This window comes from Silene latifolia, unplaced genomic scaffold (assembly GCF_048544455.1).
Source record: "Silene latifolia isolate original U9 population unplaced genomic scaffold, ASM4854445v1 scaffold_177, whole genome shotgun sequence".
NCBI classification, from domain to species: domain Eukaryota; kingdom Viridiplantae; phylum Streptophyta; class Magnoliopsida; order Caryophyllales; family Caryophyllaceae; genus Silene; species Silene latifolia.
The window spans coordinates 324,063-396,151 of NW_027413149.1; the positions used below are offsets into that span (position 1 = coordinate 324,063).

Sequence of the window (72,089 nt, forward strand, 5' to 3'; positions counted from 1 at the left end):
AAACCTGTTCAGAAACTAACTTGCAGGTACAAGCAACACAACCCAGCAGCAAAGGCACTCAGGCCATCGTATATACACCAAACAAAGCAAATGTACAAGCAAACTGGGGGCTTGCGCCCCGAACGGAGTCCAAAAGACCAAGCAAACTGGGGGCTTGCGACCCAAACAGAGTCCAAAAATGTTTCAAAATCGAATGTCCAAATGTACAAGTCTACAAAACTACTGCTGGGCGCCCTCCAACTCTGCAACTCTCGCCACCAGAACAGCGATCTCGGCGTCCCGAACCTCGAGCTCCCTCAGCAAGCGAGCCGTCTCCTCCCGAGACTGGGTCAATTCTCGCTCCAGCTCACGGTCACCCTGTAAACAGCAACAAATTGGCTCATGTCAATCGATTCAAGCAAAACTGGAAATCAAAAAAAAATCAAAATCACAAGTCAAATAAGGTTCATACCTGACGACCTCGACCACCGACGAGTGCCTCAACGGCAGTAGCTCGCAGCCGGTTGGCTACCCTCCATAGCGCCACGAACCGGGACGGCGCGACCTGCATTATCAAAAGAAATTCTCAGCAAATTGAGCAAAACTCAATCAAATGTGTTCTTACACAAAAGTCATACAAGTTGGAGGCTTACCCTCCGAATCGAGCATCTTGCCAATCATCTAAGCCAAAGCATCCGTCACAACTACGTCAAAGTCACGCAACTCGGAGATCGTCGTCCTCCCGGTCGCGTCGGTGTACTCGAGGTCTCGGGGTACTGGGGCTCGATGCCCGCCGCCTCAACCTCCCCGCAAAGACAAATAGCTCTCGTTAATCGATGATCCTTCATCGTAATTCTCGAAATCAAATCAAGAAAAAAGTAAAAGATACTCACCACTACCGGCCAGTACGCCAACCTCCCGTAAAGGAACGCCGAGTAGTCCTCGCCTTGACGAGAAGAAGGTCGTCGCCACCGGCACCGGCCCAAGTCCGCTCCCTCTCGGCCTCGAAGGCTCCCCTAAACATCGTCCCTGGGAGGATCGACGGGAACCGTCAACACGTCCGAGAGCAGCGACGAGCCAACCGCTCGCCCAAGTACCACGCAGACCCATCGACGTCCTCAACAGCAGTCGACTCGGGCTCCTAGGTCGAAGGACCTCAGCGACAAAAGGAGGCGCTCCAGCGTACTCCGCCCAAGGTCTGGGCACCCACTGCGACAATATAAAGGCAAAGATCATCCCTATGATCAATTAAAAGCAAAGTATAAATAAATGAATACGGATGGGATACTCACGCTCGTCACCAAGAGCGTTCACGTCCCCGGTAGACATTGTGAGAAGAACGCTTGCTCTTCGTCCGGCACATGACCCAATCCCTCACCACGGGATAGGCCCTCTCCAACGGCTCCGTCCTCTTGGGCGCGAGGCCCGGAAAGTAGGAGTACACCCACGCCTGTAAAACAGAATAATCAGCAATGACGATCTTTCGTGATTTGATAAAGAAAGGAATTTACTTTGGTCTAAAGGTTCATACCTTCAACAGTAGTCCAGGTCCGACAACACCAGGAGAAGTCCCCTTCTCCATCAACTCCGGACGAACCATGGCCCTCATGAAGCGGATGAGGACCGCAAAACCAGTAGTGACCCAGTCCCAGCGCCCTAGGGAACTCAGGTCGGAAAGGAAGGGAAGGAGCTTCGTCGACAGCCTCTCGCCCTTGTCTCCGAGGTAAATCGAAGACAGAAACCACCAAAGCCACAGGCGAGCCCTCTTCCCAGGCCCTTTTCTGCATGTTTCACGTATCTTTTTCATATCTTTCCGAGATTCACTTCCAAAGAGTCTCCGAAACCCTAATTCCTTCACGTGATTAGTATAAATAGGAGCCTTCGCACCTCATATTTCTCACGCGAGTGTCCGCCCTTCTCTTCTCCCTTTGCATTCTAGACTTTGTTCTTACTTACTGGCGCCTACGTGCTTGAACTTTCGACCACGTAAGCTCGGATCTTCCGGTACCGACCTCTCCGTTGCATGACCGACCAATTTGACCAACTACACCAATAATCAATTTAATTAATCAATCGTTTTCCTCTTACGAGGGCACTTTCTTTGCATTCGCGTCGAGCATCACTAATCGATATCTTAGTTCTTCTCGTTTCGTCAACATGTAAGTCTGAGGGTGTATAATCCTTATTTATTTATTGTATTTTACTTTTTGTATCATCAATTGTAAGGTTTACGTCGAAAATACCGTTAAAATCGATTTCTAAAACCCTTTGTTAAAACCTGTTTTTGCGGATTTCCAGTAAGTAACCGTCGAGAAAGGACGCAAAGAATCGCGCGCCTCTTCGAAGGAGCGCAGTTCCTGCTGCGCCTCTTCGTGAGGCTGCCGCAGTTCCTGCTTCCTTTCTTCTTCGTTTGTCCTCTGTAATTCGTGTTCAATTCTTTCTTTTGCTTGTTCGCTTGTTAATTCTTCGTCTTAATATCATAATAATTCCACATGTATTATAACCATCATTAGTATGTTTTAATTCATCATAAATCCGACTTAAATCCCTAATAATCCAATATTTGCGGGTTTTCGTCATTAAATTCAAACCCGGATTTTAGAGATTCAATTTGTTCATATTGAGTTTCTGGAATTCGTCATTGATATAGTTTTCATCTGTTTACTCGCATGTTCGTCACATATTCGTTGTATATCTGTCGTATTTAGCCTAATTGACTTATTTCAATAGAGGACTCATTAATATTTTCATCATAATTTCATGTAAATAATCCGTTTCCGGTTCATCCCATCCATGTTTATCGTTTTTATGACCATCATTCACATGTAATTAACCTATTAATCACTTCCATCCGAGTAAATATTTTAATCCATCATTAAATTCATCAATTTAAATTAACGTTTTGCAGTTCCGGCTTCACAACCAGAACTCACCCTTGGAACAGACGCAGCAACTGCTGCGCCTCTTCCAGAGGGCGCAGTCCTGCTGCGCCTGTTCCAGGATGATTTCTGTCCCTGAACTCCGTTTCTGCCTTGACCTAGTTTAATTAGCTCGTATAACTAACTATTATCTGTATTATCACCTTCTGTTCGTTAGTTTATTTCTTTCTTTTATTCTTTTTATCAAATTATCCGTTTTAAAGATATTTTCGACATAAATCGCCTATTCCATTGTAATTAATGTAATTTTCATTATGGTAATTCATAATTATTGTATTTCTTTCATCATTTGTATGTTTTCACATGTAATGAACATTAACTCCTACTTCGACCCAATTGTTTGCTAATTACGTGTCAACCGACTTAGTATTAATTCTCACATGCTAGGATTAAAACTTGGATGTTGCATTGCATGCATTATAGCCGACGATATATCGAGTACGAATAACTTCCCTAATCATTAGTAGAGGCCGCTATCGAGGCGGGCGGGATTAGGTGTTCGATCAAAAGAACTTCCTAATACGTACCCTCACCCCTTACTCCAGATCTCCGTGAGCACCCGTGTTCATTGGCATCCACGAGAGTCATTCTAGACATAGAATGCTAAGGGTAACGATTGCTTAGTGTTCATGTCACTACTTTGTGTCTTGACATGACACGAGGTATTCGAACGGTTCCAATTTCCCATAAAAATTGGTGGCGACTCCATACAAAATGCAAACGCTTGTTTCGACCTTTACCAAGCGCCCCCGTGGGTGGCCCGCTGTCCACATTGGGCCACGGCGACGTTCATGGCTTTAATTATGGCCATAACGTGTTCATTCAGAGGAAACCGGAGTCCATACTCCAGGTGTCTGATGTATACGCCGATGCAGCCCGGAGGAGGGCAACAGACCGCCTGACCTTCCTCAGGAATTACGATACTATACTCCCTGCCGAAGGAGAAGTGACGTTCGAAAACGTCAGGACCAGAACAACTGGCAAACTTGTGGGTCCAAGCACGGTCAGGGCAGACCTTACAGGCGTCGCCGTGATCCATGATGTACGGCCTCTCCTCATTAGGATGAGCCCTTTCAGCATCATCATCGTCATCATCAACATCATCATCATCCTCCCAATCCTCCAAAGCTTTTGGATCAACTTCGGGAGAAGGAGACCTAGGGCCCCCAGACCTTATCGGGATGGTGTCTAGTATCTCCTCCTCATCAAGACGCGACGGGGAACCCCCCGGCGCACGGTTACTAGGACCGGCATCAGCAGAAGACATGTTCACAACAAAAAACTTAACAATTAAAAGTTGAAAATTTGTTTGTTTACCTTGAAGAAAAAGTGCTACGCCGGCGTAACGCTTCGAAGACTAGAGAGAAGTTTCGTCAAAGAAAGTTAAGCAAGAAGAAAATTTTTTGAGAAAATGAATTTGGAAGGCCAAATTCAGGGGCTAACTCTCCTATTTATAGGGCAAAGCCCACTCAATCCGACCAATCAGGGCAAAGCCCATGAAGCGTCAACCAATCAACAACGAGACACATGTCAAGCATGCAGCCATGGAAGGTCAATCGACAAACGATTTACAAAACTTCTTCAACACGCTCCTTGGATGAATGCCAATCGACGTATCTTCTTCAACACACCCCTTGGTATCTACTTGCCAAACGGCCCGTTGATTCAACCAAGCTTGGCAAAGACCGGGTGGGGCAATCAAAAGCACACGGCACTCACAACCTCGGTCTCGGCCAGCGCCACTTTCTTTTCCACATCTGATGTCCATTACACATCCATGTGGAGGGGGATATGGTACGGCCTAAAGCGAGAACCAAGCCGAGCTTTTTACTTTTAAAGTTTATTAAAGTTTTATATATATATATATATATATATATATATATATATATATATATATATATATATATATATATATATAGTAATAAGATCAAATGAGTCCCCCTCTTACATGTGAGTTCATAAGTCCCATTATGGGCCATTGGATCTTGGAAATGGAGGGCTAAGATGAGAACAAAAAAATTAAGGTTAATGCTCTAATTTTGCCATCTTCCTCTAATTTTCTCATTAACTACATTAATCCTCCTCATCTTTCATTCATCAACTCATTATCACATCTCCTTATTCTCTCTCTATCTCACTTCTCCATATTCTCTCCAAAAAAAACCAAGAAAAAAAAACCCAAAAAACCAAACAAATAAAAAACCCAAAAAATCCAAATAAATCATTTACTCATTTTTTCCTCATTCACCATCCACCTACCACCATCCACCGGAAACCACCACAGTCGCCAACCGCCACCGCCGCCGTCGCCGCCCCGACGTCATTTTTATAATTTTTTTGTTTTCTTTTTTAAACTTGATGTTTGGGTGTTCTTTTTATTTGTTTTGTTGTTATTTTTCTCCTTATATCGTCTTGCTATATAATATTGTTTTAAATTTGTGAGTTTTTTTTTATTTTAATCTTAGATCTACTAAAATAGATCAATTTTCATTGGCCCGTTTTTTTTTTTCATTTCCGTTTTGTTTGTTTTTTTTTTTCAATTTTGATGTTTTGGTCTTTTTTTTCCGGTTATTGACATTCGTACAAATTATTGTGTGATTTTAGTACTAAATCTATTAGTTATGAAATCTCATTTTTTATTTTTTTCTTGTTGATATCACTTTGTTAATATCCGTCTTGTTATATATATTTGCCAAATTTCGTATTTAAATTTTTGTTTTGGTATTGTGTGATTTAGGAACTATTAAACTTACTTGTTCGGTTAAAATTACACTTTTTCGGTTAAAATTACACTTTTGTCCGTTAAAATTACACTTTTTTCGGTTAAAATCACAGTTTTTTTTCCTGTTAAAATTACATTTTTTAACGTTAAAATTACATTTTTTTTCCGTTAAAATTACACTTTTTTCTGTTAAAATTACACTTTTTTTCGTTAAAATTACACTTTTTTTCCGGTTAAAATTATGCTTTTTCCCGTTAAAATTACACTCTTTTTTCTGTTAAAATTACACTTGTCTTCATTAAAGTTACATTTATCTCTATTATTGGTGTTGACCAGGAGTATCCCCTACCGACAGCTGGGGCAATCTCCTTCGGGGTACTGAAGGCAATTTAATGGGTTGACCCCTCCCAAGTTTGGCTTTTTCATTCGCAAGAGTCAGGAATCGAACCCCTGACCACTTGTTTAAGAGATGAGAGCCCTTACCACTCACACCAGTCAACTTTGGTACATTTATCTCTATTATTAAAGTTACACTTATCTCTACTAAGGTTACCCTCTCAATGACTAAAGTACGCTTTTGGACTAAAGCAAGAACAATTTGGACTGAAGTTACACAAATTTGGACTAAAATTACACAATTTGGACTAACTAATGGAGTTATTTGTAATTTACACAATTTGGACTAAAGATACACAAATTTGGAATATAGTTATACAATTTGGATTAAAATTACACTTTTATGGACTAAAACTACACTTCCGTGGACTAAAATTACACTTTTATAGACTAAAATTACACTTTTGTAGACTAAAGTTACACTTTTGTAGACTAAAGTTACACATTTGTGGACTAAAATTACACTTTTTTGGACAAAAATTACACTTTTATGGACTAAAATTACACTCATAAAATGATAAAAGATATACACTATCAATGTACTAAAGTTGCACTTTATTCGACAATGATTGAAATTGCACAATATCAATGAGTCAAAATAAATGAATTGTGTAACTTTAGTCCAAGTTTAGTCGTAAATAGTGTAAATTATGTAATTTCAGTCCAAATTTGTGTATTTTTAGTCCAAAATTGTGTAATTTTATTCCAAATTTGTGTAATTTCAGTCCAAATTTAGTCTTAAATAGTGTATTTTTAGTCCAAAATTGTATAATTTTAGTCCAAATTTAGTTGCAAATATTGTATTCAATTTAGTCGTAAATAAGTCCATTAGTTAGTCCAAATTGTCCAAATAGTCCAAATTAGTCTAACTTTAGTCCAAGAGTGTAACTTTAGTCATTAATAGAGATAAGTGTAATTTTAACAGGAAAAAATGTAATTTTAACCGAAAAAGGTGTAATTTTAAAATAAAAAAGTGTAATTTTAAAGTAAAAAAATGTAATTCTAACAGGAAAAAGTGTAATTTTAAAGGAAAAAAGTGTAATTTTAACAGAAAAAGTGTAATTTTGACAAAAAAAAAGTGTAATTTTAGTAGGAAAAAGTGTAATTATAACAGCAATAAGTGTAATTTTAACCAAAAAAAGTGTAACTGTAACAAAAATAAGTGTAATTGTAACAGCAATAAGTGTAATTTTAACCAAAAAAAGTGTAATTGTAACAGAAATAAGTGTAATTGTAACAGCAATAAGTGTAATTTTAACCAAAAAAAAGTGTAATTGTAACTTTAATAGAAAAACAGTAATTTTAGCGGACAAAAGTATAATTGTAACAGAAATAAATGTAATTTTAACAAAAAAAGTGTAATTTTATTATACAAAAATTGGCAAATACATATTAACAAGACGGATATTAACAAGGCGAGATTTAAAATTCACAATTAAATCTGAAAAAATTTATGACAAAAATTCAAGTAAATCTTCTTTGCGCAAAAACACATGAAAAAACTGGCCTAACCATACAAAATTTGAACTCGCAACACCTTTAGGCGCTGGGCTGCAAAGAAGCGATAAATCATCAATAGCAACTAGTTAGGTACTAACACACAAACCATGATCAACAAGTTTCATCTCAGGAAACTAATACTCCGTACTACTCTTGTACAATTGACATTAGTTCTATTTTTTTAAGAACAATGAAAACTATCAATCCTTAGACCATCCTCAAGCAGTGGTCGCGCTAACTAGGTCGCGACCCGATTTTACTCTTAATCCCACCTTATTAACCTTGAGCCATTTTCACCCTTCCAAGCAGAAGGTCGCGACCTAGGTCATCAACTCAATCATTATCTACTTTACAACATTTTCAATCATTATTTTCCACATTATCTACCCCACTTTTCTCTCTCACACTTTTACAATTATTTTTCCTAAGATTTTATATAGATAGTTATTTTTCTATTATTGTAAATATCTTAATAAAAAAAACTACCACAATATTTTGCGACTATATTAATCTTATGTTGTACTTTACGAAAAAAAATATTAAATAACAACGTTATAATTTTGAAAAGTAATTAGACGATTTCATTAACAATTAAATAAAATTATTGAAAAACATGATTGGACGTATAAAATACCGCATATATTTTTTTTAAAAACAATAAATACTACGAAATGATAAAATGCATTAAAAGCAAATTCTAGTTACGAAAGTTTTCCCAAATTCTAGTTACGAAAGTAGAGTAGAGTAGTTTAGAGTAGTTTTTTTTATTGTTTTATAATTGTTCGACCAATAAGAAATTGACACATAGAAGGTCAATAATGCCATCTTTTTTACCTACCTTGGTCACAAATTGACCATTTCTTGTTTTTGGTCACAAATTGACCACCTTTGGTCACACATTAACAATACTAATGACATGATTAAGCATGACCAAACAAGGTCATGACCAAGCAATTGACCTTGCTTGGGGATGGTCTTAATCACCAACATATTCACTACCTTTTACACACACTCATGACAGTAATTTCCAATGTAGGTATTAAACTAAGGTTACGACACTGAAGTGGAACCGTTTTCGAAAGGTAATGCAGATCACCGCAACCATATTTTACTGCGTTTTCCATCCACACGCCTTAAATATAAAAGAAAGACGATAAAAAAATTGAGATCTAAAAATTACCAATAACAATAAATTATTAAACGAAACTGGAAAAAAAAAACCAAACAACAAGACGATTGTGTGGTTGTTGTTGGTGGGAGAGGAGGCGGGAGGATTTGAAACGAAAAACGAAAAAAAAAGGGGAAAAACGAAAAAAAAAACAAACACCATCAACACGGCCGTCGGCCCAGATCTGAAACGAAAAACGAAAAAAAATTGAAATGAGGAGAGGAGGCGGGAGAATTTTGAGGCTGGGTTGTTGTTGGTGGGAGGCTGGGTTGTTGGTGGGAGGGAGATGATGGCTGGGTCACTGGCTGCCGGAGGAAGGAGGGCGACGTTGAGGAGGAACGTTTTTCATTTTCTTTTTCTGAGATTTTTTTGGGTTTTTTTTGTTTCATTGGGTTTTTTTTTCTGAGATTTTTTGGGTTTTTTTTTGTTTGATGAGAGTAAAATGAGAGAATGTGAAAGTGAGATTTAGAGAGGGAGAGGAGGGTGTGATAATGAGGGAAGGAGTGATTAGTGAGAAATTTAATTGAGTTGAGGAGGTAATTAAGGGAGCTTGATTTCTAGCCCTTCATTGAGATCTAATCTCACCCATTGATTCCCTTCATCCAAAAGTCCATATAAAGACTTAGGGACTCAATAGATATAAAGTCCATATATATATATATATATATATATATATATATATATATATATATATATATATATATATATATATATATATATATATATATATATATAGAGAGAGAGAGAGAGAGAGAGAGAGAAGGGTTCTTATACGGCCTTGATACCATATAAGGCCCTAAGTCCTTATAAGAACCCTTGGATGGAAGGGATGGAGGGATGAGATGACATCTCAATGGATGGTCTTAAATCTCCCTCCCTAATCTCCCTCCCTAATCCTTGTATAACTCCTTCTAATCTTGTATAACTCCTTCCTCATTCTAATTTCCCTACTCACTTCCTCATAATTCACCCTCTCACTTCTCTCTCATTCACTCATTCTCTCCCATTCTCTCAAAAAAAAAACCAAACCAAAATAAACTAAAACAAAAAAAAACCAAAAAAAAACAACAACAACACCACCCTTCCACCACCACGAACCACCCCACAACCCACGAACAACCCCACAACCGGCCTTCCCCTCGTCACCACCAAACCCGCCTGCCACCATACTCGGCTACCACCAAACCCGACCTTCCCCTCGCCACCACCAAACCCGCCTACCACCAAACCCGCCTTCCACAACCCACGAACCACCCCACAACCCACGAACAACGCCGACCACCATACTCGGCTCCTCTTGCCGCCCTCGGCCAACCCGACGCCGCCTCTCCCTTCTCCTTTTTATTTTTTGTTTTTCAGATCTGAGCATGAGGAATGGTTGTGGTGGTTCGTTTTTGATGTCGGGTTTATTCATTTTTTTTTTTGTTTTTTTTTTTCAGATTTGCGTGGCTAAGGGTGTTGGTTTTTTGTGTTCTCTGTTTTGTGTTTCAATCAGTGTTTGTTTTTTTTATTTTTTTTTTGTTTTTGTTTTGTTTATTGTTTTTTATTATTGTTATTTGGTATTTGGTTATTTGGTTTTATTATTGTTATTTGGTTTTTTTTATTGTTATTGTTATTTGGTTTTTTATTATTGTTATTTGGTTTTTGTCATTGTTATTTGGTTTTTTATTGTAGATCTAGTTTTGGTTAGTTTTACGGTTTTTCTTCTTTTTAATTTTCAGATCTATATAGGAAATTAATTTTTTTTTTTAAGTTTCATATTTTGGGCTAAAGTTATACAATAATCAAAATAGAGTTATACTGTTAATGTCTAAAGTTATACATTGTATAAATTGAAGTTACACAAATTTTGGACTAAAGTTATACATCTTGTCTATTAAAGTTATACATCTTGTCTATTGTTATTTGGTTTTTTGTTTTGTTATTGTTATTTTTGTTATTTGATTTTTATTATTGGTATTTGGAATTTGGTATTTGGTTATTGTAATTATTTTTTTTTTTTCAGATCTACTTTTTTCAGTCCACTATATTTTTTTGTTAGATTATTTATTATTGTATTGTATTTTCTAATTTTTGATATTTGTTGTTTTAAATTTCTAATTTATTATTTTTCAACTTTCATATTTTGGGCTGAAGTTATACAATAATCAAAATAAAGTTATACAATTAACTACTAAAGTTATACATTGTATAAATTGAAGTTACACAAATTTTGGACTAAAGTTCTACATCTTGTCTATTAAAGTTATACACTGCGTGCATTAAAGTTATACATCTTGTCTATTAAAGTTATAAACTGCGTGCATTAAAGTTATACGTACTTCTTTTTTTTTTTTTAAAGTTATACACACGATATACATCTTGTTTATTTTTTCAGATTTGTTGATTTATCTTTTTTTAGATCTAGATGGTTTTTATTTTTTATATCTATTTGGTTTTTATTTTTCAGTTTTGTTGGTTTTTTATTTTTGGACTAAAGTTATACAATTTTGGACTAAAGTTATACAATTTTGGACTAAAGTTATACAATTTTGAACTAAAGTTATACGTTTGGGCAACAGTTATAAGTTTGATGGATTAAAGTTATAAGATTTTGGACTAAAGTTACACGCTTTTGGACTAAAGTTATACAAATATGGACAAAAGTTATACAAAAATGGACTAAGTTATACAAATAAGGACTAAAGTTATACAAAAATGGACTAAAGTTATACAAATAAGGACTAAAGTTATACAAATATGGACTAAAGTCATACAAAAAGAACTTATATAAATTCCAATTAATTCATCAAAAATGGACTAAAGTTATACAAAAATGGACTAAAGTTATACAAAAATGGGCTAAAGTTATTTAAATAAGGAGTAAAGTTATACAAAAATGGGCTAAGGTTATACAAAAATTGACTAAAGTCATTGAAATTATACACACTTCTACTGGAGTTATACATTCGTTGAGTAGAAGTTATTCATATCGTTACTAGAGTTATACATTCATTGAGTAGAAGTTCAACACATTCCTAATGTATTTGTATATCTTTGGTCCGTTTTTGTATAACTTTAGTCCATTTTTGTGTAACTTTAGTCCTTATTTGTATAACTTTAGTCCATATTCGTATAACTTTTGTCAGTTTTTTTATAACTTTAGTCCTTATTTGTATAACTTCAGTCCATATTTGTATAACTTTAGGCAATTTTTGTATAACTTTAGTCTATTTTTGTATAACTTTAGTCCATAACAGTATAACTTTAGGCAATTTTTGTATAACTTTAGTCCATTTGTGTATAACTTTAGTCCATAAAAGTATAACTTTTGCCCATAACTGAAAAATTTGTAATAACTTAAAAAAACGACATTTGTAAAAATAAAAAAAAACAAGACGAATTTTAAAGAAACGACATTTGTAAAAATAAAAAAACAAGACGATATTTGAAATGTCAAAATATGCATTATAATAACTTTAATATGTCTAAGATTAATACTAACAAATAGAAAAAAAACAACTCCAACCAAAAGTTATACAAAAGTTATACCGCTAGAACATTAAAGTTATACAATTTACGACTAAAATTATACTCGTAAAACATTAAAGTTATACAATTTACAATTAAGGTTACACTTTTTATATTTTTTTTAGGAGTGTTATTGTTTGTGTTATTTCAAATCTGAGTTTTTTTTATAAAAAAGCGAGAATTGAGAAAATAAGTAAAAAATAACGAATGAAAAATAAATAAATAAAATACAAGATAACATAAATAACGAATGGAAAAAAACAACTCCAAACATAAAACCTAACACACACACAAAAAAAAAAAAAAAAAAAGTCGGCGGCGGTGGGGTTGGCGGCGGCGGCAGGTGGTGGGGTGGTGTCGGGTAGGGTGGTGGTGGGTGGTGGTGAATGAGGAAGAGATGAATAAATGATTTTTTTGGGTTTGGTTTTTTGGGGTTTTTGATTTTTTTGGGTTTTTTAGAGAGGAAAAAGAATTGAGATGTAGAGAGATGAGAAGAAGTTGTGATAATAAGATGATGAATGATTAGTGAGGTTGGTTTATTGAATTGATGAGTTAATTAGAGAAAAAGGTGGAGGGATTAATTTGTAGCCACATATTGACATCAAATCCTAGCCTTCCATTGCCTTGATCCAATGGCCCTTAGAAGGACTTATGGACTCAAATATATAAGTGGCCTTAGTTGATCCCTTCTATATATATATATATATATATATATATATATATATATATATATATATATATATATATATATATATATATATATATATATATATATATATAGGGGCGGGTTCGAGAACGGCGATTTACGGTGCGAACCGTGCACGAACTAACCAATTAAAGTCACTCTCGGCGCGCTCTCTTATTTCTCTCGCCCAACTAAAACAATTCAACACCCTCACACCACAAACCCACCATAAATACTCTACTTCCATCGCCTCTCACACATCCACCGTCGCCGCCACTTCCACCGTCGACCGCCATTTCCACCGCCGCTTCTACCACCATTCCCAAGGACGCATTTCAGTGTATTATAGAAGAAAGGTTAGTTTCATTTCTTATTTTAATCTCTGAAAATTTATTTAGTATTTTGAATCTATTCCATTGTGAAGATTTAAGAAGTGGTTTTATGAGAAAACATAAGATTATAATCAAAAAATTGATTTGTAGTATGAATTCTAATTAAAAATTAGGGTTTATAAAAATTGGTCAAATTTCATGGGGTTAGTTCGGGGGATCTGGTGGTGGTGGTCTTTGGCGATAGATGTGGTGGTGTCAGTTTGGTTGTCGTAGTTGATCTTTAGATCGTGGATACACGAAATACTAGCCGGATACGGATGGTATTACTATTGGATACACAAATCGATTTGTGTATCTAGTAGTAATACTATTTGTATCTGGTAGTAATACCATGGGTATCTATTGTATCTGGTACTTTTTAAGACGACTTCCATGGTTTATTTTCCAAATTGCTATATGTTTCAGTTCAGTCCTATACGTCTATCTATGTGCTGGAGATGTGTTTCTAATTGTCGGTTTGTAATTGGTAATTACAGGGAGAATTTCAGGAAGACGTACAAGGAATAGCATCCTGATTCCAAGGGTATTAAGGAGGTTCATATGCATTCAAAATTTGGGTTTCTGACAGAAACGCGCCGGCGACTTGGATTTCGAAAACGTGGGTGACTTAGGGTTATTAATTGTCGTGCTGAGATGGCGTCGGTGAAGGCTATGTCAGTGATTCGGGTTTGGGGTGTTGTATGGGATGGTGTTGTGCGCGGTCTCGAAGTTATCTGGGGCACCGTCGCCGGAAGCATTTGGGGAGTAGGTGTCTCTTCCCAGACTATCGGTTTCTCTCCCCTCGCTCGCGATCTCCTTCACTTTGAGGCCACTTCCCAGGTTTAATTCTTTTTTATTCATTTCACACAACTTCAGTCGCCTGTATAGAATTTTCAGTTGAGCAACACAATTGTTTTCATCATTTTTTGTTGCAGATGAGCTCAATAAACATGTTATATCCTCTAAGAAAGCTTAAGCTAACTGGTAAGTGTGTTTATTTAAGAAATGTCATCTTAATTGTATACCATAAGTGTTCATATCTGGAATATATGAAATCCACAATTGTGACACTTCAGTTTTTTCCTACTACACCATCATAATCACTGATGATAGCCGAAATCGGATCTTCGATACTTGGATAAAAACCCAGTACCCGTTTTAACATAATATATAATGCAAATATCCTCGGGAATTGTCTATGTTCGTGGCCTCCTTGAACCCTTGGTCAGAAGATTTGAGTATTTTCAAAGCTAGAACTGGTTTAGAATGTTACCTGTCAATTTTATGATACTCATTGGCTGTAACATTTTATGGCCTTAATTGGATATTTGAATTTGGAATAATAGGTAGTTTATGAATTGTGAATTTTCCTTTATTTCACAATTTTTGTGTTTCATTGTTGATTATTGTGCTAGTTGTGGATTAAAATTTCTGTGTATCTAGCATGCCGGAGATGTGTATCTAGTAAGGTAAAAGACTGTATCTAGCATGCCAGAGATGTGTATGTGGTAAAGTAAAAGTGTGTATCTAGAAATCTAAAGGAGTGTATCTAGCATGCAATAGATGTGTATCTAGTAATGTAAATGAGTCTATCTATCTTGCGTATCTAGCAAAGTAAAAGAGTGTATCTATCAATTAAAGGAGTATATCTAGCAACTTAAAAGAGTGTATCTAGCTAGCTAAAAGTAAGTATCTAGCAACTTAAATGAGTGTGTATATAACTAGCTAGAGGTATGTATCTAGCATTTTAAGGAAGTGTATCCTCTAAAATGTTTTTATGCAGTCTTCACATTTTTTGAGTAGCAGCCTCAACACTTTCTCTGAAAGTGCTCGCGCTCAACGATTTTTATTTGATTATTAGTCTAACCTAATTCTGGGGCTAGTTGGTCTTGGAGGAAATTATGTGATGTTAAGGAGAAGATCAAATCTGGATATTGTGGAAATTGGTGGATGCAAAATGGCAATGCTTACACTATACATCAAGGTTATCAATGGCTGGGAGCAACTGATACCAAAGTTGTTTGGTTCCATTTTGTTTGGAACAGGTTCAGTCTACCTAAGGACTGCTTTATTGGATGGATTGTTGCTCACGGCAGATTGCTAACAAGGAGAAGATCAAATCTGGATAGAGTAATAGTATATGTGATAAGGTTGGGCGAAGATAAGCACCAGAAGAGAGCTCTTATAGATCGAGCTCTTGTTCGTGCTACCATTGCTAGAAGTATGGCTTGATAGCTTTCTGAGTGTTGTGTGATTCTGCGTTTTACAGTTTACAAATTAAGTTCTGTGTGTCTGTATTATATACTTGAAGAATGATGGAAGGTAATAGGAGCTACTGAATTTTGTTAGGCCTGGGAAGGTGTTAGTGTTGTTGCATCATCGTGCAAGCTAATAGGAGCTACTGACCCTCTTCAAGCTGAACCAAGAACTGTCCGAGGAGATCGTGCTGTCCAAACCGGAAGGTTAGTCTCTTGTGGTTAAAGATACAAGTTCCCGGAAGACCTTGACTTTACAGTCATAGTAATGTTTACAAAACTTGCGAGTTACGAGTTATGGTTTGTCAGGTATGCTCGTTTTGTGAATGTTAACTTAAACTTGTAATTGTAATTGCGGGAACGTGATTCATGGAAGTGATAGCCCTGACAATGGCAAGCGCGAAATCGGTAATTACTTCTTTGCTTTTCTTTTAGTCATTTACTAGATGTTCCTTTAATGAATTATATGCAGTAAATAGATTAATAGATTATTGTTAAATACTTTATTGTGAAGTTTGGGAGATGTAAGTAGTCAAACATAAGTGATGCGCGTTTATAAAAATTGGTCATTACAAATTTCGTTTTTTTAATTGTATATCACAATGAATTTTTTCATATCTTCAATCTGCTCCTTAATTTCTTTGGAAACCTCTCCTGCTCCTCCTCGATCTACTTCCTGGTCAGTCTTAACAGCTCCCAAATCACACTCCCACTCCATCCTCTGAATATCATTCTCGACATTTTTATCAGGTGCTTCTGCATCCAGGCTTCCTTCTTGGTCTTTGTCTCTAAACTGTCCTGGTGTATCCTTAAAACCGATTGATAGGTCCACCTGAATCTCCATTGAAGGGTCTTCTGCAGGAGCTATAATTTCATCAGGCTCTCCCTCTTTCTTCTCCAAGCACAACACCGACACTTCATATTCTGAAGAGCTTTTGATTGGTGGCACTTCATTGTGAGATTCTCTTTCGAGTTCCTCTCTATTAGAATCTTGACTTTCAGGAGACTAACTCAGAGGAACCTCACTTATGCTTGCATCCTGGCCTTCTTTTTCACCCAGCTCAGATGTTTCAGAGGCCTCACTTATGATTTCAAATGATCCTGTTGACTGTTCATCTGAGCCAGAGGCATTGCGTTCTTGTTCAACTCCTATAATAGTGGAACTGCGAGGGCTGCGGGGATGGACACTTGACTCACTATGGAGTCTAGCTTCTCCTGCAATCTGATAAACTCCTTCGCCACTGATTTTCTAACATCACGGTTAGTGTTTTTCATTCCCAAATTTTCTCTAGTGGCTTCATCTTTCAATCTTCACCGTCTGTTTTACCAAATATGTTGGAGAATTTCCTTCTGAATTTTATTTCATTCACGACCTTTGTTTCCTTATGTGCAGCTGTGGAAACCAGTCATTTGAACCCTGATAACAATTCCGATGCCTTAAAAGAGAACTCAAATGTTCTAAAGTGGATAATGGACCATGTGAAGGGTAAATTGATGGAAGTTGTCGGAAATATAACGCAACTCATAGGGGGTATATTCAATCCCCCTAGTCCGAACAAAGCAGAAGAATCTCTTGCTTTCTCGGAGAAGCTCAAGTCATCGTTTCTGCTCACCATTCTGGTACTACTGATTGTGGTGGTTACTCGTGGAAGCAAGGCTTGATCATTCCTAATTTGCTGACATTACCAGCAGTTCTTTTGGTTGTTGATGTGTGTATTAGGAAACCTTTCAGAATAGTTTCGGATTTCGAAAACTTGTATATAGTCTGATTTTGCATCCATAATGGCTTTAACTAGTCACTCATTCCAACAATTCCAAGTTGGGTATATACAATTTAATGAAGGAGGATTATACATTATGTATTGAAAGACCAACAATTCCAAACTTGTATATAGTCGGATTTTGAAACCTTTCAGAATAGTGTCGCCTATTTTTACATTATGTACCTCATATACAATTTAATGAAGGAGGATTTTAGATGTAAAGGTTATTTCTTGTTATTTTGTCATCTTTTATATCAACAAAAATAAATAGAATTGGTCATGGCATACATTGAAATTTATTTTAATTATACATATATTTATTGACAACATAAGCTGACACTAAGTTATAATTCTTCTCTAAAGTTGCATTGTTTATAGACGTATCTTCAGGGCCGTCTCAAGAAAAGTAGAGGCTCGGTGCAAAAATATAAATTAGGAGGCCTTAAATTTACAAAATCAAAGAAGTTTAATCCAATTTATTTAAAAGCGATTATATCACGTAATTTATTTTTAAGCGTATTTCTCTATTGAACTTTCATAATAGACTTTCTCCACCAAATCTTCTTCCTCTATCAAACTTTCATAATCGACTTTCACCAACAAATCATCCTCTATAAAACTTTCATGATGTCTTTGAATGGCTAATGCCTAATACTATACTATATTGCAAACTTTTTGATTCCAAATATCTCTAATGGTAAACTTGGAATGATTTATGAGTAATTTATTTGGAATAATTATATTTAAAGATTACAAATGAAAGGTTAGATGAGTTTATGGGAAAAATAAAGAGCAAATTTAAGGTTTTTTGAAAAGAAAATTAATTACTCTATATTTAGGGAAGGAGATTGATGAAGCATTAAGAATAGTCATACGTATACAGCGCTCTTTGCAGATTCTCTTGTTGTTTTTTTTTTTTTTTTTGAATTATATGGACAATTCCAAGATTTGGGGCCCAAAAATTTGAGGCCCAGTGCCAGTGCACATAGAGCGCTAGGGCTTAGACAGGCCTGCGTATCTTCATTCCAATAAAAAAGAGTGTATCTAACTAACTAAAGGTATATATCTAGAAGCTTAAAGAAGTGTATTTAGCTGGTTAGAGGAATGTATCTAACAACTTAAAAAGAGTGTTTCTAGCAAACTAAAGGTATGTATCTAACAACTGAAAGAAGTGTATCTAGTAAACTAAAGGTATGTATCTAACAATTTAAGGAAGTGTATCTAGCTAGCTAAAGGTAATCTAGTAAATTAAAGGAGTGTATTTAACAACTTAAAGCGAGTGTATCTAGTAACTTAATTAAAGGTATGTATCTATTAACTTTAAAAAGTATATCTAGCAAGCTAAAAGGTTGTATCTAACAACTTAAAAATGTGTATCTAACTAGCAAAAGTTTTGCATCTAGTAAATAAATGAGTGTATATAGCAAATTAAAGATATATATCTAACAATTTAAAGAAGTGTATCTAGCTAACTAAAAGTAGTGTATCTAACAGCTTAAAGGAGTATAGTTAGCTATATAAAGGAGAAATTTATTTGATTTACTTGACAACTAGTATAGCAACCCGTGCTACAGCACGGTAATTTTATAAAGGGTAATTGTAGAGATTTAGTGTATTAATATAATTTTAATAAATTGAATATGAATTTAATTTAATGTAAATGTACTTTTATATATAAAACGTAGCCATAAGAAATATTCCATATATGGGGGCATAGTGATTGACGGCAATATTATTATTAATTGTGTAGAATATTGTAGTAGCAATATTCCATATATGGGTCGACTAAAATATTTTGACTACAATATATTAGAAGGGAAATATATTAGAAGAGAATATTCTAGAAGAGAATATTCCGTAAGGAGGGGAGGGGGGAGGGAAGATGAGCGGGAAACTTGAGCGGGAATAACGCAGATGTGTTATTCTTTTAGTCTATAGGGGATTAGACGATCTTACGTAATCATTATTGTTCAAATGGAAGATTATGTATAGGGTTAATTGACAAGAATAATCCAAGGTATTAGCCATCTTCTCGTAATAATCCAAACTTCTGTTTAACTCAAAATAATCCTTACTGTTACCCTCATTTTCTCATACTACTCTTAAGTCATTGTTAACCTGTTAAATCAGGTAAATTATCCTCCATAGCCAGTCATTTCCACATAACCTTACCTCCATTAATAACACCGCTCTAACCAACCATTCCCTTTCATCGCCCATTTACACACACCTTTTACAACACATCACGATCTCGCCACACATCTGCGTCTCCCTTCAAGTTCCTCGGCGTTACCATCGTCTTCCCCAATTCCGTCATCCAAAATCATCAATTTTTTTATTTTCTTCCCTAAATCAACATATAGAACCCAGAATCCATGATTGATGATGATTACACACGTATAACAGCAATAGATTACAATCATGAAAATCTCAACGGTACAATCTCTTTTCTCACAGAATTATCAATCTTACATCTCAACACTTAACAAATTCTCGGGCACTATTTGTAATACTTTCGAAGAACTTGAATTAACAATCTTTTTTCAAGCGCACTTCCAACAACAGTCATTTACATGCTAAATCTTATGTATTTAGACTTAAGATTCAACAATTTTTAGGACAATTACTTGAATATTAATATACAGATTTTATTAGGCTTCTTTTTAGGAGAGAACTAAAAGAATCATAAGGATTTTAAGGGGTTTGTTGATGGGTTGATAATCTAAAGGAGAAGGAATTTATATTGGGGTTTGAAAGGAAATAGGGAAAAGAAAGGAGATTTGTTGATGGTTTGATGATTATAAAGGTTTGATATTGTTCACTGTGTTGTTGAAGTAGCGACGGAGACGGGATAATGGAGAGCTTGGAAGGAAGTGGGTGTGATTTTGTGGAATGAAGTTTGGAGGAGACGGAGTGAGGTGGTGCAGATGTACTGGTGATGGTAATGATGGGGGAGTTGGGGAGTATTGGTTTTAATAATTTTTTTTCTTTTTTAAAAATTGTGACCTGATAAAAAGGTAGAAGGTTACTCAGTGTATTTTGAGAAGATGAAGTTAATAGTACGGTTTATTCTGGGATTAATTGTAGTTGAGATTATTCTAAGAAGACCACCCATAGTTTGGATTATTCTTGTCAAATAACCCTTATGTATATTGTTTATATAACTAAAAATATCTAAATTGAACTTTGTGATTGAAAGACAAATAGACAATACATAAGCACTTTTTTTCAAGGCTTAACCAGTACTAGATCATTTCATACCTCTCCATCAACAAAACCTCAGCTTTAAAATGTAATACAATGGCCAAACAATGTAATTAATGCATTATTAGAAATAGTAATAACGATTATGTTAGATGATTTACACTAACTTTGACAATTAGGACATCACATCAAAAACATATGGTAGTCCTTGATTCCTACTATCTAACTTGTTAGTGATATAATAAATAATAATGTTCGTATGGTGGTCCTTAATTCCAACTCGGTCCACTTAGTTCTCTCCTGCTCGAGTTTTTCCATAGTATTCTCATCATTTACTTCTACAATTGGGTTCATTGGTGGACATGGGCTCGGGTCAGAGGAGTAAGTTAATTGCAAAAGAGACTTTCGTTGTGTAGCCTTAGGTGAATTATCTGTATAGTATAGTATTGGAGCTGGCTCCTTAAATCATGAATTTCTTCCACTAAGACTTCCTTCTCACCCATATCAAAGAAGTTCCGCAATCTTTCTAACTCATCTTGTGCTCTATGTAGCTCAATTCTCGTCTCTAAGACTTCGGGATGGTTTTCATATTTCTCCTTCAATATCTACAGACCCCATGTTCTTTACGGAGACAGATAAATTCCTCTTCCATGAAGTCCTCAGAAGGTAGCACCCCATCCGTAAGGTTCTCAAGCCTATTAATTTTGTCCTCGCGCATCTGACCTATAATGGCATTGCATTCTCTTTCGTGCTTGTACTGTTGAACCTGCAAATAGGGGTAATAATGTCAGTGAGTTACTAAAGTTTCTTTAGGTAGTCGGACATTGGTTTTAACTCACCAAACAGTTTAGGAACTGACTTACTACACAAACTCCTCAAATACACAAATTAATACTCCCATATACACCAATGGATTTGTGTATCTGGCAATAGTAGTTTGTGTATGTAGAGTAGTAATATGTGTATCCACCGGACCACTACCCATCCTTGAACTACGGCCGGTACACTACTCACCACTAGCACCACCAACACACCATCGACTAACAACACACCTATTACCACTACCTCCACCAACGACTACTCAATTCACGACCACCAAGATATACGCCCAAACCATGACCTGCCACCAACACCACCACCACCAAACTCACAATCACATCAGCACCGACCCACAACCAAACAACCCATGCAACCAACACAAAGGCAAAAAACGCCGCCCCTTTGGAGCCATCGTTAGCCAAGCCAACCAGATGACCAGAGCTAGAGTGATGCGTAAGGACCGAGTTAAGAAGCTCGATAAATCAGAGAAAAACAATAGAAAAAGAAGTTGTAGGACGCATTTCGTGAATTGACCGATACCCAACCTCCGCTGATGACGCGCCTACCACCCTCGTCGAACATTTAAAACATCCATTACCAGAGCGCTATGCCGCTATTCCGATCCTACCATCGTCGATGCTTTCCCGTCACAAAATTCAATTTGAAATGGAGGAAAATATTGAAGAGTTAGCTATTTCTAAGGGTGTTGACAGTCTCAGATAGATATGGCAGCGTTGCCGTTCGCCGGTGTCAGTCACATGGCGGCGTTAGAAGTGTGAGAAAATGGGAAGTGAAACATAAAAGGAACTAACTCCGGTAAATTGCCGGCATAATAGAGTTCAGTCCGGCGAGTCACGGTGGTGGTCTGGTGAATATAAATAAGGCTGAAGAAGGTGGTGGCCTGGTGAATATGAGTTACGGTGGTGGTTTGGTGAATATGATTAAGGCTGAAGAAGGTGAGAATAGGTCTAGTGATGCGCCGACGTCGTTAAGGACGAGACTCGGCGATGACGGGGAGGATAGGTATTGGTGTTTGATAGAGTGAGGAAGTCACGGGTTAGGAATTGGGGATTATGTTTGGAGAGAGAATAGGGATATGAGTAATTATGAGGTTTAATATTAGCCTTAGATCTATTTGATCCAAGGGTTGGGAATGAGTTAAATGCGGTTCGCACCGTAATTCGATTCGCACGGGATCCCGATTCTATATATATATATATATATATATATATATATATATATATATATATATATATATATATATATATATATATATATATATATATATATATATATATATATATATGTAACTCTTCATCTTGATTGGATAAAATTTCCATAAGTTTGGTGATAGTTCTACAAATAACTTTATTACCTTGATCGGATAGAATTTGCATAATTTTAATGTATAATTTAAAATTTTATTAGGTAGTTAAAAAATTAAAGTAAGGCAATTTACAACATGTAAACAATTGAAATAGAGTGAAATTAAGATAAGAAATATACCAACTTAAATAGAAGGAACAAACTTCGATTGAAAAATGGAAGATGAGTGTCAAGTACAACCCAAAACTAATACTAATTGTAAACTAATGAGAGGAAAAAAATTTGAATAAATTAGAGAAGAATTAAACTAAGAACAAAGAAAGATTACAAATTTAATTAATGAGAAATTGAGAAGAAAAATAAGATGGGTTTTCTATCCTCTAAACTATACTACTCTACTGTATTCTATTTCTCAAATGAAGCTGCGTCTAAAACTATTGTCTACCTTGTTGTATTGTTGTGTACACCGCCTTTTATATCCCTCAATACAAAATAGCAAATTACAAAACTACCCTCACTTAAACTCAATGAAAGAAATGAATTGTCAGGGGCTCAATAGTCTTTTCCGTCTTCCTTCTCATCCCGCTCAAAACTTAAACGGAGTATATAGAAGCCCTCACCAACAACTTAAAAACTTGGTAATCTTGCACACATGAAGGGTAGCCAACTTATTATTGCAAGGTTGTTTTGTGAAAATAATCGACGAAGAAATATGTGTATTTATATGAAATTCATGTTGAATGATTCAGGCATCTAATGAAATATGCTCTTCAAGAACAGCTGCATTTTGCTCTGATTGTTCGTTAACAGTTGAGTTGCACTACTTTTTTTTTTTCTAGCTTACGGAATCTTTCGTTTTAATTAAATGAAATGTTAACGTCAATGTCTATTTACGGAGTACAAAGTATTATAGAACTTCGTGGAAATGTCATAATTTAATGTTCCGTACTATCTGTTCATTCTAGCTGCTACTGATTGTTGCTGCGGTGGACAGAGGAGGGCGAATCAGTGGAGCTGCTGCTGCTGCTTGTCGAATTGAACGGAGGTCTTCAATTGAAGGAGCAGCGGCGAATCGAGTTGATGTGGACCCGTTTTTATGCTGATGTTTGTTGAAGTGAACCCGGGTTTTAATTCCGAGTTCGGAATTGAAGATGGAGAATTGAATTGGGTGGTTGTTGTGGTCGGGTAGTGGTGTTGGTGAACGTTGGTGATGGTGTATATATATATGTATGATTCTTTGCAGATTTAGCTTACGTAGGATTCAAAAATAAAACTCAATATTTTTTGTAATTTATTATATCTCTTATTTTATTAGCTCAATAATTATCTTCAGCTGAGTTCTCTTATTTTATTAGCTCAAAAATAATTATCTTCAGCTGAGTTTATTATTAAAAATAAAAATCGTGTTTTAAAATAGTTGGAGTCTTTAGAATTGCCTGAAAAAAGCAACTTTAAAATATATATATATATATATATATATATATATATATATATATATATATATATATATATATATATATATATATATATATTGATTTGTAGGTAAAATAATTGGCACAACCAATTTCCTTTTAATTCTTTTTACTTTACCTACCATTTTCTCCTTCCTTTAAATCTTCTTTATACAAATTACAATCCCCATTAAATACATTTTGAATTCCATGGTTTTTCCCCTAATTATCGTCGGAGCTCGAAACCCAAAATCACTTCCACCATGCTCGTGAATGTTACCACCCTTGACTTTGCCATAACCACCAATCAAGCAACTTGTATTCTAAAAGACGTATACCATACTTTATCTCATATTTCTTTCGACATTCAATACCACCGAATTGTATTTATAAAATTTTTCAATTTTCATGAATACCACGTTGACAAAGCCGACAACACGATAGGCATCCTTGACGAGAAAGTCAGGGCCTTTACATCCGCAAAAAAAGGTAGAAGGGTATGTTGCAGTGGAATCAGGTGAGAGAGTTGTCAAGGTTCAAAGTAGTGGTATTTTTGTCGAAGGTGATGATGATGACTGATTGTAGGAGAATGTATTTTTTTTATTCCGTAGTAAATTAGGTAGGATAAGTGGCCTCAGTAACCTGTTGAACAGGTAACCGATTTTTGGGTGCATTTAAAGAAGATGGGTTGTAAAGGTGGGATTGTTTTGGAATTATTAAAAGGTGGGATTGTTTTTGGTAGATGGCTCAAAGGTGGAATTATTCCCGTCAATTATTCCTTAAGAATAAAGTTTGGGATAGAGAGACTCATAAAAGTAGTGGTGTCTATTAAGAATAAAGTTTGGGTTTATAACACATGGGCAATTTGGTCATCTTTTATTTATTTGTAGTCGGAGTCATTAAACGAAAGCATTTTTTTATCAGAGATAATTGTGATGGAAGTAACTTTCCAAAAAAATTATATAAGCTAAGCGAGTAAGATTTCAAAATCAGGATGATATAAGGGAGAAATTATCAATTTACTCTAAAACGAAAAAAATAATATTTTTGAAAGATGAGAAAAAAGCCCTTAAAGTAACAATCTTATAAGTTAATTAGTATAAATCCCGTACATAAATGCACGATTTTTTTATCAGTATTTAGAGAGCTTAACAAATAAAGATGATAAAATTTAAAGCGAATTTAAATATTTACACATTATTGATCAGAGATATTAAATTAAAGTGTAAGAATATATATTTATTCGTAAGTTTATAGTATTAGAAGCTAAAACTTTGATAATTTAAATTAAGTAAAGCATATAGCGGAGAATATATGAATTTTCATTATAAAATTTAGATTAAATATATTATTACAACACTGCCTATACAAAATGCTATTAATTACGGAGTAGCGATTTGTTGTACTGCAATCATGTTTCATATGTATAGGTTTACTTTTTTAAAGTACTCTATTTATATACAATCATGTTTCATATTTGTATATAGACTATATACGTTCAATAAAGTTCAAGTTCAAGAATTAAAAGATGTGAGCCAATTTTCCACAATACTAAATACTCTATTGAATGGCATCATCCAAGGACTCCAACTGCATAGGTGGATGCATTGAGTGGGAAAAAAAGTAAGGGGATTTAGGCTCTGTTTGGTAAAATTAACTGAAAAGATAGCTGAAAACTGATAAGGTAACTGATAAATTAGCTGAAAATTAAGAGGTGATAAAGTAACTGATTATATAAAAAAATGTTTGGCAAACTAAATGAAAAGGTAACTGATTTTAGTGAAATGACGTAAAAGGATATGATCATTATTTAATGATATAGATTTAAGGGGTAAAAAGGGAAAATCACATCAAGTAGTTTATTTGGTTAAATAAGCTACTTACCAAACGCTTACAAAAAAAATGAGGCAGCTAAAATTTTGGTCAAATAAACTATTTTGACCAAATAAAGTACCAAAAATGCATTGTCATACCCAACCTTAATCTTTTACTATAGGAGGAAAAGTGAAGTTGGTTAATTTTTGTTACATGCACATCCCTTAAATTAATTTGTGTCAAACATGGAAAGCAATCAAATCAGTTAATTGTGAACATGGAAAGCAATCAGTTATACAATCTCTAATTCTGAGAATCAAACATTACCATTCTTATCCAATTTCTCAAATACAAATAATGAAAAAAATGAGTATAACCACATGTCATCTACCCACAATCAAAACAAAGATTATATATAAGGAGGAGACTGCTAGTATAGCCTTACTTGCATCAAATAACTCTACCGTGAAAACATCAACAAAAATGATCCTAAAAGGTCTCTTTTATCTTATAATTTATGTAATTTCTTTAGTTTACCAAGCCTATGCATTTTCTATGAAGATGTTTCCAATAGACTCGCCCCATTTAAAGATATTGCCCCAAACTTTCACAACAAAAGAACGACATCAATTCCTTGTAAGCATTTCGTTGTCTCGAGCATTACATGCTAAAACAAGAGACTCAAAATTTGCTCCTAATTCAATTCAATCTCATATTACCACATTTGAAGGTTATTTTGTAACTCAACTGACCTTTGGAAATCTGACTAGCCCGTTCTCCGCTATTGTGATTGTTGACACATTTAGTAATCACACATGGGTCCAGTGTGCAGGATGCAATCCTTGTTTCAATCTAAACGCTACATTAGCTCTTGATGACTCGCCTTCTTTTGTCCGAATGAATTTAAATGACGCAAGATGTGTCCCCAGAAAAAATTTCGATGGCTCTTGCGCCTTTGAGTCCTCATTTGGCCAAGGTCACACTGAAGGTTACCTAGGAAACACCAAATTTATTTTCAATTACATTGAAAATCAAGAAAATAGGACAAAGATCTTTCCTAATATTGCACTCGGATGTGGGATAAAGAACAATAATTTTTCATTTAATGGTGAGACCGAATCCAACTTCATAGCCGGGGTTATTGGGCTAACCCCAGGTCCAAGATCGTTCATAACCCAATTAGACGAAACAATCAATGGTCGATTTTCTTATTGTATCCCATCAGGTGGGGGTAACACTACTACCATGTTATTTGGAGACAATGCTGACATAGGCGGGGATGACGAAAGACGTGTACAAACAATCGCTATGAAACCGAGCGCTCGTTACCATTTATACTTGGCCGCTATTATTGTGGGTGGGGTTAGGCTTCATATTGACCCGACCGTTTTTGCATTGGACGAGAAAGATTATACAACGGGCTTTTTCATTGACCCGGGTTCCCCAATAACCGTGTTGACAAATTCATCTTATGTGCTAGTAAGGAATGCAATGACAGATCACTTTACCAAGTACGGATGGGACCCAATTAAAGTGTCTAGTGAGAATTATTACGACCTTTGTTACTCCACCGTGCCGGATACTACTAAACATCAAGTTTACCCAAGTGTGGCATTCCATTTCGTAGAATCGCCAGGAGCAGGCGGTGAAGTCGAGTTTCTACTTCCAGCCGAAAATGTATTTGGTAAATCCGAGGCTGAAGATGGGTTTTGTTTGAAGATGGTTCCATCAGATGGGCCTTCAATCTTTGGGGCTGCTCAGCAAGCTAATTATAGGTTTCTCTTTGATGTCAATGCGGAGTTGCTATCTTTTGTTTCTGAAAAATGTTGAGAAAATTATATAAGAGGTGAAAGATTTTCCATTGCATACAATAATTTCAGTTAGTATTATGTTGTATTATTGGGAGATACTCCGTACTTTTTATTGCCCGAGTTTTACTCATATCCCCTGGAATTTTGACCTAACTTTTCCCATTCTAACGTTCTTTATTTTATCTCGACTCTTATTAATAAACTTAGTAATAAATGATCTTCAACTTTTTTAAATCCATAACTTAATTATGAGCAACGCCAATTTACACGAAAGAAACAAGGAAATTCAAATAGATCCAATTCGTAACTTGATTGATTTCCTAATGCATTTACTTTACTGACATTATTACACTAACAACTGAATTCACACTTAATTTGGATCTATTTCGAATTCCGACTCTAAAACATAGTAATTGATTGTTCGTAGAATATAGTCCTAGCTATTGTGGGATAGGATTAAAAGTTTGTTGTGTTGGGAGGCATGGACGACGGACTTTAATGTCGAAGGACATTGGTTGAGGTACTGGGAGAGAATTGGTGTAAGGGGGTTGTTCGTGTATGTCACACGAGAGCACTATGGGCAAGTGGGTGGTCATGTATCGACACGACAACAACATAGATTGTTCGTGTATCGTACACGAGACCGCCGTGGACCGGTCTCAGATTGCACACGAGACCACTATGGTCTGGTTGTGAGGCACGCACGAAGCAAATTGTTGAGTTTATGGATTCAAGTACCTAAGAGGGGGAGGGGGTGAATTAGGTACTATTTAAAAATTTAACTTCAACTTTATTGAATTAAAGTGAGTTAAGAGAACAAAAGAGATGAGAAGATACTTCGAATAATATTGAAAGACTAAACGAGTATCAAGATGAATGTTTCTTTCAAGTATGAAAGTAACAACATTTCGATTGTAGCTATTTGTCTAAGTTTATGGAATACGGATGCAGACCAAATGTGACAAATATGATGAATATTACTTCTAAGGTTAAGCAAAGCAAAACAAACAAAATAAAAGAGCAAAATGAAATAAAAGAAAGATCAAACACGGGATTTTGAATTGGTTCGGCAAATACTCAAGTGCCTACGTCCAATCTACCTTTTTATTGATTTCTTTTAGTGATCTACTCCGACTACTAAAAGACCCGTACAATAAAAGACACCAACCTACTCCGGTTGTAAAGCGAGTCCAAGAACTACTCCGTTCTTATGACAAGCCAACTCGCAACCTACTCCGGTTGCCAAGAGTTAAAGACTACTCCGTCCTAAACTCTACTAACACACTTAGAATGTTATAGGATCAAGTTTCCACTAACATATTCTTAGCAAAGAATAGAGATGGACAACTTTTACAAGATCAACAATTCTAAAGCAAGAGAGTTTAGTATATTAAAGTAACACTAGCCACGACTGTAACAATTTGAAGACTTTTAGAGGTTTTTGCAAAGACACACGGTTTTAAGCTTTTAAAAACAATTTGCAAAGTTGGAAAATATTTCAGAAAAGTCTTTGGATTTTATGAAGGAGATGGCTCGCCTTTTATAGAGAGAAAGGGAGAGGAGGTTGCTAGGGTTTTGAAGGGTCAAAGACCACACATGTGAAGAGTTTTAGCAACCACTCAAAACTTTCACCAAAGAAGGTTCTTTTGCAAAGGCAAGAATAGAGAAAGAGTGTTTGAAAAATATCCTTAAAAGCTCATGCAAATTCAGAAAACAAAGAGAGAAAAGACAAGTCACATGATGACAAGTTAACACTAAAATGGCAAAAAACATTTCTTGTTTTCTTAAAGGACCAAAGGGTCAAATTTGCATAAAGAGGAAATATTTTGAAATTAATATTTATTCAAACCACTCTTTATTGAAGGCCAACTCCTAATAAAAATCTGAAGTTTATCTTTGAAAAATAAGAGACACGTGAAGGATTTTCGAAAGATAAAAGGGCTTCAAGTGTTACGAATTGTGGCAACAATCCAAGCAGCTGTTTACTAATGAAAGTAACAATCGTCTTGACTGTTTCTATTACTCTAAGATACTCTACTTTCTCACTTGTACATTAGATGACACTAAGACTCAATATAATGGGATGATTAACAACTTCAACACTTCTTAATCCATGCTTGATTAAATCATTAATCCTGAAAAGGTAAACTAAGATAACACAAATCAAATGGGCATGTTATCATCAATATAAGGAACCCAACAAATTCCCCCTTTGACGATGACAAGCCCCAAATGAATGTATAAGCAATGGAAACACCTTAATTCAAGATTTTAAACAAGCAAGATCAAATGAGAGAAGGGACACTATTACCTTACCTAAGGCAAGAGCTAAAATCAAACTAGCCAAGACAATTTTACATTGCCCCAAAACAAGATTCAAAACTAAGAAGGTTAGACAAGACATTAGTTAATCAATATGCAAAGAGATTAAGAGCATGAGTTTACCTTTTCCCCCTCTTGACATCATCAAACGGATAGGGATGTCAAAGGCATTAGAGTGCAAATAACCACAAGAAAACACAAAAAGACACATATAAGCGTGACAAGGTAACAAAGTCAACATAAACATACGGATTAAACATAAGTTAACCATAGTTCACCACAGCTAAATAAAGTTTAAGATACACCACCAAGCATCAAAATAACGAGTACAGAAAAATAGTCTTAGAAGGGCACAACACGGTGGGACAAAATGAAAAAGGCACGGGTAAAGTCAAGGGGGCCGAGAAGGAAGGGATAGGCTAAGGGGAGGAAGCTTGTTCACCATCCGAGCCACTACCCAAGGGATCATCATCCAATGGAGCATCATCACCATGTTCCTTTGTTGAGACAAGAGTGGATATAATGTCCACTTCTCCACGAATGAGGTCCACGGTGGAGGCAAGGGCCAAGATCGCCAAATCCTTTTGATGAGCATCGTGCTTAATCCAAGCACTCAATTCAGCCACGGCTTGAAGAACTTCCCGCATACTACCCGTATTCACTTGACTAGACGACCCAACCTCAGGATCCGTCTTAATTGTCACATAAATCAATTCATCATTTTCCACTTTGATAAGCATTTTCCCCATTTGACCATTACTCATAATGTCACACATGTCTAATGACCCCAAGCTAGTACTCACTAATACCCCATGTGCCTTGAGCACAACCGACAACCACATTCCATTAGGTAAGTGTAGCATGCTAGAAGAGGGTCTACGGAGTTTGGTCGAAATAAGATGAAAACGCTTAAACATTAACCCAATCAAATTCACCTTTTTGTGAGTTGCAATGTGATAGATTAGATATTGTTGGGCTATGGTGAGTTTTCCCCGATCACCCGAGGGATAAATTGACCGACAAAGCATGTTAAAGATGATTCGAAGAGGAGGGGGTATTTGGGTATTGCTAATCGTACCACAAGAGACTCGCTCTAGGACAAACAACTTGAGCGACACTAAGGGGTGAGGCGTAAGGTAAAGCAACCCAGGTTTCGGAGGGGAGTTTGTCATAACCTCCGGTTGAGATATCAAGGGCGGTAGCAAAATCAGATTGAGTAAGTTTCAGAGGCTTACCATTCACCTTAGCCGTGAGGAATTCACCCGATTTGTCAACTCGGACGGATGCAAAGAATTGAATCACCTCACTCACAAAGACCGGTTCACGCATTTCCAACAATTTTTCCCAACCTTGAGCCAAAATCATGTCACGGACAGTGTGAAAGGCGGGAGGTTCGAACCAAGATTGGTTGTAAACCCGAGGAGAATGGATGGCTTTGGGATTCATCAACCTCTCACAGTTTTTGTAGATGGAGGTAGGAAGATCTAGACTTTCAAGGTGATCCCAAACAAGAGCCAAATCCCATTTAGAGGTTAGGGAAACCGAATCTGAGGGAGAAAGGTACACTAATTTCTTCTTTGAAGGTTTCGATTTTTTTAATGGTGGTTCACTGGGTGTTTCAACAGGAGGATTAACAATAGGGTTTTCGATGTTGCTTTGTTCGACACTTTCAGAAATGGGGGGTAATTGGGATGAGGAAGCTTTGTCTTTTCTTTTGTTGTTTTTCTTCGCCGGAATCGGATCTGATTCGGCGGACTTGGTTGGATTCTCATTCAAATCGATTTCAGTTTCTTCAAAATCATCTACATTCACCGTAACCTGTTCAGAGGAAGAGCTTGGGACAGTAGTACTCTTCTTCCGACCTCCTCGAGTACGACGCCCAACCATGGTGGAGATAGGGATGTCTTCAGATGGGACTGATGATGGTGGGACAGTGGAGATCGGTGTAGGATGCGGGTTAGGTAGTTCTGGGTTTGGTGATGGGGTTGGAGTCGTGTTTGAGGTTTGTGGAGGAAAGGCATGGGAGATTTTGGGTGAAGGCATGTTTGGAGTTGTTGTTGTTGGTGGGTCAGATGTGACGGGTGGTGATGTAATTTTTGTGGGTTTGACGGGTATGGTAGTATTGAAAGAAGTGTTTACCATGGTGGGTTAAGTGAGTAAATGGCCCAATAAATGAGGGAGGTGAGTTAGTTGGCCCAACTAAACACATTTAATCACTCGATATAAAACGCAAGGTAACATATTATAAACGTAAATTTAGATATGAGGTTGAGTGATTACCGACTCACGAATACGGTGTCAATTTTTGGTCTAAAAATGATGTCAATGCACTTAGAATACTTAATAACATATATCCAATTTTAATTTAATCAATTAAGGAAATTTGTAGAACTCATACTAAAAATCACAAGCAATTAATTAACCCAATTTCTAGTCTAAATTTCTCAAAATGTTCTCTTGCAAGTGGCTTAGTGAAAATATCGGCAATTTGATTTTCGGTTTTGCAAAAGATAAGTTTAATATGTCCTTTTTCCACATGATCACGAATAAAATGGTGACGAATATCAATATGTTTGGTTTTAGAGTGTTGAATAGGATTTTTGGAAATATTTATTGCACTCGTATTATCACACATTAAGGGAATGGAGTCAAAAATAATACCAAAATCCAAGAGTTGTTGTTTTACCCAAAGGAGTTGAGAACAACAATGTGCCGCACTAACATACTCACTTTCGGCCGTAGAAAGAGCTACCGTGTTTTGTTTCTTTGAGCCCCAAGAAGTCAAGCAAGGACCCAAGAACTTTGCAATTCCGGAGGTACTCTTTCTATCCACCGTGCACCCCGCATAGTCCGCATCCGAAAATCCTATGAGATCAAAAGGACAATGTAAGGGGTACCATAAGTAAAGATTTTGTGTTCCAATCAAATACCGAAGAATTCGTTTAACGACTTTAAAATGTGATTCTTTCGGATTTGCTTGGAACCTAGCACATAAACAAACACTAAAGAGAATGTCGGGACGACTTGTGGTCAAGTAGAGAAGTGAGCCTATCATACCTCTATACACCTTATCACTAACATTCTTACCGAGTTCATCTTTGTCCAATTTGGACCCGGCTACCATAGGTGTATCATGAGGCTTACCATTAGTCATCCCAAATTTCTTAAGCATTTCCTTAATATACTTTTGTTGATGGATCATGATTCCATCCTTTGATTGCTTAATTTGGAGCCCAAGGAAAAATCCTAGCTCACCCATCATGCTCATTTCAAACTCCGATTTCATTAGTTCCGAAAAATATAAGTAAAGGAGTTCATTTGTTGCACCAAATATAATGTCATCAACATATACTTGTACAACCAACAGTTAAATCATTTGTGACTTTAAGAACAATGTTTTGTCAACGAAGCCTCTTTTAAAACCATTTTCAATAAGAAACTTATACAATCTATCATACCAACACCTTGGTGCTTGTTTTAAACCATAAAGAGCTTTGTCTAATTTGAAAACATGGTTAGGCAATTCATTGTTCTCAAAACCCGGTGGTTGCTCTACAAAGACATCTTCCTCCAAATATCCATTTAAGAAAGCGGTTTTATCATCCATTTGGAAGAGTTTAATGCCTTTGTGAGCCGCAAAAGTTATAAGCAATCGTATGGCCTCAAGTCTAGCTACCGGTGCATAGGTTTCATCGTAATCAATACCCTCTTGTTGGTTATAACCTTGCACCACTAGTCTAGCCTTGTTCCTTACAATTTCTCCCGAGTCATCAAGCTTATTGCGAAAGACCCACCTAGTACCAATGACGGTACGATTAGGCGGTCTAGGGACTAAGTGCCATACCTCATTTCTTCTGAATTGATTGAGTTCTTCTTGCATGGCAAGCAACAACAGATCGCATCGTCAAAGGCGATTACATTTGAAGGTTCAATTTGAGAAAGGAAGGCATTGTGGGCACAATACTCATTGAGATGAGCGAGATTGTTGAGGGATGATCTTGTTTGAATTCCCGAGTTGAGATCACTTGTGAGATTGGTAAGTGGATGAGAGCTTTGATGTTTCCACTTCTTTGGAACAATGGTTTCTTGTTCCCCCCCAAAGATCGATCCATGATCTGTTTCTTTTGCCCCGGAGTGATCTTCATCATCACTTTGTTTTGGGTTACTTGATTCTGGAGGTGGAGGCAACGATCGTTGGGTCTCGTTGCTTCAGAGAAGAAACAAAGAGTGAGATGTACTACGTGTTCCCCCCGAGTTGCTGTTATCCTTTGAAGGTGACAGTCCCTGTGTCTGTTGCAATTCAGCGTTGGGATTTTCTTCATCCTCGAACACGAACTCCTTTCGAACAAGACCAATCTCAAACTCATCATCCTCATCCTCATCCTCATCATCATCATCCATGTTTTATACCTGTCCAAGCACACTAGATTCATCAAAAATGACATGCATGCTTTCTTCAATTAACAAGGTTCGTTTATTGTAAACTTTATAGGCCTTGCTATGATCGGAGTACCCAATAAATACTCCTTCATCACTACGTGGATCGAACTTACCCAAGTTGTTTTTACCATTGTTATGAACAAAACATTTGCTTCCAAAACATCTAAAGTATGAAATGTTTGGTTTTCTTCCACGTAGCGATTCATAGGGAGTTTTATTCAATATACTCCTTATCATGACACGATTATGAATGTAGCAAGCGGTATTTACCGCTTCGGCCCAAAAGTTCTTAGGCAACTTACTAGATAATAACATTGTTCTAGCCATTCTTTCAAGGGTTCTATTCATCCTTTCAACCACACCATTTTGTTGTGGTGTTCTAGGAGCCGAGAAGTTATGGTCTACACCATTGTCATCACAATAAGCACCAAATGATGAGTTTTCGAATTCGGTTCCGTGATCGGTTCTTATTGAAACAAGTTTTAAGCCAAGTTTATTTTGAATATTTCTTAACCAAATTAGAAACTCATCAAATGTCTCATCCTTAGAGCTTAGGAAGAGTGCCCAAATGAACCTAGAGTAATCATCAACAATGACACACACATAACGACTACCACCTCTACTTCTAGTTCTCATTGGTCCACACAAGTCGATATGTAAGAGTTGCAAAGGTTGAGATGTACTCATAATTCTTTTGGATTTAAAGGAAATTCTAACATGTTTGCCTCTAGCACATTCATCACATACTTTATCGAAATCAAACTTTATGTTGGGAATACCTTCAACTAAGTCAAGTCTTTTAAGGGTATTAAGAGTTTTTGTACTAACATGACCAAACCTTTTATGCCATAACCAAGGATCATTGTTCATTACACTCATGCAAGACATGGTGTGACCGGATAGAGATTCAAATTAGTTAAGTAAACATCTTTGACACGTCTTCCTTCGAGTATTAGTTCATTAGTAGTGGCATCAAATATTCGACACATATTAGCACTAAATTCTACAATATTACCCTTATCACAAAGTTGAGAGATGACACAAAGTAATGGTGACTTACCAACTTTTCCAATGCCAATTACTTCACCTTTCTTGTTGTCACCAAACCTTACCGTGCCACCATTGTATGCTTTAAGTGAGAGGAATTGGCTTCTATCACCCGTCATGTGACGAGAGCATCCACTATCCAAGTACCAATTGCGGCCGCCTCTCACCAAGCCCTACACAAAATTAGTTTTTGAGTTTAGGAACCCAAATGAATTTGGGTCCCTTTTTGTGATCAACATATCTTGTGGTGTCTTTCTTAATGCACATTTGCTTTATTGTTTTGGTATTCTTGTTAATATCATCAAATCGTTTTGTACATCCATTGAAAACATGACCATTGTCACCACAATAATTGCAAATGATGTATTCGGGAAGACCCACGTATTTCCTTCTTCTAAAATCAGTTTTAGGCTTCTGGATGAAACAGTCAGTCTGACTGTTCCATTTGAAGCCCAAGCCAGCAACTTTGTCACATTTCTCGGTTTGATTCGTGAGGAAGTTTAACACGGTTTGACTTCCTTCCCATTTTTCAGTGATGTTTTTAGCATTAACAAGTTCATTGGTCAAGTCTTTAACCCTAGAGAGGAGATGCAAATTCTTTTCTTTTTCCCTCTTGAGTTCATCATTGTTAACACTTTCTATGGACAATCTTTTCTCAACAATGAAGTCATGGGTGTGGTTGTTGAGTTTAGACACGAGATATATGATTCTTTCTTTGGACTCTTCATATTTAGATGTCATCTCGTCAAGTCTTTTGTTTAGATCAACGATTTCATCGGATCTATGATGAGGAGAAGACCTAGAAGTGCTACATTCGGGCATACCTTTTTGAAAGAAAGTAAGCCTATCATGGAGGACTTCTATTTCATTCTTGAGACAAACAACCTCACCCTTAAGACACTTGTTTTCATTTTCCAAACATTCAATCTTTTCTTTAGACTTGTCTAAATCCTTGTCAGAAGCAACAGTCTTAGACACTGTTTCTCTTAAGTCTACAACTTCAACTACTAAGTCATAGATCTCATTCTCAAGAGCATCTTTGTCCTTCAAAAGATCATCACGTTCCTTGGTTAGTGAGGAAACTTGCATCACCAAGGTAGTGTTGACATTTTCAAGGTCAGAGACGTCCGTGGGGGTCAACCTAAGATGCTCAAGTTCTTTAGTCAAATGTTTGTTTAACTTGTTGACTCTTTTAACTTCATCATAGGCCTCAGAGGTGACAGTGACGCTGTCTGTTGCTTTTAGTTCATTTTTAAGATTAAAGTTCTCTTGAGCAATTTCCTCAATCTCATTTTGCATTACCTCAAGCTTATCATTTTGAAACCGACACTTATCAAAAAGTTGGTCAAGAAGCTTACATACTTTCTCTTTGGAGTAAGTTCTAGCCTTGGCCTTTAGATGATTTACCTCGTTGTCGGAATCGGAGTCGAAGTCGTCGGGGTTAGCCATGAGGCATCTTAAGTGTTCAAGTTTTGAGGTTTTTGAGACTTTTTCTTTACCATGATTTGTAAGACACATTTTAGCCTCAAGTTCCTCCTCGATAAGTTCCTCATCTTCCTCGGAGTCGGACATTCCCCAAATAGCACTCATGACTCTATGTTTATAGTCCTTTTTAACCTTTTCTCTTCTTTCCTTTGATTTGATTTCTTCCCACTTGGGACATTCTTTAATTTGGTGAGTTTTATCACCACATTTAAAGCATCCCACGGTGGAGTTAGGTCGTTTCTTAGGAAAGCGTTTTTTCGAGTAATTATTAGTGAACCTTTTGTTTCCTTGTCCATTGACCAACCCGGCTAGATTCCTTGTGAACATAGCAAACTCGTCTTCCTCCTCATCTTCTCCATCACTTGGAGAGGATGTGAGGGCGAGACTCTTTCCCTTTGAGGACTCACTAGAATGCTTATCGAGGTTAAACTCGTGAGCCATTAGTGATCCCATTAGTTCATGAAGAGATAGGGTTGACAAGTCTTTAGCTTCCTCTATGGCGGTGACTTTAGGTTGCCATTTAGGGGTTAGACTACGAAGGATTTTTCGAATGATGTCCTCGGACTCGAAATTCCTTCCTAGACTTTTAAGCTCATTAATAATACAAGAAAAACGTGAAGAGAAACTATTTAAGGACTCGTCTTTTGACATTCTAAACATCTCATATTGTTGCATGAGAAGGTCAATACGGTGTTTTCTTACTTGGGACGTCCCTTCATAGGCAAGTACAAGGGAATCCCAAATAGATTTTGCCGTAGGACATCCGGAAATACGACTAACTTCCCCCTCACCAACACAACGTTGAAGAATCGACATTGCTTTGGAATTCTTTTCAGCAAGTTTGAAGTCGTTTTCATTGTAATTTCTTTCCTCTTTTGTCTTGGTGAAACCGTTTAAGATATCGGTTTCCTCAATGGCAAGAGGTCCATTTTGGATGATGTTCCAACATTGATAATCAATACTTTTGATGTAATGTTCCATTTTGAGTTTCCACCATCCAAAATTCGAACCGGTAAAGACCGGGATCCTGGAGTGTTTCTCGGAATCCATTACCCACGAATCAAACTCTAAGGCGATTAGCCTCGATCAAGAGCACGAGGCTCTGATACCAATTGTTGAGTTTATGGATTCAAGTACCTAAGAGGGGGAGGGGGTGAATTAGGTACTATTTAAAAATTTAACTTCAACTTTATTGAATTAAAGTGAGTTAAGAGAACAAAAGAGATGACAAGATACTTCGAATAATATTGAAAGACTAAACGAATATCAAGATGAATGTTTGCTGAAGTATGAAAGTAACAACTGTTCTGACTGTAGCTATTTGTCTCAGTTTATGGAATACGGACTGCAGACCAAATGTGACAGTATGATGAACTGTTACTTCTAAGGTTAAGCAAAGCAAAACAAACAAAATAAAAGAGCAGCGGAAATAAAAGAAAGATCAAACACGGGATTTTGAATTGGTTCGGCAAATACTCAAGTGCCTACGTCCAATCTACCTTTTTATTGATTTCTTTTAGTGATCTACTCCGACTACTAAAAGACTCGTACAATAAAAGACACCAACCTACTCCGGTTGTAAAGCGAGTCCAAGAACTACTCCATTCTTATGACAAGCCAACTCGCAACCTACTCCGGTTGCCAAGAGTTAAAGACTACTCCGTCCTAAACTCTACTAACACACTTAGAATGTTATAGGATCAAGTTTCCACTAACATATTCTTAGCAAAGAATAGAGATGGACAACTTTTACAAGATCAACAATTCTTAAGCAAGAGAGTTTAGTATATTAAAGTAACAGTAGCCACGACTGTAACAACTTGAAGACATTTAGAGGTTTTTGCAAAGACACACGGTTTTAACCTTTTAAAAACAATTTGCAAAGTTGGAAAATATTTCAGAAAAGTCTTTGGATTTTATGAAGGAGATGGCTCGCCTTTTATAGAGAGAAAGGGTGAGGAGGTTGCTAGGGTTTTGAATGGTCAAAGACCACACATGTGAAGAGTTTTAGCAACCACTCAAAACTTTCACCAAAGAAGGTTCTTTTGCAAAGGCAAGAATAGAGAAAGAGTGTTTGAAAGATATCCTTAAAAACTCATGCAAATTCAGAAAAAAAGAGAGAAAAGACAAGTCACACGATGACAAGTTAACACTAAAATGGCAAAAAGCATTTCTTGTTTTCTTAAAGGACCAAAGGGTCAAATTTGCATAAAGAGGAAATATTTTGAAATTAATATTTATTCAAACCACTCTTTATTGAAGGCCAACTCCTAATAAAAATCTGAAGTTTATCTTTGAAAAATAAGAGACACGTGAAGGATTTTCGAAAGATAAAAGGGCTTCAAGTGTTACGAATTGTGGCAACAATCCAAGCAGCTGTTTACTAATGAAAGTAACAGTTGTCTTGACTGTTTCTATTACTCTAAGATACTCTACTTTCTCACTTGTACATTAGATGACACTAAGACTCAATATAATGGGATGATTAACAACTTCAACACTTCTTAATCCATGCTTGATTAAATCATTAATCCTGAAAAGGTAAACTAAGATAACACAAATCAAATGGGCATGTTATCATCAATATAAGGAACCCAACACAAATGTTGTGTCGTCTCTAATGTGCGGATATATCCTCGTCTTGTGGTGTAGATTGCACGAGGTGGCCATGGTGGGTTGACAAAAGAGAATGTACAAGCCCAGAAATCAAGGACTAGTTTGGCCATGGATGCTGCTCCTCTATACTTGTGAATGGATATTAACTGATTGGTTGTAGTAATTCGTGATTAATGTCATTCACTTCTAGGGTAGTGTACACTAATTGTTATTATGAAGGTGCAGTAACAATGATAGAAGAAGATAAGAAATTACAACCGATTTGCAGCGACCAGGTAAGAAGGCCTCTGCCTTAAAAATTATTTTGGCTTGTCTGTGGTGACGATCAGCAAGCGCTGTTAGTTCCCCAAGGTTTAACACTGTAGCACCTAGATGCGCCCACTCGAGGCAGAAGCTTTAGAACGATGATAAGCATTTACCCAGAAATATAACGTAAAACTAGAAGAAGAGAAGACAGAGAATTGTGAGTATTGTGTTTCTCAAGTAAAGAGGAGTGCTCTATTTATAGGAAACCGAGAGCAGTTAAAGCGGCCAAAACAGACCCCTATAACTCAGCAGTCAAGGGCTGGAAATGGAATGATAAAATCTCACCCAGCACCCACTAACAGTAACAAAAAGGTAGGCACAGCTCGCCGCAGGCGATTGCCAAATCACGAATCCGGATCCGGCTCGAGCATAGCGCACGGGCGCGTGTGGTAGCTCAATTAAGCACCTCGCCAGCTTTACAAAAGGCATCCTTAACCAAATAGTGATATGGAAAGGAGAAGTTGGTTATATAAACCCCAAAATTCAACACTACTCTATCAATGTGGAATAATTGGAAAAAACAACTTGGCTCAAGGAGCTCCTATTTCAACACTAATTAAAGAGAGAAGCTCAGATTATTATTAGGTAGTATACAAAAATTTCAATCAATTTGATATCCAATGATAATACTGTATTTATGTTGATAAATTTAAATTACCAACTACAATAACTAAACTAAATGAAAAATTAAGGAGAGAAATTGTTGGATTTTTGTTTTTATTATGTTAGACGAAGAAGAATGAATGATGATAGTGTTAAATATGAAGAAGTATGTATGAATTAGGGATGTCAGCGGAGCGGGTACAAGTGGGTACCGCCCCGCACCCGCCCAGTTGGGGCGGCGATGGGTAGAGCTTTGGCGGGTGGTGGGCGATACCGTCGTCAGGTACCAAAAATAAATACCTAGATACTACTAACAGAAGTCAGCGGTAAGTAGGGTCGATCTCCACAGAGAGGCGGTCACTATCTACTTGTCTATTCGGTCTGTCTAATGTCACTAATGGGATTTTTAATTGATTTAACCAAACTAATGAGATTAAGGCAAGAGAAAAAGAGATAAGAGGAATTAACAAGGAAGAGAGAGGGAACTAGGATGTCGGTGTAATACTACGGATTTATGAGTCTATGGGTACTCTATCGAGTAGGCCTTACTCTGTCGAGTAAGGGTGAGTTGCGTTTTATAAAAGAGTCTGACCTGTTGGGTACTCGATCGAGTAACGTGGGTACTCAATCGAGTAAGGGGGCACTCGATCGAGTACCTTAGCTACTCGATCGAGTAGCCGGTTTACGGGGAGTTATTTCTCGGGTTTTGTTAATTATGCGATTAAAGTATTTAATACTTCCGTCATTGTTCCTAAACACTTTTTCTAAACCTAATTACTGTCAAGAGAGAAAACAAAGTACGTTCTTCGCTTTAATCGCATTGTTAGCAAATCCCGGAGTTTGGAAGGTCGGATTTCACCTTTCGTTATACCGTTGAGATCCTTGCGTCGAGGGTAAGATCTATGTACCGTTTTTATAGCTTTTCCTTTAAGTTGTTTAAACCCTAATATGGGGATTTGGGGGTTTTGTTGTGGATTATGTTTGGTAGTGATTATGTGTATGTATGATAGGAGGAGGATTTGTAGAAGAGGCATTTTGATACAAATTTGTTGAGGCCGTCGATTGTTGTGCTTTCCAGGTAGGATTTCCTACTCAGTATTAGTCCCATAATGTGATGATTGTTGATGTGTTGAGATTGATTGTTTGATATAGTAATTGTATTGTGACGGCTGTGATTGTGATTGTGATTGTTTGTCTATGGTTCTCGAGATGCGTTCTCGGCTGAGTGGAGTCACTTGCGGGAGTGGCTTCACGCCCTAGTTTCGCCCTTCGTGGAACCCGCCACGGAAGGGGATGTGCACATTAATGAACAGGGAAATCGCTCAATATGAGGAGCGGGGATTTGGTGGGTACGGCTGCGGTCCCCCACTGACAGGGCTGGTTCAGTGGACAGTCGGTGATTGAGATTAATGGGACTGGTGTGATTGTGTGTGTGTGACGGTGTGAGTTGTTTGCTTATCGTATTGCTGATATATATAAGTTGTGTGATTAATCTGACCCGGTTGTTGTTTTGTAAAACCTGCGGTGATCCATTCGGGGATGGTGAGCAGTAATTGAGCAGGTTTGAGTTGAGTTACTGGGATAGCTGGGATATGCCACCGTCTGATGATAGAAGTCTTCCGTTGTAGCTTTACTAGTTTTATAAACTTTTCAGTTAACTCAGTAGACAGTTGGTTTTGAGTACTTGTATCGTATTTTGGTATTTGGTTTCAGTTGTAACCTTTCACTAAAGTTATACTATTTAAAGTTGTTTCGTTATTGTCTTATGATTATCATGCCTCGGGTAACCGAGATGGTAGTATCCTTATACCTGAGTGGTCCTGGTAAGGCACTTGGAGTATGGGGGTGTTACAAATGGTATCGGAGCGACGATCCGAAACTGTAACCAATGAATCCAATGAACATAGGGAGTCAAATAAAATGAACCCGGGGTAGAAGTTGTAGGAGCTAATGCAAAGACTTGGGAGACGTCCTAAAGTCGCGAACTCGCCCTACAATTTTGAACCGGTCACCATGGGATATGAGTTGGGATCGCTACGTGTTTATCTTGTGAATTGTGTATCTTTGTAGCAAAGTGTGGTATGAATCGATGGATGTATGTGTGTGGAGAATGGGGAATATGTAAGAAAGATGGTGATGATGTGATTTTTGTTATGTTGTTGGTTGAAAGCATGTTGCAGGATAGTTGGTTGGAATCGTTGGAAAAGTATATGAGAATGATGAATGATGTGGTAGAAAAAAAAGGGAGTAGTTCATATGTGATATGATTATACGTAATTTTGTTTGTGTAATTTTATATAATGATTTCATATACATGCCTACTATTGTTCATACGTACATGTTGTATGAAGAATGTGGTTGAAATGGATGAATTGATTGGAAAAGATGGAGTGGCAATAGCATGAGAATACGAATTTTGTGATTATGAATATGTTTAGGTGACGAAGTGTATTTGTAATATTGTTGTATTAGTAACATGGAAATAGGATTTGTAATGTATGAGCATGTTTTGTCTTACGAAAGGCTATAGAATAAAAGCATGTGGGCAGTGCATGATGAGTGTTGTTGCTTTGCTTTCGAAAATAGTAACATGTGATTGGGGCTACTGGTTTCATGAGTATTGGGTTGTTTTTGTTTACCTTGTGGTGGTTTAAGTTGTTTGGAAGTAAAATCAAGTAGTTATGTTTTTCGATTATAGAGAGGTTGTCTTTAAACTGTTGTAACTTGAGATTTATAGATGATTTTTATGTGATTCCAATTGGAGGTGATAGCTTGTTCTTTTAAGATTCTAACGATAGGTCACACGCCCAAAACGACCAAGAAATGAGTGAGTTATGGCTGTTTTACGAAAACTGGACAGTGTTGAGAAATGCGTAGGTACTCGATCGAGTAGCCTTGGTACTCGATCGAGTAGGGTGGCACTCGATCGAGTACGTCAGTTACTCGATCGAGTAGCCCTGGTGATTTGTTTTACGTGCTTCTGATCTTCACCTACTCGATCGAGTAAGTCCCTTACTCGATCGAGTGGCCTGTACTCGCACTACTACAAATCCAGGCAACTACAACGCCCCTTTAACAACGATTATTCACGAAAATCATAATAGACGTTGTAGAATGTATGGCGCGAATTTTACTAAAATCAATTACAACGGGTATGGTTATAAAAACCGTTGTTATTAGTTTTAACAACGGGTCACACATGCACAACCGTTGTTAATAATTTGGCGCAAAATTGGCGCAAAGTTAGTGAAAAGTAATCACAACGGTTATTTTTGAAACCCGTTGTTAAAACTTATTTAACAACGGGTGTTTTTTACAACCGTTGTTAAAACATATTTCACAACGGTTGTTGTTTAATAACCGTTGTCAATACCTTCCATACTATAAACCACACAAACAGAAGTCTGCTGCAGCCACAAAACACAACCCTTAATACACAAACACAAACACAGCAGACAAACAAACACAAAACACACACTCTCTTTCTCTCTTTCTCTCTTTCTCTCTTTCTCATCGTCGCTTTATCTTCTCGCCGTCACTGTTGATTTCATCGTCTATTACGTTCTGTATTTATCAGGTAAATCTCGCCGTCACTGTTAGTTTCATCGTCATTATTTTCTTTTTCTATTTATTTCTTTTGCATGTATGTGTTTTTATCGACCATTATGTTATTTGTTTAAGTATTGTTCGCATAATTAGTTAGTAAAACAATGAAGAAGCAAGATGAAGAAGTAAGATAAACATAATTATAATATATATATATATATTTATAAATACATAAATTAAAAAAAAATTACATATATAAAAATGCAATTCTTATATTTTCATAGAGGATCTTATTCTGCTCTATCGTATCCGTCCTCTCCTCCTTGGCTATTTGGAGGTTCCGTTCAGCAGTTGCTATATCGTCATATAGCTGCAACTGCTGCTGCTCCGTCAAGCCATCTTCTTTGGCGTGCTTTGATGCGGATCGAGCATCCGCAAGGTAGCTCTGAAACTTTCCTCAATATGGAGGAACCGGCGGATGAAGTTGTTGTTGTTCTCGATCATGGTAAGAGTCTTAAGGATGAAATCATTCATTTTGTTGGAGTTTTTGGAGTTTGTTTTGAAAGATTAAGTAGAGTTTGTTTTAGCAGTTAGGGTTTGGAGATGAATATATTGAGATAATGGAAATGTTAGTTGAGATAATGCAATGTATTTATACTAAGCAATGTGTGGGTTGAGTTGCTTTTTAATTAATATATATGTTAGGAAGTTGTGCCATAATCATCATCATATCTCTCAATAATCTTTGCTTCAAATCTTATTACTAACCCTTCTCATTCCATATTATCCGTTCATATGTACAGTGATGTCAGTAATAATGCATGCATCGGAATTCTAACGGGCCGTAATTATGCATGCATCTAGTAATATTTAATTTAATTTTTATTTTTATTTTTTAAGAACAAACAACAACGGTTATTTACAAACAACCCGTTGTCTTTAGTTATAACAACGGTTTTGTATATTAAAACCCGTTGTTATAACTTTCCCCCCAAAATTGAGTCACACTTTCCACAACGGGTTTTTATACTTAAAACCGTTGTTAATATTTTTAACAACGGTTTCCTTAAGAAAACCAACCGTTGTTAAAACCTTTTACAACGGACGCTTTAACAACGTCCGCTTTTTTATATAACAACGGTTTTTGACCGTTGTTATAGCCTGTATCTGTAGTAGTGTCGATCTAGTGACCCCTGTTTTGGGTCATATGCCTATCTTTTGACTTCGTTGCATATTATGTTTAATTCAAAAGTGTTATTTTGCTTCTTTATGCATTGTTTTACATGTATGTTGGTCTTGATGCGTAAGTTACCCAATCTTGTGGTGTAGTGAGTGGCACCGGTGGTGCGTATGAATTCGGTGGGAGGACACGAGTTATATGTGGTTGCGATAGATAGTGGAAAAAGAAAAGGAAAATCGTTATGGCTTAATTGAGACATAGAGCATGTTTTCTGAGATGATATGAGATGAGTGATATGATTGTGTATTGAGTAACGTGAAAGTAAGTGAATATGGGTAAGGGATGATGTGAGTCTAAGGAACGTGAGAATGAAAAGATTGAAAGGAAGGAGTGGATAGTGGAAACTTGAGATGTGTAAAGAATTATGGAGGGAGATGGTTAGGAGTCGTGTGGGTTAAGAATATACATAGTGAAAGTTCGTTTTAAAGGGGCTGAGAAGAGTGGTATATAGTGAGCTTTGTGGAGACATGTCGCGAGGTGGATTTGTAGACCGTGAGTGAGTTTGGGAGATTTGGTATATTAAGAGGTGAAACTATTGTGGGATTTCCTTGGACAATTAGCGGTATGAAAGAAATTTTGATTTCTAGAGATGTAAAAAGGGAGATGCAATTGATGAACATTAAACGTTGATTTTATGGATAGATTAGTGGCAAGTGTGAGTGATAGCATTATAAGAGAAGATCCATGGTAAGAAAGAGTGAGATGATATCGATATAAAATAATGAGATGTGAGTCTTGGAGCAATGGGAAAGTAACCGGAACACTAAAGAGTTAGGTAGAAGTGATAAGGAGTTGAATAGTTAATTGATTTTGTCAAGTGTAAAAGAAAAGAATGAGGGGAGTAAAACTAGGAAAATGTTGACCGGAGTTATGTGACATAAAAGTAAGGAATCGTCGAGATGTATGATACTATCAAGAGTAAGTAAATTAATGGTTATACAGAAGTTTCAGGACAACATGATTAATCATGAGTTTCGAGGAATTAAAGGAGTAAGAAGTTGGTAGAATATCTGCATGATATGAGATTTTGGTGGTGAGTCGGGTACTATACAATTAAGGATAGTATTGGGAAGAATGTTGAGGTAATGTTGTTGATGGATTTGATGTTCGTTATTTGGGATGTTAACCGCAGATAGGAAAGAAATCGTGATGTTTAGAGATGAGTGTAAGAGGTTTGATGCCCAGGCAGGTGGTAGTGTTATGGTTTGTGACTAGTGGTTAAGGGTGATGGTATATTAGAAAGGTAGCAATTCTAATGAGGTTGATTTTGTAGAGGCCGGATTGATATGTATGGTTGTAAGGAAGTATAAGATGTGGTCAGATGAGGCGGGTGCTAATAGTTGAATAGTAATGGTATGGTTATACTTGGCATTAGGTGATGGTTATGCGAATGAGGGAATATGTTATGAGGGGCATATGAGTTAAGCTCGGGCGACAGGTAACCTTTGTTGAGTGGTAACTTACGTGATCAGGATTGACTAGGTGGATGTGATTACGGGTCTATGATATGTGTAAATGTTTGTGTGAGGTTCTGACCTCACAAGAAGTGATATGGTGTGATAATTATAAAGTTGTTATATGATTGTTTTGTAATTTATGTTGGGTACGGTATACTAATAGAATGAGGTTCAAAAGGTAATGATTTGATTGATCTGGCATGGATAGTTAAAATTTTATGTGTATTGATGATACATGTTTATTCCGTGAAATGGTAAGGATGATGTTCATGAGATTCTTGTCAGTTTATTCCGTATAATATGTTGTGTTATAATCTAGTAAAACGGTTTTGAGTGAGTTTTCTTGTTCGAAATGTCATACTGAGTCAGTGGTTATGGGAATTATATGTGATCGTGATGTTTATCGATGTGGTTGTTGTGCCTTGAGTGGTGATCCGGGCATGGTACTTCATGTTGTGATGCGAGTATTTTCGCATGCGGTCATTTGTTGGTGGCGGTGTTGCGATGCCGTCACTAGGTGGTGGTGGAGTAGGCGGGATGTTTATGATGCGAGTTTCGAAAGTACATACCAGTTATACATAGATTGTTGTTTTGTTTGATGTTGCTCCCTGCGAGTTTCAGTTTGTGCAGATAGACAGTTGTCTTGTTTATTGATGTTTTCTTTACCAGGTTAAGTTGGGAATGAGGGTAGAGTATGATATAAAATAGAGTTGTATATGTTTTCGTTGTTGTCATGGTATAGTGATATTCTGTTGATGGGACACGGTTGTGAGAGGTTGTTACAGTAATTTTGATCTTGTTTTAAGATGAGGCATCGGTAGTCATAGTCATGGCAAGTGATTCGTGGAACATGTGTTGTAATGATCTGAAAGCGGCAGGTGGTTCATAATCTTTTATTGAGATAGTGAGTGCAGGGTATTGGGATTTGGTGTCATGTTAAGTTATGTATGAGTTTTGTGGTAATGAAAGAAAAGAACTTGAGGAGCTAGTGTGAGTGTACGTAACAAGTGTGGATCGTGAGTTATGCTTTTGACGATGGGAGTTTTATATAGTTTATATAGAGAGGTATGTCGTATTGCGGTAATGTGGAAAAGTTGAAGTGTTGGGTTAAGCTAAAGATTTTGAGGTACAGGTTAGGGGTGTGACGAGTGAATTGAAGTATGAGAATTGTTTAAGTAAGAGAGCCTTAGATATATGCATGGCGAGTGCTTAGAGTATAGGTGGTTATCTATGACATGTGATGGTGATGAGAATAATGAGAAGATATAAATAAGGATATAGTATTAGTGAGTTACGAGGACGTAACATTTATCTTAAGAGGAGTAGGATGCGATAAAAGAGATTTTGATAGTTGTGCATATGGTAGTATATTCACAGTAGAAGTGTTGGTGTAGCATAAAGAATGAAGTTGTATATTTTGTGGTTGATGTTGTTAAAAGGCCATGGCCGTGCTTGTAGTAGTGCGATGTTTAGGAGTGTGAGAATATTTCACTAGTGTTGACAGTTGGATGATGAGGTTATGAGTGTGAGTAAACTTCGAGGACGAAGTTTCTTTTAAGGGTGGTAGAATGTAACATTCCGATGTCTATGAGTGTCTTGATTTTGGATTTGGTAGTGGATGATATATTATGGAGCTAGCAGCGTTAGAGGATGGTAGTTGGTAGTGTTAGTGTCAGGAGAGTTTATGATGTAGTTGATACGACATCGTGAGCGATGTGGGGAGGTAGGAATAGTTGGTGGAGTTGGTGTTAAGGGTTCATGGTTTCATGTTTTATAAGTTGGGGTTTTGTTTTGAGTTCTTAGTAGCTTTGTTGCGTCTTGACCAAGTTAGTATGTTTGTTTTTATGTATGGGTTGAACTTCGAGGACGAAGTTCTTTTTAAGGAGGGAAGACTGTAATACTACGGATTTATGAGTCTCTGGGTACTCTATCGAGTAGGCCTTACTCTGTCGAGTAAGGGTGAGTTGCGTTTTATAAAAGTTTCGACTGTTGGGTACTCGATCGAGTAACGTGGGTACTCGATCGAGTAAGGGGGCACTCGATCGAGTACCTTAGCTACTCGATCGAGTAGCCGGTTTACGGGGAGTTATTTCTCGGGTTTTGTCAATTATGCGATTAAAGTATATAATACTTCCATCATTGTTCTTAAACACTTTTTCTAAACCTAATTACTGTCAAGAGAGAAAACAAAGTACGTTCTTCGCTTTAATCGCATTGTTAGCAAATCCCGGAGTTTGGAAGGTCGGATTTCACCTTTCGTTATACCGTTGAGATCCTTGCGTCGAGGGTAAGATCTATGTACCGTTTTTATAGCTTTTCCTTTAAGTTGTTTAAACCCTAATATGGGGATTTGGGGGTTTTGTTGTGGATTATGTTTGGTAGTGATTATGTGTATGTATGATAGGAGGAGGATTTGTAGAAGAGGCATTTTGATACAAATTTGTTGAGACCGTCGATTGTTGTGATTTCCGGGTAAGATTTCCTACTCGTATTAGTCCCATAATGGGATGATTGTTGATGTGTTGAGATTGATTGTTTGATATAGTAATTGTATTGTGACGGGTTTGTGATTGTGATTGTGATTGGTTGTCTATGGTTCTCGAGATGCGTTCTCGGCTGAGTGGAGTCACTTGCGGGAGTGGCTTCACGCCCTAGTTTCGCCCTTCGTGGAACCCGCCACGGAAGGGGATGTGCACATTAATGAACAGGGAAATCGCTCAATATGAGGAGCGGGGATTTGGTGGGTACGGCTGCGGTCCTCCACTGGCAGGGCTGGTCCAGTGGACAGTCGGTGATTGAGATTAATGGGACTGGTGTGATTGTGTGTGTGTGACGGTGTGAGTTGTTTGCTTATCGTATTGCTGATATATATAAGTTGTGTGATTAGTACTGACCCCGGTTGTTGTTTTGTAAAATCTGCGGTGATCCATTCGGGGATGGTGAGCGGATAATTGAGCGAGTTTGAGTTGAGTTCTTGGGATAGCTGGGATGTGCCACCGTCTGACGATAGAAGTCTTCCGCTGTAGCTTTACTAGTTTTATAAACTTTTCAGTTAACTCAGTAGACAGTTGGTTTTGAGTACTTGTATCGTATTTTGGTATTTGGTTTCAGTTGTAACCTTTCACTAAAGTTATACTATTTAAAGTTGTTTCGTTATTGTCTTATGATTATCATGCCTCGGGTAACCAAGATGGTAGTATCCTTATACCTGAGTGGTCCTGGTAAGGCACTTGGAGTATGGGGGTGTTACAGTCGGGTCATTAATGAACGTCACTCAACCGCAGTTAAGGTCACAGATTGGTCAATGTGTCGGTCTAAGGGACAATGAATATCTCCTTCCGGTCTCAATTCGCCCTAAAGCACAAATAGCTTAGCTTCCGCCCTCACTATGGTGCCCTAATGTTCGCTACGAGTCTCACCCTTTCCAACCTTCCGGAGATCAAGGTTTACTACGATAAAATGACTAATTGCGTCGACTCAATTAGACAGAAACAATTAATTGTTGCGATTAAGAACATAGACATAACCGCAATAGACGATCTGTAAACCTAATTAGAAATTAACATTCATTCATCGAATCCCATAATCCTAGCAGGGAGAAATTAGCTAGACATAGTAGAGGGAAGAGCGAAAGCAAAGTAAAGAGAAATAATAAGCATTAAGTAAAAAGAGAGAAAAAGGAAAAGAGAAAAAGAGAATTACAGTAATAAGGATATGGAAAACAGAAAAGAACAAAGTAGCAGAAGTAACAGGGAAAAAGTATTGTAAAAGTGATGTCTAAGGTGTACTGTCGTCTTCCTATTTATAGGAAAGGCGATTTTATTTGACCTAAAAGCAAAATTAAAGCTAAAAAGCCCGAGCTTAATGAGAAACCACTCGATCGAGTGATTTGAAACCACTCGATCGAACAAAATTGAGCTCAAACCACTCGATCGAGTACTTTAGGTACTCAATCGAACACTTATTAAATAGGCACTACTCGATCGAATAGAAAAAGGAGTCGATCGAACACAATTGTACTCGATCGAGTACTTTCCAGCGCACAATTCCTACTTCGCGCACTGAACTCCGAACGGCTGCCATTTCTTCGTTACTTGGGCAAACAGGGCGATTCTGGTGGTGTTGGAAAGCTAAGAGGACAAAATTTCATCTCCAGTTAGAATCACCTGAAAATATGTTGCAGAACTCGAGATATGACTCTTCAAAGTAGGCACTAGTAATTTGAAGTTCTTCTTTTGCTCGCCTAGCTGTCTTACTCCTTTGCGCATCTCAAAATAGTAGTCTTAAGGCTCCGACTCAACTAATCTCCTAAATGCATGCATAGGGACATGTATTAAGCTTGATTTAGCTTCTCTTTGGTTCATTCCTGCAAATAAGACAAGAGAAACCAAAGTAGACAATTCGGGGGACATTTGTAGCTAAACACCACACAAAATGCATAGAAATGCGCGCAAATGAAGTACGAAATACCTGTATAAATGCATGCATCAAATATCCCCAAACCAAACCTTTACTCGTCCTCGAGTAAACTAAATGCAACTAATGGAACAAAAAAGATAACTCAGAGCTAGCTACAAATGCCCACTTAAACCAATTTAATGCAAGCAAACTAACACTTATAGCAAAACAGTCAAATGCAAACGAGTTATAGGATGTTCATAATAAAGCTGAACCGTTGACCTTGCAAGACCTTTAAAATTGGACTCTCACGGGTCACTCTTCTCTCATGAAGCAAAGGGTGAACATATATATGTAAGAGAGAAAGAAATATAGTCGCTCTCCTAAACTACGACCCACATAAACATGCATGCAACTAATATGATAGACAATTCTAGCTACCGTACATACATTCCAACCAAACAAGGTCCTGTCACGGCCGAGGGCTTACAAAAATATGGCAAAGTGAGGCAATGGGTAAGAAAAGGCAAAACATTTATGGGAATGTGGAGGTATAGGCGGCCAAGCTAGTACCTAAACAAAACCATATGACAACATCCATTTCCAACTCAATTATAGAATTAAGCACATATGCCCTTCATTTGGCACAAAACTCACCAAACCGAACTGAAAATACTCCTCAATAAATGTAAATAAAGCATAGGAGCGAAACCGTCTCATCAAACAACATCTTTTTCTTTCTTCTTTTCATCACGGTTTCTTTTTTTTTTTCGATTTCTCTTTTTTTTTTTCGATTTCTCTTTTTTTTTTCTTCTTCTTTCTTCTTCCATAGATTACCAACTCCAGAACAATACAATACAAACCAAACTTGGCACAATAAATTATATACCGCAAAAAAATCTAAACTAGCTTGACAAGGCAGGCTAAATTTGGATGTAGTTAAGGGTCAACAGGAAAATTTGGCTAATGCGGAGTTAAATGGGTAAAAATGAAAGAAAGGGAAATTGTAAGCACCTCCCTGCATGTGACACCAGCCACTAACCCGAGTGTATGTAGGCAAAAAGCAATTGAATTTCATATATGTGCAAATTGATGAACATGCTATGCAAGGAGTAACTACTCACAATCCTACTTGAAACTGGTCACAAATTACACCAGTTTATACGGCTCTAAATCTCAGAATTTGTAAGTAGGTTGCCAAAATTTCAGGTCAAGTCTATTCTTTCAGCTAAATTTTAACATTAACTCGTAGATATGCAATAAGACAAGGCTAAAGAGATAATAGTTTATCCAAGGCTTAAGCAAAAAGACAATTATAGTGCAATTTCATCATAGAAATCCACCGTTCCGACTCAACCTATATGCAAAAGTAGACGTGAAAATTTTGAAATTTTTCTATTTTTATGAGATCTTTGAATTTTATAAAAATAAAAAACAATGCATATAGAAATTAAACGTGACAACAGAAATGCAATAAAAACAAGATGCAGACACAGATATGGATGCATAACCTCCCCAAACCAAACCGTACAATGCCCTCATTGTACCAAAACATGGAAAGGAAATGCAAAATAAAAGAGAAAGAGAGTGGAGATGCGGAAAACTCACAAGATACGCGAATAAGGGACCTCCCCAAACCAGCCAGCAACGTGGGAGGTCGCAAACAGCCCAGAGCATCGCCACAGGAAGCTAATCCAAGTAAAAAACACTCGATCAAGAGAGAATAATGGTCGATCGAGTGAGCTGGGCATCCTAAACAGCTCGATCGAGGAAATAGGCACTCGATCGAGTGGTCATCTCTTAGCAGGTACTCGATCGAGAAGTATATATGCTCGATCGAGCGAAATCAGCAGCATCAGTTCTCGATCGAGTACAAAAAGTACTAGATCGAGTCATCCTCCGTAGAAACCTGCAAAGAGGCAACAAAAACGGCCCGCAAAACTAACAAAGCAAGCATAACTGAAATAGTCTATGGTATGAAAACCAATTAGTACACACACGACTAAATAAAATGTTTGAAAAACAACCAAAAATAAAATCTCTCCGGGTTGCCTCCCGGGTAGCGCTAGTTTCAGACAGGTCCCAGCTCGACCTTCTTTTTCATCCAGCTGCTCCAATCAGTCACAATCAAAACAACTCAAAGCTCTTAGCATGAGATCATATATCTACGTATGTGCTACACAAGAGCATAAGTAGCACCATAATATAAAAATAAAATAGGAAATTGAAATGTGCGACCGTTTAAGCCTAACAAATTTCCTATGACGGCTCCTAAATTTGTCAATAAAATAAAGGAGCGCAGGAGCAATTAATAATAATCTAGGGCATTGTTTTAGTTTAACAAATTTAAGATGACAAAAACGGTGGAAAACTGTTAAAACTGACCAACTGGGAGGGGGTATATCATTAAAAGAAAAAACACGAGTCATATGAGGTAGCGTACTATTAATATTAACAACAATAAAATTATCGCTAACTACCTCAGGTGGGTTGCTCTCAATGTCGGAATCATTGACTAAAGAATATATTACCTCATCCGTGCTAGGAGCAATTACCGACTCAAATTTGTCTTCTCGTCACCCTCATCGTGGATTCCGTCCCGTAAATCGCAGCCTCTAGCGCATCCAGCTCGGCTTTGAATAGGGGAGATTCCCCATATCCATTGTCTTCATAAAATCGTCGCCCAAAACGAACCAAGATGACATTTCATTGCTCTCCATGGCCAAGGTACTCAAGCCTTCCCTTTGACGATCTTTTACCTAGAATTGTCTAGGTAGGACCTGTAGGACCTATCAAAACAACACTAGAGAAAAAAAGATGAGAACTGTCTCAAGGAATTAATCCCTTGAGGCTAAAGACAGACAAAAATAAACAAGCAAATAAAATAGTTGACTCCCCGGCAACGACGCCAAAATTTGATACCGTCGTCAGGTACCAAAAGTAAATACCTAGATACTACTAACAAAAGTCCGCGGTAAGTAGGGTCGATCTCCACAGGGAGGCGGTCACTATCTACTTGTCTATTCGGTCTGTCTAATATCACTAATGGGGTTTTTAATTGATTTAACTAAACTAATGAGATTAAGGCAAGAGAAAAAGAGATAAGAAGAATTAACAAGGAAGAGAGAGGGAACTAGGATATCGGGTCATCAATGAACGTCAGTCAACCGCAGTTAAGGTCACAGATTGGTCAATGTGTCGGTCTAAGGGGCAATGAATATCTCCTTCCGGTCTCAATTCGCCCTAAAGCACAAATAGCTTAGCTTCCGCCCTCACTACGATACCCTAATGTTCGCTACGAGTCTCACCCTTTCCAACCTTTTGGTCCAGGTCAAGGTTTACTACGATAAAATGACTAATTGCGTCGACTCAATTAGACAGAAACAATTAATTGTAGCGATTAACAACATAGACATAACCACAATAGACGATATGTAATCCTAATTAGCAATTAACATTCATTCATCGTATCCCCTAATCCTAGTAGGGAGAAATTAGCTAGACATAGTAGAGGGAAGAGCGAAAGCAAAGTAAAGAGAAATAATAAGCATTAAGTAAAAAGAGAGAAAAAGGAAAAGAGAAAAAGAGAATTACAGTAATAAGGATCCGGAAAACAGAAAAGAACAAAGTAGCAGAAGTAACATGGAAAAAGTATTGTAAAAGTGATGTCTAAGGTGTACTGTCGTCTTCCTATTTATAGGAAAGGCGATTTTATTTGACCTAAAAGCAAATTAAAGCTAAAAAGCCCGAGCCCAATGAGAAACCACTCGATCGAGTGATTTGAAACCACTCGATCGAACAAAATTGAGCTCAAACCACTCGATCGAGTATCTCGAACACTTATTAAATAGGCACTACTCGATCGAGTAGAAAAAGGAGTCGATCGAACACAATTGTACTCGATCGAGTACTTTCCAGCGCACAATTCCTACTTCGCGCAGTGCAATTTAAACGGCTGCCATTTCTTCGTTACTTGGGCAAACAAGGCTATTCTGGTGGCGTTGAAAAGCTAAGAGGACAAACTTTCATCTCCAGTTGGAATCACCTGACAATATGTTGTAAAACTCGAGATATGACTTTTCAAATTAGGCACTAGTAATTTAAAGTTCTTCCTTTGCTCGCCTAGCTGTCTTATTCCTTTGCGCATCCCAAAATAGTAGTCTTAAGGCTCCGACTCAACTAATCTCCTAAATGCATGCATAGGGACATGTATTAAGCTTGATTTAGCTTCTCTTTGGTTCATTCCTGCAAATAAGACAAGAGAAACCAAAGTAGACAATTCGGGGGACATTTGTAGCTAAACACCACACAAAATGCATAGAAATGCGTGCAAATGAAGTACGAAATACCTATATAAAATGCACTCATCAGTGGGGCGGGTCCGGGTATGAAAATTGTACCCGCCATGGGTAATGGGACGGGGATGAATTTTGCATCTTACCCGCCTACCCGCCAATTGCTAAAAAAATTAGTGCGCTTATGACAATTTTTTAAATCTTATTTAGTTATAATTAAGATATAATGTAAATAATAGCTATTTTATAAAGTTGTTTACTATTGTAACACTACGGATTTTCCTTGGTGACTACTCGACCGAGTAGAGCCTACTCGGCCGAGTAGTGCTTTGGTTGTGTGTTATTTTTGTTTTGCCGAGGAATACTCGGCCGAGTATAGTGAATACTCGACCGAGTATTGGACACTCGGCCGAGTATGCACTTACTCGACCGAGTGTCCAGTTTGGCGGAGTGTTATTTCGACGGTTTGATTAGGGAATGTTTAGGGTATTTTATACAACCGCGTCAGTTTCTAATATCATTTTTAAAAGCTTTATCATTTCTACGTTACCCTAATCACACCCAAAATCATTCCCTAATCCTTCTCTTAAGCATTTCGTAGCGTCATTGTGTGGGTAATCATCGTGGTTCTTGCGTATAAGTTCTCGTTGCACTGTTGGTAAGTTTTATCTTCGTGATTATTTGTATTTTTGGATTACTGTACATTTATATGAGAAGGGGATTTTGGGAATTGTACAAAGTGTAATCGTGTTGCATGATCATTGTATAGGAGAAGACTTCGTAGAGGAGCCTTTCTGATTGTTCGTGTTGCATACTGCTGTTGATTGCTAAGGTAGGGTTTCCCTACTCGGCCATCGTGCTTTGCATGACATGTTGTTGTAATTATCGTTGTCTGTTGATCATCGTAGTATGGAGGTTTTTGTGACAATGTTGGTGTGAGGGGATTGAGATGACTGCGATGTCATGTGATTGTGATTGTGGTGGAGTCACTTGCGGGAGTGGCTTCACACCCTAGTTCGCCCTCCGTGGAACCCGCCACGGGAGGGGATGTGCACATTAAGGGACAAGGATCATTGTCGATCGTTGAGGAGCTGGACTAGGTGGGATCGGCTGTGTCACCCACTGGCGGCGAGGATTAACTGTTGCGATGGGTAATCTGGCAGGGCTACACACTTTGGTGTGTAGTCGGTTACTATGTGAGCTTGGATGATTGGGAATTGGTGATGATCAGACGATTATTGCATTTGTTTGTCTTATTAGTTGAGTATACTGACCCCGTTGTTATTCGTGGAATCTGCGGTGATCCATTCGGGGATGGTGAGCAGGCTTGACAGGTATTGCTAGTGAGAGCTTGGGGATTATCTCGGGAGATTTGCCACCACGAGTCATAGCATCACCGTCTGAGGCTTAGTGGGTTTTCCTTTAATGTTAAGACTTTGAAGTTGTATTTTGTTAAACAGTATTTGGTTTTTGGATATTGTAAACTTTACATTTCACAGTACTTTAATAATAGTGCTCAATTCAGACGCTTTTGGTATGTACTAACCTCGGGCAACCGAGATGGTAACACACTTTCATGGCAGGGTGGTCCTGGTAAGGTAGCTTGGTATGAGGGGGTGTTACAAAGTGGTATCAGAGCCGAAGATTCCGGCACCTAAACAAATGAATTTAATGAACCTAGGGAGTCTAAATAAAATGAACCCGGGGAGAGTTGTTTGGAGCTACCGGAAAGACTCGGGAGACGTCCCGGAGTCGCACATTGGCCCTTACTAACTCGAGCCGGTAACATGGGGGAGTGTGATGAGAGCTAGGCTTTGTATGTGCATGTATGTGAAGATGCATGTTGGTAAAAGTCGATAGTTGCAAATATGTGTGTTGAAGTTCTTAATTGTTGTGATGGGAGGAGTGGTAGATGAAACGGGTTGTGATTACAATGTTGGATTTAGCTTATGTGCAAATTGGATGCTGATATGATTACAATGTGGTATTAAAGTTTTTAATATATGCATTGCATGCTGATGTGATTATAACATGGCTTTTAAGTCCTTATGTATTGGCTATGGGAATAGTGAGCATGATAAGGGAATCGTAATCTGTAAACCTGTTTATAGCGTAACTCGGCCGAGCAGGGCAGACACTCGACCGAGTATGGAGTACTCGGCCGAGTAGCCAAGAACTCGACCGAGTGTTGTTTGATGGTAAGTAGCAGTCGCTACTGTTTGTGATAACTCGACCGAGTATGAACATATACTCGACCGAGTAGTGTCCACTCGTCCGAGTGTTGTTACACTCGACGGAGTGTTGTTTTTGTGTTTTGACGTTCGCTTCTGGAGTCGGTACTCGACCGAGTATCTGGGGGGATACTCGACCGAGTTGGCTTTACTCGACCGAGTATGATGTATACTCGGCCGAGTGTTCTTATGGCGGAAGAGTGTTAAATTTTGAGCATGTGTTTACGTTTCTTTCATTCTTATCAGCTCAAAATGCCGCCCAAAAGAACTCCCGCGCAGATCCAAGCTTCAGAGATGACTCTTGATGAGGTTGCTCGCATGATTGAGCAACAAGAGGCTCTCCTTGAAGCTCTCAAAAATGTGGGGAAAGGGAACGAGAAGACGATGGATGCAACCCAGCTTAGCATCAATATTGCTCGTTTCCACCCTCCCACATATGACGGGGTAGGTGAACCAAAGCTGCTCGAGAAGTGGCACCGTGAGATTGAAGCTCTCATGGAAATGGTTAAGTGCCCCGAGGACATGATTGTGGAGCAGGTAGTGTACTACCTAAGAGGAGAAGCGCAGATTTGGTTGCGAGAATGTCAAGGATGATGCTAGAGCTTACTACCGGGCGAAAGGGGCTATTCCGTGGTCCAGGTTGAAGAGTGCTATGAGAGAAGCGATTTGTGCCGGAACATATCCGACACAAGATGAGATCCGACTTTGATTCTTTCACCATGACTGAGGAGATGACAGTCACTGATTACTACCATCGGTTTTTGGAGCTATCTCGTTATGTGGAAGATATGCAGCTCGGGCAAAGAGGTTTGGCTCTCCGTTTTGAGAGGGGTTTATCTGCTAAGATCGTGAGTCGTATGCCAACCGGGGTTGCTACGACCTCAAAGAAGTGTATCCGAGAGCGGGTCAAGCGAGAGAATGGTGGATCTCTCAAGAGAGATCAAGGAGAGGACTCTACGAAAAGAGGAAGGTCGATATGGGAACAACAATCGGCCCAACAAACAAGAAAGGAATTTCAACCATGCTAAGGCTTTTTCTAGTGGAGTGGTTTCTGGAGGTTCTCGTGGGTGGGGAAAGAATGGGGGTCGGGTGTAAGTGACAACACCAACCTTACGTGCTTCAATTTGTGGTGGGATAGGCCCAAAGGCGGGAATGCACGAGCTACAAGCCCGGCAATGGTTCGGGAGCTCGATCGGGAATTTTTCTCGGGGCCGACTCGAGTTTTGCTAGCAACCGACCGGGAGGTTCATGGGGCAACAGGGTGGACGGGGTAACCGGGCGGTTACAACCGCGGTGGTGGTGGATCTTATCGGCGCCAGAATAACGGCGTCACCAGATTCGGCAGCTAAGCCAAGTACCTCCAATGCTTGATTCGGGGTGGAGGAGGAAAAAACAAGTGGAAAGCTTTTCATGATGGACAAGCAGAAGCACAAGATGATGCTCATGTAGTTCCGGTACCTTTCTTGTTCATAATGTACCGTCCTTTGTTTTGTTTGATTAGGAGCTACGCATTCTTTTGTGTCTACAAGTCATGTTGTGTCTATGGGTTTGGGGAAGTTTGAGGTTGTAAAAGATGATGTGTTCATACCTTTAGGGGAGTCTGTGTCGTGTCTCAAGTTATATAAGGGTATATCCATGGTGATTGGAGGGGTAGATCTACCAAAGTAGACTGTTAGAGTTTCCTAAGGATGGGTTTGAGGTGATTGTCGGGATGGATTGGCTAGGTAAGTATGATGCCAGGATAGGTATCGACAAAAGAGAGTGTCTTTAAAGGGTCCCAAGGGTGTTAGGGTGTCCTATAGAGGGTTTGTGGTAAAGCCTAAGTGTAGGTTTATAGCTGTGATGACCTTAAAGTCATGTTTAAGGAAGAAGTGTCCCTTGATTCTTTGTCATGTGAGAGATCACCGAGTAGAGCCGCCGACAGCTTCTGAGATATCGGTGGTGAGAGAATTCGAAGATGTCTTTCCTTAGGAAATACCGAGTTTGCCTCCCAAGAGGGATATTGATTTCAGCGTGGAGCTTAAGCGGGAGCAGGTCCTATATCTAAAGCACCTTACCGTATGGCACCTAAAGAGTTGGCGAGTTGAAAAAGCGAGATACATGAGTTGTTAGGCAAAGGTTATATCAGGCCTAGTGTGTCACCGTGGGGAGCTCCAGTTCTTTTTGTAAAGAAGAAAGATGGGAGTATGAGATGTGCATTGATTACGAGAGAGCTCAATCGGGTCCTTGTGAAGAATAAGTATCCGTTCCGAGGATTGATGATTTGTTCGATCGGCTAAGTGGAGCAGTGTGTTCTCTAAGATTGATCGAGATCGGGTATCATCGGTGAGGATAGCAGATGAGGATATTCCTAAAACAAGCATTCGATCTCGTTATGGTCACTACGAGTACGTGGTGATGCCTTTTGGATTGACCAATGCGCCGCAGCTTTTTATGGATTTGATGAACCGGATCTTTACACCGTTTTTAGATAGGTTTGTGGTTGTTTTCATCGACGATATCTTAGTTTATTCTAAGACTAAGGAAGAGCATGAAGAGCACTTGAGGATAGTTCTGCAGACCTTGAGAGAAAATCAGCTCTATGCCAAGTTATCCAAGTGTGAGTTCTGGTTAGAGGAAGTGGCTTTTCTGGGCCATGTTATATCTAAGAAGGGGGTATCTGTGGATCCTAGTAAGATTGAGGCCGTTACCAAGTGGGAATCGCCGAAGAATGTTGCTGAGATTCGGAGTTTCTTAGGTCTTGCCGGCTACTACAGGAGATTTGTGAAAGATTTCTCTACCATAGCTGCCTATGACATCCTTGATGAGGAAGGAAGTTAGATTTGTTTGGGATGAGAGTTGTGAAACGGCGTTTGGACCTTAAAGGAACGCTTGACCACGCTCCTATCCTAGCCTTGCCGGAGGGTTGTGAGAACTTTGAGGTCTATACCGACGCTTCAAAGAATGGTCTTGGTTGTGTCTTGATGCGGGGAGGAAAGTGATAGCCTATGCTTCGAGGTGAAGCAATATGAGGAGAACTACCCTACTCATGATTTGGAGTGGGTGCGGTTGTGTTCGCTCTTAAGATTTGGAGGCACTACCTTTATGGCGCAACTTTTAAGGTGTTCTCCGATCACAAGAGTTTAAAGTATATCTACACTCGAAGGAGCTTAACATGCGACGAGAGACGGTGGATGGAGCTGATTGGAGATTATGATATGGAGATCATCTATCACGAGGGTAAAGCTAATGTGGTTGCAGATGCATTGAGTAGGAAGAGCGTTCATTCGCTATGTATAGCTATGTCCTTGCTGAAGTTGAGAGATGAGATTTCTAGTTTGGGGATCTTTATGATTCGAGAGGGTGATACCATCGGAGATTTGACGATCGAGCCAGAGTTGTATGAAAACATCAAAAGCAAGCAAGAGCTTGATCCTAAGATCCAGGAGTGGAAGTCAAAGGTAGAGAGGGAGCGACTTCCGGGTTCTCTATACATCCGGATGGGAGTGTTCGTTTTGATGGGAGATGGTGTGTTCCTGACGATGCAGAGTTAAGGAGAATGATCTTGTCAGAGGCTCATTGCACTCCTTATTCAGTTCACCCGGGTGGTGACAAGCTTTACAGAGACCTTAAGAAGACTTTTTGGTGGCCGAACATAAAGAGGGATGTAGCTGAGTTTGTGGCTAGATGTTTGACTTGCCAAAGGGTCAAAGGTGAACAAAGGAGACCACAAGGTAAGATTCGAGTCTTTTGATGACAAAGAGTGGAGTGGGAGTCGATCTCCATGGACTTCATTGTGGGGCTACCTAGGTCACAACAAGGTAACAACATGATTTGGGTGATTGTGGATCGGTTAACCAAGTCAGCCCATTTCGTTCCCATGAAGGATACTTGGTCTAAGATGCACGGTGGCGTTGGGTTCTGAAGGCATGTCGTCCGGTTACATGGTATCCCGAAAGATATCGTTTCTGATCGTGATGCGAGGTTCATATCAAAATTTTGGCAAGAACTGCAAGAGTTGATGGGTACAACGTTGAAAATGAGTACAGCTTTTCATCCGGCAACCGATGGTCAGACAGAACGGACCATCAAGACCTTAGAACATATGATAAGGGCATGTGTTATGGACTTTGGGGGCAGTTGGGAAGACAGACTTGACTTGATCGAGTTTTCATACAATAATAGTTATCATACAAGCATTGGGATGACACCTTTTGAAGCTTTGTATGGTCGAAAATGCCGAAGTCCAGTTTGTTGGGATGATAGTTCCGAGGCAGTGGTTTTAGGGCCACAACTGGTTCAAGATATGGTTGAGTAAATCCAGTTGATTCGCCAAAAGATGAGAGCAGCTCAAGATCGCCAGAAGAGCTACGCCGACTTACACCGCAGGGACATTGAGTTTGCGGTAGGTGACAAGGTTCTTTTGAAAGTGTCACCTATGCGAGGTGTTATGAGGTTTGGGAAAAAGGGTAAGCTAAGCCAAAAGTTTATAGGTCCTTATGAAATTTTGGACCGTGTTTAGCGAGGTAGCCTACGAGTTAGCTTTACCACCACTTTGGATAGAGTGCACAATGTTTTTCACGTATCACAACTCCGGAAGTATGTGAGTGATCCGTCGCATATCCTTGAGATGGAGAACATCGAACTTGATGAATCCTTGTCCTATGCCGAGATTCCTAAGGAAATTCTTGATCGCAAGGTTCGTAAGACCCGGAATGGTGAGACGGTCTTACTCAAGGTCCTTTGGTCTAATCATAATGTGGAGGAAGCCACATGGGAACCTGAGGAAGCTATGCGAGAACGTTTTCCTAATCTTTTTGATAAGGTATGTTTGGTTACGGGGACGTAACCGTTGTCTTTTTAGGGAGGTAGGAGATGGTCGCGATGGTGTTTGTTTTGTTTTTCTTTGTTTGGTTCGAGTCGGGAAATGAGTTTGTGGTAACTGGTTGTGGTGCTTGTATAGTTCCTTGGAGTTGTCTTATGTAGTTGGTATAATCTTGTGACGTAGTGTTGTGCTTGCTTGTATAGTAGAGTGTGAACTTCGGGACGAAGTTCTTTTTAAGGGGGGAAGATTGTAACACTACGGATTTTCCTTGGTGACTACTCGACCGAGTAGAGCCTACTCGGCCGAGTAGTGCTTTGGTTGTGTGTTATTTTGGTTCTGCCGAGGAATACTCGGCCGAGTATAGTGAATACTCGACCGAGTATTGGACACTCGGCCGAGTATGCACTTACTCGACCGAGTGTCCGGTTTGGCGGAGTCTTATTTCGACGGTTTGATTAGGGAATGTTTAGGGTATTTTATACAACCGCGTCAGTTTCTAATATCATTTTTAAAAGCTTTATCATTTCTACGTTACCCTAATCACACCCAAAATCATTCCCTAATCCTTCTCTTAAGCATTTCGTAGCGTCATTGTGTGGGTAATCGTCGTGGTTCTTGCGTATAAGTTCTCGTTGCACTTTTGGTAAGTTTTATCTTCGTGATTATTTGTATTTTTGGATTACTGTACATTTATATGAGAAGGGGATTTTGGGAATTGTACAAAGTGTAATCGTGTTGCATGATCATTGTATAGGAGAAGACTTCGTAGAGGAGCCTTTCTGATTGTTCGTGTTGCATCTCTTTGTTGATTGCTAAGGTAGGGTTTCCTACCATTCTTGTGCTTTGCATAACATGTTGTTGTAATTATCGTTGTCTGTTGATCATCGTAGTATGGAGGTTTTTGTGACAATGTTGGTGTGAGGGGATTGAGATGACTGCGATCTCATGTGATTGTGATTGTGGTGGACTCACTTGCGGGAGTGGCTTCACACCCTAGTTCGCCCTCCGTGGAACCCGCCACGGGAGGGGATGTGCACATTAAGGGATAGGGATCGTTGTCGCTCGTTGAGGAGCTGGACTAGGTGGGATCGGCTGCGGTCACCCACTGGCGGCGAGGATTACCTGTTGCGATGGGTAATCTGGCAGGGCTACACACTTTGGTGTGTAGTCGGTTACTATGTGAGCTTGGATGATTGGGAATTGGTGATGATCAAACGATTATTGCATTTGTTTGTCTTATTAGTTGAGTATACTGACCCCGTTGTTATTCGTGGAATCTGCGGTGATCCATTCGGGGATGGTGAGCAGGCTTGACAGGTATTGCTAGTGAGAGCTTGGGGATTATCTCGGGAGATTTGCCACCACGAGTCATAGCATCATCGTCTGAGTCTTAGTGGGTTTTCCTTTAATGTTAAGACTTTGAAGTTGTATTTTGTTAAACAGTATTTGGTTTTTGGATATTGTAAACTTTACATTTCACAGTACTTTAATAATAGTGCTCAATTCAACCGCTTTTGGTATGTACTAACCTCGGGCAACCGAGATGGTAACACACTTTCATGGCAGGGTGGTCCTGGTAAGGTACCTTGGTATGAGGGGGTGTTACAACTATCGTCTTTGGTGAAAAACTAAACTTTTAAAGAAAAATTCAAAAAAAATGGAAATTAATAATGATTAAATCAACATTTGCGAAAAAATTTATGGAATAAAATCATGGTGTAGCGGGTTAATGGATAAGCGGGGCGGGTACGGTTTTATATTTCCACCCGTTGGGGCGGGGATGGTTTTGGAAACTTGTACCCGCCACGGGTGGTGGGGCGGGGACGGGTACGAGTTTTTCTTGGTGAGTACGGGTACGGGGGAGCCTATATCCACCACCGCCCCGCCCCAATGACATCCCTAGTATGAATGTTGGATGATATAATTCTATAGTGGAAAGAGAAAGAACTTGGAAAATGAATAAAAAAAAGGGTATTTTCGTCATTTACGTGGTCGGCATAAGCAATTTAATGGCTTGCCTAACATCCATGGAATAATTAAGGGGCAAATTTTATTTGAGTGATAATTATTGGGGCAATTAATTAGTGGGTAATGAGTTTCTTAATGATAGATTTGGCATAAGAGTAATGATTATTGAGGAGATGTTTTACTCCTTTAATCATTACCTGGGGGGAGGATGGGTAATGTATTACCCCTTTATGAGGGTAATTGATTTGGGAGGTGAATAATTACCCTCGTACCAAACCTGGAAAATGCACCTCACATATCACTCCCTATTCATTTCCTCCTTTTACTTCAATCCAAACAAGCCCTAAAAGGGAGATAAAAAGAAAAAAAAGTGATTGTTTAATGGGTTGTATATTTCTGAACTCCTTATGAGGTTTCAAGTTCTTCGTTGATGCAGACGACATCAAATAAAAGATTACTGCTCCATACCTAATAATAATAATAATAATAATTTTGTACTTATTAACGCAGTACTGATCTCTTCTCTTAACAATATTATGGTTGGTCTACCTATTCCAACTAGTGTCTGCTCGAAATTGAGTCTATGATCGTTACTTTTTGGTGGAGAAAACATATACAGCATAAGACGATTCACTGGCTTCCAAAAGATGCAATACAAGCACCTAAAGAAGAAGGCGGTCTGGGATTGAAGAATCTAGTGCTACTCAATCAAGCTTCCCTTCTAAAGCAATTCTGGCGTATTCATACCACTCCCCAGTCTCTGTTAGCCCGGCTTTTTAACTCCAAATACAGAAAAGATCTTCCCATTCCTTTTAAAAAATCTCGAATACCCTCGCCTTCGCCCGTCTGGTCACAATTATGCTCAGTAACCTGGAAATTTGGAAATGGAAAGTCGCTTAATATGTTATTCGATAACTGGATAAACGGAGAACAACCATGGACTCGGAATACTTATCAACAAAACCATTTGACCCTATCAAACGTGCTTTTTCCAAATGGCTCTTGGAATCCTACGGTTATTTTTCGAATTTTTGAAGATTCGTCAGCTAAACAAGTTATAGCAATGGAGCCCCCTGCTTTACTCGATGATGATTTTATTTATTGGAAATATACCGAAAACGGACGCTACACCTCTCGCTAAGGATATAGATTTCTTTTAGCAAAGGCTCGAAGCAACACGAAAAACTTTTTTGATTCCACCTTTCCTTGGCAAATTTTATGGCGACCCAGATTCCCCGCGTCTCTTTCAACTTTTTCTAGAAGATCTACCAACACATGCCTCTCCAGACGAGGAATCAACACCATCTCCCTTTGTCCGTTGTGCGGAATGTATCCGGAATCGGCTGACCATTTGTTCAGATCTTGCAATGTCACCCAACATATTTGGAAATCCAGCTCCCTTGAACTTAACATCTTGCCTAATATCACAGTCCCTTTCGGTCAATGGCTGATAGACATTATAGTATTATACAGTACCTCAGATCCCTTGACCCGCATATTAAAAGAGAGCTCCTGCAATTCCATGGTCTGATTCGTGCAATTTGGCTATATCGCAACACTCTTGTCTTTAAGGATGAAACTCCTAACCCGGTTTGTATCTTCCATATTCAGCGACGTTTACTTGATTCAATTTTCTACAGGTCGTTTATTCCCAGTGGTTCACAACCTCTACGGCATGACTCTTCTTACAATGATATAATGTCCACTACTCCGGCCTTGTATACATTTCAAACATTTGTGAAAAAGACCAGCATTAAAAGTGTATTCTCCATACAACGAATCAGGAGTCACGCCATCTCTCCGACAACATTGGATGTTCGACTGGATATTCGAGCATCTTCATACTTTATCTCTGCAGCAATCGTTGTACTTCTGGCAATACAAGATGCACGGTTTCAGAATGATGAATCTGTTATGTTCTTTACTCCTTCAAAACATCTATTAACAGTTGTAGCGCCGAATGCGCCAGTCCCAATCGAGACTTATCACACGATTACTGAAATCCGTAGGTTACTATGTGGTCATATGTATTGGTCTGTTAGTTTAGCCACTGGTTAGGTTGTATTTGTTTTCGCAAGTTTTTATCAATATAAGTTCATTGTTGTCAACAAAATAATAATAATAATAATAATAATAATAATAATAATAATAATAATAATAATAATAATAATTCATTGTGAATTTCATGAACCTCTCCGTAGAAGATTCTATGGAAATATACTATACAAAAAGGGTACACAAAAGCGTTATATCTTGCTTCGGAGTACTTCGTAGTTACAATGATGTAATACTTTTTTTTAGGTAAGAAAGTCTTTTGCCTATGTTGATTGAGTTAGGACTAGATAATCTTGGTGATAACAATCTGGACTTTAGTGCACAAAATCATCAATCAATACGTATATATATTGAGAGCGAATTCTTATTTTATTTCGTGTCTCATCTTGTGTCCGTCCCACTATACACTTGTTGTGACACATTATTAGCTTAATAGATATCGTTATATATTTTCTTATATATGTGAATGATGGTGTGTTGCAATATAAAGGTTATGAAACAAAAAATAGGACACAAAAGTGAGATAAATGATCTCCAACTCATGTAAACTTGGATTACTATCAAGCTATTTATGGAACAAAATTGAAATCGATATCAAATCTTATCCTAATTTGGAATACTATAAACACAATCAATTAATCAAACATTGCTATATTTGTTAATATGGGTAAAAGAAAACAAATCACAAATTGAATAAGATATTCTTTCTACCAACATCAAATTGACATTTTATATTTATACATATATCAAACCAAATAAAGAGAATGTTAAGAGAATGAAAATAAAAGCAAAAATGAAGCCAAGTAGTGTCCTTCATCTCCTACTCCATATCATTAGTATTGTTTACCATGTGAATGCATTCTCAATGAAAATGATACCCATAGACTCACCCGATTTACAAATATTGCCTAAACATTTCACGACCACAGAGCGAGCTTATTTTCTCCGTAACATATCCTTGTCTCGAGCATTTTATTATGCTAATAAAAAGAATGCAAAATTGGGTGTTAATTCGATACGAGGTTCTTTTGCGGATATTCAGCGAAATTACTTTGTAACCCAAATCACAATTGGAACTCATGAACCCCCTTTCACCCCGGTTGTAATTCTTGACACTTCTGTTGATCAAACTTGGATCCAGTGTGCTACCTGTAAATCATGCTTCACTTTAAAAGATTCATTTCCCATGGAGGAATCTACTTCTTATTCCCTAATGAATCCAGAAGATTCAAGATGTAGTCCTAGAATCATTTACGATGGATCTTGTGGGTTTGAAGCCTCATATGGTAAAGGTCATACCAAAGGTTATTTGGGCATTGACACTTTTAGTTTCACCGACACGGCCGGCCAAACCCAATATTTTTCAAATATCGCATTTGGGTGTGGGATCGAAAACAAGGACTTTGGGTTTGGTAATGAGAGTGGTAACGTCATAGCTGGGGTTCACGGACTTGGAATAGGCCCAAAATCAATTATGACACAAATGAACTCGGAAATTAAAGGCCGGTTCACTTATTGTATAAGCTCCGATCTAAGTAGTAGCACTATTGTATTTGGAGATGATGCCCAAATAAAAGGGGACGACGCAAGAAAAGTCCAAACAATCGCTATGGACCCTGACGCCCATTACCATTTATACTTGGCCGCGATTACAGTGGAAGGGGTTAGGCTACCGATCGACCCATACCTTTTCGAGTTGGACAAGCAAGATTACACAAGTGGGTTCTTTATAGACCCGGGTGCAACATTTATGGTACTAACAAATACTGCCTACTTAACACTAAGGACTGTGGTAGAGCAATACTTCTCAAAATACGAGTTTAAGGCACTAGCCACAGATGCAAACATGTTTGATCTTTGCTACCCGAATAAAATTGACCCTAATAAAGGACAAGTATACCCCTCAATCATTTTTAATTTCATAAAATCACCAGGAGATAGCGGAGAAGTGGATCTTCCTCTTGACCCCGATAAAGTTTTTGGTAATTTTGTAAACGAAAATGGATTTTGTATGCAAATATTACCAACGGCTGATTCAAGTGATGGGCCTTCTATCTTTGGGGCATATCAACAGGCTGATATTCAGTTTCTCTTTGATGTTGATGCTAAATTGTTGTCTTTTGTCCCTCAAACATGTTAGGAAGGATTCTCAGGAATAATACCAAAAAAAATTAATGACTTGAATCTTCCTCATTATTGATTTAAGATTATCTATGTGTGTTATTTACCACTATGAGACTGAGTTCGCCAAATAAACTTATCCTTTCTGCAGGTTATGTGAAGGCTTTGTAGGTGCGCTTGTGACTAACATCAAAATACGGTGGAAAAAACACGTCTCAAGCTTGACTGTGCTTGGCTTATCCCATGAAACAAAATTCGAGCTCGACATCTCGAGCACTCGCGCTAGAAATAATTGAGCTTATTATTAAGTTTGTGAGTTTAAAACCCGAGTCCGAACTCAAGCTCAACTCGAAACTATATATTATTGTTAAAATTTCATTTTTTTTCTTTTCGATATTTTCAATAACAGAATTAGAAGATTATATATATAAATATTCGGCAAATTAATGATACATTTGATATGCTGATACGAAGATATAATCATGATAAATTATTTTTCATAAAATAAGACCAAGATATTATCTAATCATATAAGGTTGAGCAACTTAGCCCGCTTTCAAGGTTTTCAAGCGGAAGCAACATTAGCTTGGCTTGCCTCAGTAATTTCTCGAACCGAGATCGTATGAGCCGAGCCTTGATTGAGCTGAGTTCAAGCTACTCGTGAGATGTCTTGTTTCATTATCATTCCTAGGATGACCATTTTTTGTGTGGCTCTAAGGACCTCACTACATATGTTAGACCAAAATACTTTTATGTTCATTACTCCAATTTTTTCTTCCCATTTTCTTTTCAAGGGTTTGTTCAAATTTTGACCATAATAAATAGGATTATTTAATGGGAATAATCTATCCTATGCGTGCCCTCCAAATAACACCTCATTCAATCAGTAATTCCAATTAAATCCGTCCTATTCACCATTCTTCCCGTAATACTCTCAGAAGACCGACAACCTAAAGAACCAGTCACCTTGTTAGACTTAATCTTGCTGGTTTCTTCATCATCATCATATTCACTAAAACAAAAAAAAAACTTATAACTGTAATTTTATTCCACCAGCCCCAAATACACACGCTTACTTAACCCAGTAAGCATCTCCACCATCAAGACCACCACGCTCACATTTTTATTCCTTACTTAACCAACACCACCACACGCACCCACCATGACTAGTTAGGGAAGAAAGACAACCGAAGTAGATTGGTACTTATGGAGCTGTTGACGGCGAGAGGAGGAGGTCGAAGGACAGATCTGAGCAAGTGGATTAAGTTGGTGGTGGTAATTTGTATAATGGTGGTCCGAAAAGACGAAAAGGGACATGGTCAAGCAAAGAACATGGTGTGGGTGGGCTGTATAATTGGGATCGTTAGAATGATTTTCGGGTTGGTCGGAGGTTGGGGATACGTGTTGGGGTTTGTTGTGGGCGATGTCGTAATAAAGGCGGTTAGATTTCATCTTCGATTTTCTGGGTTTCTTATTTTTTGGGTCTACTTGTGAAGGACGGTGGTGGGAAGGGGAGGCAAGGCGGCAACATCACTTAGTTCCATTCTCCCTTTCTTTCTTCCTTAGTTTTTCAAACCATGTTGCTTAATTTAATGGGGTCAAGCGGCGCCATGACCATCGACGCCGCGACTAGAGAGCGATTCGGGCAAGATAGATTGTGTTTTTGAGGATGATGGCGACTCCAGGCGAGATTTCTAGCAAATTGATTGTATCGATTTTTGATAGTGGAACTTCGTTTTCAGAGAAGGCGACCAAATTTACGAAGTGTTTTGCAGAATAATATTTAAATGGTGTTATGGTGAGATGAGAATACGGTGGTGGTCGGTGGTGGTGGTGGTGGTGGCAATTGGCAAGAGCCTTGCTTAAATAAGGAGGGGGAGAGAATAAAACCTGAAGTACCCGGTCATCATTTTAGGCGAGTTTGTTACGGGAAGAATGGTGGATAGGATGAATTTAATTGGAATTACTGATAGGATGGAGTGTTATTTGCAGGGCACTCATAGGATGGATTATTCCCATCAAATAATCGTAATAAATAAACAAAAACTAAAATTATTGATAAATAACTCAATATTTACATTTATTATGAAAAAAATATTTTACTAAGTATTATTATCAATACAAATGGGATATGGTATAATTGACAAATACTTCCTACATATAATCGGAATATCTTGATATTGATTCTCGTATTTTGTAATGTGTAATATTACCAACGAATAAAAAGTATTAATATAATGCCCAAACATATTAATAGTAAGTTTGATTTTGACGAAAATAAATTAAGATAACTTTTATAAAAAAAAAGATTAATGAGAATACATGTGTTGAAGTTATGCCTCACATTTATCATTTCAATAAATTGAAATATGTGAGTTTATGAGAAACATACAATAACTTATGGTGGAGTAAAGTGTGTTCATGCAACATATGGTGAAGTTATGGGAAATGCATTCAACGGATGATGGAGTAATGTTAATACAAGTAACATGGAGAAATTGCAAGACAAACGCATTTTCTCATTTACTCCTACAAGCACTATAAATAGTGGCTTTTTCTCCGTAAAATAAATACACAACAAAACTACAACATAATACTTCTCATTATTATTCCTCTTTATTCTTACTCTCTTTATTTATATCATTGTGGGAGTTAATATCATTTAACCTTCCAAGAGTAATTAATTTGGTCATATTCTATAGGCTATTGAGGAAATACTTGTACTCTTATAAATCATTATAGTGAAATACTTGGCTCTCCTGCCGGTGGTTTTTTACCTCTATTTCAAAGAGGGTTTTTCCACCTAAAAATCTTGTGTTATTTTTATTGTCTTTTATTATTTCTCTTAAATCTTTGGTTGGATTTATTCGCTTCCGTACTTTGTACCCCAACAAATTGGTATCAAAGCCATATTATTTTCAACTGAGATTTTTCCATAATGTCGACAAAATTTGACATAGAGAAATTTGACGGTAAAATTAGTTTCGCCATTTGGAGAGTTCAAATGCGAGCTGTCCCTATACAAAATGGTTTAAAAGAAGGCTTTAGATGGTAGGTCAAGAAACCATCCACTATGACAGATGAACAATGGGATGAAATGGATGAGAAGGCGTTGTCCGTGATTCAACTTTGTTTATCACGTGAAGTTTTACGTGAGGTCATTAAAGAGATGTCCGCTGCTAGCATGTGGACTAAATTGGAATCTCTATACATGACCAAGAGTCTAGCAAATAAGCTTCAACTCAAGGAACGTCTATTCACTCTCCGCATGTCAGAAGGTACTCCCGTAAAAACATACTTAGATGAGTTTAATTCTATCATAATAGATTTGGAGAACCTTGATGTTAAAATCGATGATGAAGATAAAGCTGTCCTACTCATTGTCTCATTACCACCATCATTTAAACACTTTAAAGAAGTTATGTTATACGGTAATAATAT

General features: G+C 38.0%; 2 protein-coding genes and 3 long non-coding RNA genes across 9 annotated transcripts; 4 read left to right on the forward strand and 1 right to left on the reverse strand.

Moving 5' to 3' along the window:
* Positions 1–14,002: 14,002 nt before the first annotated feature.
* LOC141638086 (uncharacterized) lies at positions 14,003–17,435 on the forward strand. 5 transcript variants are annotated; one of them, XR_012541994.1, is made up of 5 exons: positions 14,003–14,110; positions 14,206–14,254; positions 15,316–15,491; positions 15,620–16,785; positions 16,919–17,435. It is a non-coding gene; the product is annotated as an uncharacterized LOC141638086 (long non-coding RNA). The 5 variants fall into 5 exon arrangements; XR_012541997.1 differs by having other exon boundaries at positions 15,367–15,491; XR_012541996.1 differs by lacking the exon at positions 15,316–15,491 and having other exon boundaries at positions 15,620–16,480; positions 16,591–16,785.
* Positions 17,436–20,597: 3,162 nt separating this feature from the next.
* On the reverse strand, positions 20,598–22,352 carry LOC141638085 (uncharacterized). The gene is made up of 2 exons (XR_012541992.1): positions 21,332–22,352; positions 20,598–21,258 (listed from the first exon to the last, which is right to left on the reverse strand). It is a non-coding gene; the product is annotated as an uncharacterized LOC141638085 (long non-coding RNA).
* Positions 22,353–26,464: 4,112 nt separating this feature from the next.
* LOC141638094 (aspartic proteinase nepenthesin-1-like) lies at positions 26,465–27,733 on the forward strand. The gene has a single exon (XM_074447528.1). It carries the CDS (start codon positions 26,465–26,467, stop codon positions 27,731–27,733), a length of 1,269 nt encoding a protein of 422 aa, XP_074303629.1.
* A 28,206-nt stretch (positions 27,734–55,939) lies between these two features.
* Positions 55,940–56,995, forward strand: LOC141638099 (uncharacterized). The gene is made up of 2 exons (XR_012541998.1): positions 55,940–56,301; positions 56,795–56,995. It is a non-coding gene; the product is annotated as an uncharacterized LOC141638099 (long non-coding RNA).
* Positions 56,996–67,398: 10,403 nt separating this feature from the next.
* On the forward strand, positions 67,399–68,667 carry LOC141638095 (aspartic proteinase nepenthesin-1-like). Its single transcript, XM_074447529.1, has one exon. It carries the CDS (start codon positions 67,399–67,401, stop codon positions 68,665–68,667), a length of 1,269 nt encoding a protein of 422 aa, XP_074303630.1.
* The last annotated feature ends 3,422 nt before the right edge of the window (positions 68,668–72,089 follow it).

What these genes read in the sequence shown, in the direction of transcription:
- LOC141638094 (XM_074447528.1), top strand. Translation starts at nt 26,465, where the DNA reads ATGTTTCCAATAGACTCGCCCCATTTAAAGATATTGCCCCAAACTTTC.
- LOC141638095 (XM_074447529.1), top strand. Translation starts at nt 67,399, where the DNA reads ATGATACCCATAGACTCACCCGATTTACAAATATTGCCTAAACATTTC.